The sequence below is a fragment of the Schistocerca serialis genome, chromosome 5, assembly GCF_023864345.2.
Source record: "Schistocerca serialis cubense isolate TAMUIC-IGC-003099 chromosome 5, iqSchSeri2.2, whole genome shotgun sequence".
NCBI classification, from domain to species: Eukaryota; Metazoa; Arthropoda; class Insecta; order Orthoptera; family Acrididae; genus Schistocerca; species Schistocerca serialis.
Genome location: NC_064642.1, coordinates 794,224,640 through 794,296,728, shown reverse-complemented (window position 1 = coordinate 794,296,728; position 72,089 = coordinate 794,224,640). Strand labels below are relative to the sequence as shown.

The 72,089-nt window shown below is 44.1% G+C and overlaps 1 protein-coding gene across 1 annotated transcript; it reads left to right on the top strand.

The window, feature by feature from the left end:
• The first annotated feature begins 26,746 nt into the window (after positions 1-26,746).
• On the top strand, positions 26,747-70,658 carry LOC126481461 (proteasome subunit beta type-1). Its single transcript, XM_050105237.1, has 4 exons — positions 26,747-26,922; positions 27,135-27,324; positions 55,304-55,540; positions 70,373-70,658. Exons 1-4 carry the CDS (start codon positions 26,846-26,848, stop codon positions 70,556-70,558), a joined length of 690 nt encoding a protein of 229 aa, XP_049961194.1. The 5' UTR covers positions 26,747-26,845; the 3' UTR covers positions 70,559-70,658.
• The last annotated feature ends 1,431 nt before the right edge of the window (positions 70,659-72,089 follow it).

Below are 72,089 nucleotides of genomic sequence, written 5' to 3'. Positions count from 1 at the left end.
AACTCTTAGAAGATTCACTCTTCTAGTACTTAAATCGGCATTGTGCCTTTTCTATTCTATCCCGATGCAATTTCTGTGTTTCATGATCAATGTGAAGGTCGAAGACATACAGTAAACCTGCACTGCTGCATCGGAATCTAAGACTGGTCTCCGAGGAGCCGCTCAATGCACAAAATCTTAGAAGATTCAATCTCCTTGTACTTAAGTCGGCGTTGTCCCTTTTGTATTCAATCCCGATGCAATTTCTGTGTTTCATGGTCAATGTGATGCTCGAAGGTATACAGTAAACCTGCACTGTTGCATCGGAATTTAATACTTGTCTCCCAGGATCCGCTCAAAACACAAAATCTTAGAGGATTCAATCTTCTTGTACTTAAGTCGGAATTGCCCCTTTTGTAATCAATCCCGATGTAATTTCTGTGTTACATGGTCAATGTGAATTTCGAAGGGATACAGTCAACCTGCACTGGTGCATCGGAATCTAATTCTGGACTCCCAGGAGCCGCTCAAAGCACAAACACTTAGAAGATTCACTCTTATTGTACTTAAGTAGGCATTGTGCTTTTGTAATCAATCCTGACGCAATTTCTGTGTTTCATGGTCAATGGGAAGGTCCAAGAGATACAGTAAACCTGGACTGGTGCATCGGAATCTGATACCGGCCTCGCAGCAGCCGCCCGAAGCACAAACTTTTAGAAGAATCACTTTTCTTGTACTTAAGTCGGCATTGTGCCTTTTGTATTCAATCGCGGTGCAGTTTCTGTGCTTGATGGTCAATGTGAAGGTGCAAGGGATACAGTAAACCTGCACTGGTGCATCAGAATCTAATACTGGTCTCCCAGGAGCCGCTCAAAGCAGAAAATCTTAGAAAATTCACGCTTCTTGTACTTAAGTCGGCATTCTCCTTTCTGTATTAAAACCCGATGCAATTTCTGTGTTTCATGGTCAATGTGAAGGTCGAAGGGATACAGTAAAACTGCACTGGTGCATCGGAATGTAGTACTGGTCTACCAGCATCCGCCCAGAGCACAAACTGTTAGAAGATTCAATCTTCTTGTACTTAAGTCGGCATTGTCCCTTTTGTATTCAATCCCCATGCAATTTCTGTGTTTCATGGTCAATGTGAAGGTCGAAGGGATACAGTAAAACTGCACTGGTCCGTCAGAATCTAGTACTGGTCTCCTAGGAGCCGCTCAAAGCACAATCTCTTAGAAGATTCATTTTCCTTGTACTTAAGTCGGCATTGTACCTTTTGTATTCAATCCCGATGCAATTTCTGTGTTTCATGGTCAATGTGAAGGTCCAAGGGATACAGTAAACCTGCAATGGTGCATCGGAATTTAATTCTGGTCTCCCAGGAGCAGCTCAAAGCACAAACTCTTAGAAGATTCAATCTTTCTGTACTTAAGTCGGCAATGTCTTTATTGTATTGAATCCCGATGCGATTTATGTGTTTCATGGTCAATGTGAAGGTCCATGGGATACAGTGAACCTGCACTGGTGCATCGGAATCTAATACTGGTCTCCCAGGAGCCGCTCAAAGCACAAACTCTTAGAAGTGCACCTCTTCTTCTACTTAAGTCGGCATTGTGCCTTTTGTATTCAATCCCGATGCAATTTCTGTGTTTCATGGTCGATGTGAAGGTCCAAGGGATTCAGTAAACCTGCACTGGCGCATCGGAATCTAATACAGGTCTCCCAGGAGCCGCTCAAAGCATAATCTCTGAGAAGATTCACTCTTCTTGTACTTAAGTCGTCATTGTGTCTTTTGTATTCAATCCCGATGCAATTTCTGTGTTTCATGGTCAATATGAAGGTCCAAGGGATACAGTAAACCTGCACTGCTGCAACGGAATCTAAACTGGCCTCCCAGGAGCCGCTCAAAGCACAATTTCTTTGAAGACTCAATCTTCTAGTACTTAAGTCGGCATTGTGCATTTTGTATTATATCCTGATGATATTTCTGTGTTTCATGGTCAATGTGAATGTCCAAGGGATACAGTAAACCTGCACTGGTGCAACGGAAACTTATACTGGTCTCCAAGGAGCCGCTGAAAGGACAAACTTTTAACAGATTCAATCTTCTTGTACTTATGTCGGCATTGTGCCTTTTGTATTCAATTCCGATGCAATTTCTGTGTTTCATGGTCAATGTGAAGGACCAAGGGATACAGTAAACCTGCGCTGCCGCAACAGAATCTAATACTGGTCTCCCAGGAGGCGCTCAAAGCACAAACTCTTAGAAGATTCACTCTTCTAGTACTTAAATCGGCATTGAGACTTTTGTATTCAATCCAGATGCGATTTCTGTGTTTCATGGGCAATGTGAAGGTCCAAGCGATACCGTGAACCAGTACTGGTGCATCGGAATCTAATACCGGTCTCCCAGGAGCCGGTCAAAGCACAAACCCTTTAAAGATTCAATCTTCTTGTACTTAAGTCGGCATTGTCCTTTTGTATTCGATTCCGATTCGAATTCTGTGTTTCATGGTCAATGTGAAGGTCCAAGTAATACAGTAAACCTACACTGGTTTATCGGAATCTAATACAGGTCTCCCAGGAGCCGCTCAAAGCACAAACCCATAGAAGATTCATTCTTCCAGTTCTTAAGTTGGCATTGTCCCTTTTGTATTCAATCCCGATGCGATTTCTGTGTTTCATGGTCAATGTGAAGGTCCAAGGGATACAGTAAAGCTGCACTGGTGCATCGGAATCTAATACTGGTCTCCCAGGAGCCGCTCAAGACTCAAACTCTTAGAATTTTAACTCTTCTTGTACTTAAGTCGGCATAATGCAATTTTTAATCAATCCCGACGCAATTTCTGTATTTCATGGTCAATGTGAAGGTCCAAGCGATACAGTAAACCTGTACTGGTGCATCGGAATCTAATACCAGTCTCCCAGGAGCCGGTCAAAGCACAAACTCATAGAAGATTCACTTTTCTTGTACTGAGGTCGGCATTGTGCCTTTTGTTTTCAATCCCGAAGGAATTTCTGTGTTTCATGGTCAATGTGAAACCCCTCGGGATACAGTTAACATGCACTGGTGTACCAGAATCAAATTCTGGCCTCCCAGGAGCCGCACAAAGCTCTAACTCTTAGAAGATTCACTCTTCTAGTCCTTAAGTCGGCATTGTGCCTTTTGTATTCTATCCCGATGCAATTTCTGTGTTTCATGGTCAATGTGAAGGTCGAAGAGATACAGTAAACCTGCACTGGTGCGTCGGAATCTATAACTGGTCTCCGAGGAGCAGCTCAAAGCACAAAATCTTAGAAGATTCACTCTTATTGTACTTAAGTAGGCATTGTGCTTTTGTAATCAATCCCTATGCGATTTCTGTGTTTCATGGTCGATGTGAAGGTCCAAGGGATACAGTAAACCTGCACTGGTGCATCAGAATCCAATACTGGTCTCCCAGGAGACGCTCAAAGCACAAACTCTTAGAAGATTCCATCTTCTTGTATTTAAGTCGGCATTGTCCCTTTTGCATTCAATCCCTATGCGATTTCTGTGTTTCATGGTCGATGTGAAGGTCCAAGGGATACAGTAAACCTGCACAGGTGCTTGGACACGTAATACTGGTCTCCCAGGATCCGCTCAAACCACAAACTCTTAGGAGATACACTCCTCTTGTACTTAAGATGGCATTATGCCTTTGCTTTTCAATCCCGATGCAATTTCTGTGTTTCATGGTCAATGTGAAGATCCAAGGGATACAGTAAACCTGCACCGGCGCATTGGAATCATATACTGGCCTCCCAGGAGCCTCTCATCGCACAAACTCTTCGAAGATTCACTCTTCATTTACTTAAGTCGCCATTGTGCTTTTTGTATTCAATCCCGATGCGATTTCTGTGTTTGATGGTCAATGTGCAGGTCCAAGGGATGCAGTAAACCTGCACTGGTGCATCGGAATCTAATACTGGTCTCCCAGGAACCGCTCTAAGCTAACTCTTAGAAGATTTACTCTTCTTGTACTTAAGTCGGCATTGTGCCTTTTGTATTGAATCCCGATGTTATTTCTGTGTTTCATGGTCAATGTGAAGGTCCTGGGGTTACTGTAAACCTGCACTGGTGCATCTGAATCTAATACTGGTCTCCCAGGAGGCGCTCAAAGCGCAAACTCTTAGAAGATTCACTCTTCTTGTACTTAAGTCGGCATTGTGCCCTATGTATTCAATCCCGATGCAATTTCTGTGTTTCATGGTCAATGAGAAAGTCCAAGTAATACAGTAAACCTACACTGGTTAATCGGAATCTAATACAGGTCTCCCAGGAGCCGCTCAAAGCACAAACCCTTAAAAGATTCAATCTTTTTGTCCTTGAATTGGCATTGTCCCTTTTGTATCCAATCCCGATTCGATTTCTGTGTTTCATGGTCAATGTAAAGGTCCAAGGGTTACAGTAAACCTGGACTGGTGCATCAGAATCTAATACTGGTTTCCCAGGAGCCGCTGAGAGCACAAACTCTTATAAGATTCAATCTTCTTGTACTTAAGACGGCATTGTCTCTTTTCTATTCAATCCCGATGCGATTTCTGTGTTTCATGGTCAATATGAACGTACAAGGAATACAGTAAATCTGCACTGGGGCATCGGACCTAATACTGAACTCCCAGGAGCCGCTCAAAGCACAAAGTCTTAGAAGATTCACTCTTCTTGTACTTAAAACGGCATTGTGCCTTATGTATTCAATCCCGAAGGAATTTCTGTGTTTCATGGTCAATGTGAAACTCCAAGGGATACAGTTAACATGCACTGGTGCACCAGAATCAACTTCTGGCCTCCCAGGAGCCGCTCAAAGCACAAACTCTTAGAAGATTCACTCTTCTAGTACTTAAGTCGGCATTGTGCCTTTTGTATTCTATCCCGATGCAATATCTGTGTTTCATGGTCAATGTGAAGGTCGAAGAGATACAGTAAACCTGCACTGGTGCATCGGAAACTAAAACTGGTCTGCGAGGAGCCGCTCAAAGCACAAAATCTTAGAAGATTCACTCTTATTCTACTTAAGTAGGCATTGTGCTTTTGTAATCAATCCCGATGCAATATCTGTGTTTCATGGTCAATGTGAATTTCGAAGGGATACAGTCAACCTGCACTGGTTCATCGGTATCTAATTCTGGACTCCCAGGAGCCGCTCAAAGCACAAACTCTTAGAAGATTCACCCTTGTTGTACTTAAGTAGGCATTGTGCGTTTGTAATCAATCCCGATGCAATTTCTGTGTTTCATGGTCAATGGGAAGGTCCAAGGGATACAGTAAACCTGGACTGGTGCATCGGAATCTAATATCGGCCTCGCAGGAGCCGCTCGAAGCACATACTTTTAGAAGATTCACTTTTCTTGTACTTAAGTCGGCATTGTGCCTTTTGTATTCAATCGCGGTGCAGTTTCTGTGTTTGATGGTCAATGGGAAGGTGGAAGGGATACAGTAAACCTGCACTGGTGCATCAGAAGCTAATACTGGTCTCCCAGGAGCCGCTCAAACAGAAACTCTTAGAAAATTCACTCTTCTTGTACTTAAGTAGGCATTGTCCCTTTTTTATTCAAACCCGATGCAATTTCTGTGTTTCATGGTCAATGTGAAGGTCCAAGGGATACAGTAAACCTGCAATGGTGCATCCGAATGTAGTACTGGTCTCCCAGCATCCGCCCAAATCACAAACTCTTAGAAGATTCAATCTTCTTGAACTTAAATCGGTATTGTCCCTTCTGTATTCAATCCCGATGGAATTTCTGTGTTTCATGGTCAATGTGAAGGTCGAAGGGATACAGTAAAACGGCACTGCTGGATCGGAATCTAATGCTGGTCTCCCAGGAGCCGCTCAAAGCACAAACTGTTAGAAGATTCATTTTCCTTGTACTTAAGTCGGCATTGTACCTTTTGTATTCAATCCCGATGCAATTTCTGTGTTTCATGGTCAATGTGAAGGTCCAAGGGATACAGTAAACCTGCAAAGGTGCATCGGAATCTAATACTGGTCTCCCAGGAGCCGCTCAAAGCACAAACTCTTAGAAGATTCAATCTTCTTGTACTTAAGTCGGCATTGTACCTTTTGTATTGAATCCTTATGCGATTTCTGTGTTTCATGGTCAATGTGAAGATCCATGGGATACAGTAATCCTGCACTGGTGCATCGTAATCTAATACTGGTCTCCCAGGAGCCGCTCAAAGCAGAAACTCTTAGAAGAGTACCTCTTCTTCTACTTAAGTCGGTATTGTGCCTTTTGTATTCAATCCCGTTGCAATTTCTGTGTTTCATGGTCAATGGGAGGGTCCAAGGGATTCAGTAAACCTGCACTGGTGCATCGGAATCTAATACTGGTCTCCCAGGGCCTGCTCAAAGCGCAAACTCTTAGAAGATTCACTCTTCTTGTACTTAAGTCGTCATTGTGCCTTTTGTATTCAATCCCGATGCAATTTCTGTGTTTCATGGTCAATGTGAAGGTCCAAGGGATACAGTAAACCTTCACTGCTGCAAGGGAATCTAAACTGGCCTCCCAGGAGCCGCTCAAAACACAATTTCTAAGAAGACTCAATCTTCTAGTACTTAAGTCGGCATTGTGCCTTTTGTATTAAATCCCGATGATATATCTGTGTTTCATGGTCAATGTGAAGGTCCTGGGGTTACAGGTAACCTGCACTGGTGCATCTGAATCTAATACTGGTCTCCCAGGAGGCGCTCAAAGTGCAAACTCTTAGAAGATTCACTCTTCTTGTACTTAAGTCGGCATTGAGACTTTTGTATTCAATCCAAATGCAATTTCTGTGTTTCTTGGGCAATTTGAGTGTCCAGGGGATACGGTAAACCTGCACTGCCGCAACAGAATCTAATACTGGTCTCACAGGAGCCGCTCAAAGCACAAACTCTTAGAAGATTCAGTCTTCTTGTAGTTAAGTCGGCAATGTGCTTCGTGAATTCAATCCCGATGTACTTTCTGTGTTTCATGGTCAATGAGAAGGTCCATGCGATATAGTAAACCTGTACTGGTGCATCGGAATCTAATACTGGTCTCCCAGGAGCCCGTCAAAGCGCAACCCTTAAAAGATTCAATCTTCTTGTACTTATGTCGGCATTGTCCCTTTTGTATTCGAACCCGATTCGATTTCTGTGTTTCATGGTCAATTTGTAGGTCCAATTGATACAGTAAACCAGGACTGGTGGATCGGAATCTAATACCTGTCTCCCAGGAGCAGCTCAAAGCACAAACTCTTAGAAGATTCACTTTTCTTGTACTTAAGATGGCATTGTGCCTTTTCTTTTCAAGGCCGATGCAATTTCTGTGTTTCATGGTCAATGTGAAGGTCCAAAGGATACAGTGAATCTGCACTGGTGCACCGGAATCTAATACTGGTTTCCCAGGAGCCGCTCAAAACACAAACTCTTAGAAGATTCATTCTTTTTGTACTTAAGTCGGCATTGTGCTTTTTGTATTCAATCGCGATACAATTTCTGTATTTCATGGTCAATGCGAAGGTCCAAGGGATACAGTAAACCTGATCTGGTGCATTGGAATCAAATACTGGTCTCCCAGGAGCCTCTCATAACACAAACTCTTCAAAGATTCACTCTTCATGTACTTAAGTCGCCATTGTGCTTTTTGTATTCAATCCCGATGCGATTTCTGTGTTTGATGGTCAATGTGAAGGTCCAAGAGATACAGTAAACCTGCACTGGTGTATCTGAATCTAATACTGGTCTCCCAGGAACCGCTCTAAGCTAACTCTTAGAAGATTCACTCTTCTTTGATTTAAGTCGGCATTTTGCCTTTTGTATTCAATCCCGAAGTTATTTCTGTGTTTCATGGTCAATGTGAAGGTCCAAGGGATACAGTAATCCTGCAGTGGTTCATCGGATCCTGATAATGGTCTCCCAGGAGCCGCTCAAAGCACAAACTCTTACAAGATTCACTCTTCTTGTACATAAGTCAGCGTTGTGCCTTTTGTATTCAATCCCGATGCAATTTCTGTGTTTCATGGTCAATGTGAAGGTCCACGAGATACAGTAAATCTGTCCTGGTGCATCGGAATCTAATACTGGTCTCCCAGAAGCCGCGCAAAGCACAAACTCTTAGAAGATTCACTTTTCTTGTACATAAGTCGGCATTGTAAGTTTTATATTCAGTCCTGATGCCATACCTGTGTTTCATGGTCAATGTGAACGTCGAAGGGATACAGTAAACCTGCACTGGTGCACGGAGTCTAATACTGGTCTCCCACGAGCCGGTCAAAGCACAACCTCTTAGAAGATTCACACTCCTTGTACTTAAGTCGGCATTGTGCCTTTTGTATTCAATCCCGATGCGATTTCTGTGATTCATGGTCAATGTCAAGGGTACAGGATACAGTAAACCTGCACTGGTGCATCGGAATCTAATACTGGTCTCCCAGGGCCTGCTCAAAGCGCAAACTCTTAGAAGATTCACTCTTCTTGTACCTAAGTCAGCATTGTGCATTTTGTATTCAAGCCCGATGCAATTTCTAAGTTTCATGGTCAATGTGAAGGTCCAAGGGATACAGTAAACTTGCACTGATGCATCGGAATCTAATACTGGTCTCCCCGGAGCCGCTCAAAACACAAACTCTTAGAAAATTCACTATTCTTGTTTTTAAGTCGGCATTGTGCCTTTTGTATTCAATCCCGATGCGATATCTGTGTTTCATGGTCAATGTGAAGGTCCAAGGGATATACTTAATCTACACTGGTTAATCGGAACCTAATACTGGTCACCCAGGAGCCTCTCAAAGCACAAAGTCTTAGATGATTCACTCTTCTTGTACTTAAGTCGGCATTGTCTTTTTGCATTCAATCCCGATGCGATTTCTGTGTTTCATGGTCAATGTGAAGGTCCAATGGATAGAGTAAACCTGCACTGGTGCATCGGAATGTAATACTGGTCTCCCAGGGCCTGCTCAAAGCGCAAACTCTTAGAAGATTCACTCTTCTTGTACTTAAGTCAGCATTGTGCATTTTGTATTCAATCCCGATGCAATTTCTAAGTTTCATGGTCAATGTGAAGGTCCAAGAGATACAACAAACCTGCGCTGGTGCATCGGAATCTAATACTGGTCTCCCAGGAGCCTCTCAAAGCACAAACTCTCGGAAGATTCACTCTTCTTTTACTTAAGTGGCCATTGTGCCTTTTGTATTCAATCCCAATGCAATTTCTGTGTTTCATGGTCAATGTGAAGGTCCAAGAGATACACTAAACCTGCACTGGTGCATCGGAATCTGATACTGGTCTCAAAGGAGCCGCTCAAATAACAAACTCTTAGAAGATTCACTCTTCTTGTACTTAAGTGGCCATTGTCCCTTTTGTATTCAATCCCAATGCAATTTCTGTGTTTCATGGTCAACGTGAAGGTCCAAGAGATACAGTAAACCTGCACTGGTGCATCGAAATTTAATACTGGTCTCCCAGGAGCCGCTTAAACCACAAACCCTTAGAAGATTCACTCATCTTGTACATAAGTCAGCATAGTGCTTTTGTGTTCAATCCAGATGCGATTTCTGTGTTTCATGGTCAATGGGAAGGTCCACGGGTTACAGTAAACCTGCACTGGTGCAATGGAATCTAATTCTGGTCTCCCTGGAGCCGCTCATAGCACAAACTCTTAGAACATTCAATTTCTTGTATTGAAGTCGCCATTGTGCCTTTTGTATTCAAACCCGATGCAACTTCTGTGTTTCATGGTCAATGTGAAGGTCCACAGGATACAGTAAATCTGCACTGGTACATCGGGATCTAATACTCGTCTCCCAGGAACCGCTCAAAGCACAAACTCTTAGAAGATTCACTCTTCTTGTACTTAAGTCGGCATTGCGCCTTTTGTATTCAATCCCGATGCGATTTCTGTGTTTCATGCTCAATGTGAGGGTCCAAGGTGTACAGTAAACCTGCACTGTTGCATCGGAATCTAATACTGGTCTCCCAGGAGCCGCTCAAAACACAAACTCTTAGAAAATTCACTCTTTTTGTTCTTAAGTCGGCATTGTGCCCTTTGTATTCAATCCCGATGCAATTTCTGTGTCATGGTCAATGTGAGGGTCCAACGGATACAGTAAACCTGCACTGGTGCATCGGATTCTAATACTGGTCTCCCAGGAGCTGCTCAGAGCACAAAGTCTAAGAAGATTCACTCTTCTTGTACTTAAGTCGGCATTGTGCCTTTTGTATTCAATCCCGATGCGATTTCTGTGTCTCATGGACAATGTGGTGGTCCAAGGTATACAGTAAACCTACACTGGTGCATCGGAATCCAATACTGGTCTCTCAGGAGCCGCTCAAAGCACAAACTCTTAGAAGAATTACTCTTCTTGTACTTAAGTCGGCATTGTGCCTTTTGTATTCAATCCCGATGCAATTTCTGTGTTTCATGGTCAATGAGAAGGGCCAAGGGATACAGTAAACCTGCACTGGTGCATCGGAATGTAATACTGGCCTCCCTGGAGCCGCTCGAAACACAAACTCTTAGAAGATTCGCTCTTCTTGTGCTTAAGTCGTCACTGTGCATTTTGTATTCTCTCCCGCTGCGATTTCGATGTTTCATGGTCAATGTGAAGGTCCAAGGGATACAGTAAACCTGCACTGGTGCATGATGATCTATTATTGGTCTCCCAGGAGCCGCTCAAAGCACAAACTCTTAGAAGATTCACTCTTCTTGTTCTTAAGTCGTCATTGTACCTTTTGTATTCAATCCCGATGCAATTTCTGTGTTTCACGGTCAATGCGAAGGTCCAAGAGATACAGTAAACCTGCACTTGTGCATCGGAATCTAATACTGGTCTCCCAGGAGCCGCTCAAAGCACAAACTCCTGGAAGATTCACTCTTCTTTGTTCAATATATATATATATATATATATATATATATATATATATATATATATATATATATATATATATGTGTGTGTGTGTGTGTGTGTGTGTGTGTGTGTGTGTGTGTGTGTGTGTGTGTGTGTGTGTGTTTAATTAATAGACACATAGTTGCAAGAAATTTGTTAAGAATCAGAAAAAACATTCCACAGGCTATAATTCACCATGGATACCAGGTTTCGTTCAGGACAGAACTTGGTACACAAGAAACTACATAGCAATGTTGTCCAAAACCTACGACGTCCTGATCATGCTTGGGGGAGAGGGGGGGTTGTAACAGAAAAAATCTCTATATTAGACACAAAGGATGATCCATAAAAATGATACCAAACTCCACACAAAATTCTCCACATTATAAACGAATTGCTAAGCAAACAAAATGTTGTGAAGACGAGCTCACAGTGCTTAAGGCACCCCACTCTGCGCACGTGGGATGACAGCCCACTTTCGAATGAAGTAGTAAACATTCAGTTAGCCTCACGCACAAAATGTAGTGAAGCATTTGAAATAAGAGATCCCGAAACACATCCCAAACGTAAGTGACGCTGAAATAAAATAGATTACACCCTTTAGCAAGCTAAACTACTTCACTCCAAGAAAAAAAAAAGAAAACGTCGCACCACGAAGGAAATTTCCGAATAGGACGGAAGTCGGTAGAGTTGACATACTTGTAGAGACAAAGAAATTACTATAATTTCAGAAAAACAGGATTATTTATTGAAGAGAAAGAGCGTCACAAACTGAGCAAATCATTAACGCTTGGTCCACCACTGGGCCGTATGAGTGCAGTTATTCGGAGCACCACGGGGAAATTTCCGAATGTTACGGAAGTCGGTAGAGTTGACGTACTTGTAGAGACACACGAATTATTATAATTTCAGATAAACTGAATTATTTATTGAAGAGAAAGAGCGTCACAAATTGAGCAAATCGTTAACGCTTGGCCACCAATGGGTCGTATGAGAACAGTTATTTGGCTTGACATTGAATAACAGAGTTGCTGAATGCCCTCCTGAGGGTTTTCGTGCCAAATTTTGTCGAATTGGTGCGTTATATCGTCAAAATTCAGATATGGTTGTAGAGCCCTGCCAATAACAAACCAATATTTCTCAGTTAGGGAGAAATCCAGCGACCTTGCTGGCAAATGTAAGGTTTGGTAACCTAAAAGGGCAAGCAGTAGAAACACTGGACGTAAGTGGGCGGGTGTTCTCTTGCTGGAATGTAAGCCCAGGATGGCTTGCCGTGAAGGACAATGAAACGGGGTGTAGAGTACAGTTGATGAACTGCTGTGCTGTAAGGGTGCCGTGGATGATAACAAATTGGGTCCTGTTATAGAAAGAAATGTTAACTCAGACCATCACTCCTGGCTGTCGGGCCATACGGAGGATGACAAACAGGTTGGTGTACTTCTGCTGTCCATAGCATCTCCAGAGACGTCGTCGCTGGCCATCGGGGCTCAGCTCGAAGAAGGACTCATCAGTGACGATAATTTTACTCCAGTCAGTGAGATTATATCCTGGTGATATTCTGCACCCCGTTTTGTTGCACTTCATGGCAACATATCCTGGCTTACATGACAGCAAGATAATACCTGCTTGCACATGGCGACCGTTTCTACTGCATGTGTTCATACTTGCCAAATCCTACCTTCACCAGCAAGTTTGCTGGGTCTCTCCTCAACTGTTAAGTTTATAGCATTATGTTCAGGGCGCTTCAACCACCTCTGTATTTTGACGATCTAACGCACCAGTTGGACAGAATTTTGCAAGATGTCCATCAGGAAGACATACAACAACTGTGTCAATAAAAAAATAAAAGGCAAGGCGAATAACTGTTTGCATAAGTACCAGGAGAGGACCATTGCGTTATTGATTTGGTCAGTGAAGCTCTTCTCTTGAATATATCATAATGTCAAACTATGCGCTATGCAAGCTTCTACTGTCACACGCCACTGTTGTTAACATGTTGCATTTTGCACATCCCACACATCATCTTTGCTCTGTTACATCCTTGGTCAATAGGAAACGAATGATAGCTTTTTATCTTTGTTTAATGATAATCTTTCCATTGTAAATAAAAACATCAAGTATATAGCACATGTGTGATGCTCAACATTAACATTATTAATATTATGAAGTGTGCTACAGTACTTTGCTTACAGGATGTGTGCTATTCAATAACATATACATAGACTTGTAAAACCACACAGACCACAACAAAACAAATTGCCATCTAACAGAACTTATGTAAGTGAACGAAGCTATTCCGCAATATACCTAAATAGATGCAGGTGCTTTAGCGTTTTTTATTAATTAAACGACTTAAAAGTTGCACTCAATACTCAAATACTCTTGTGCAGTGTTAGACAGAACGACATGCTGTTGATCAAAACATCTACTTAACTGAAAATGTTAGCCATCTGAAGATGGACATGGTGGCCCAAAACTCGTTTTGGCACTAAAATAAAACATTTAAAAAGTATCTGTGATTGCTTGCGTCATTCACCAACTTATGTAAATTTTATTTTGCAGCTACTTCACTTCATTTAATTTGTCGAAGGTGTAATTTTAAAGATTTTACTTCATTTTTGGTGACATTACACTTCATTGATTTACCATTGGCAAGATCGAACAATACACATGCCTCCAGGAGAAAGCAAGAATGTACTATTAGCACAGGTCGTAAATAAACTGATGGTTCATCTGCTTACTTTTGTTGTCACGTCACTTGATGTTGTTAACTTATACCCAGTATGGGTACTGAAATGAACATATATACTGGTGTCCAAAATTAAAGCAACAAACGAAAATTTTTCAGGGTTGTCTTTATTTTGCCACAAAACAGTATAAACAGGCGATAGTAAAGTAGAAATAATATAAAGAATATATAACGTAAACAGCTGCAACATGCATAATGGTTGACAAAAATGTTCTTCGTTTTCTCCAACTTAACGGATTTGTACACACATTCTGACAACTAAATTGATGTGCTCAGTACATGATGTGACCACTTATGGCAGCAATACAGGTCTGACAACGATGGGGCATGCTGAATGATATAATCAATCTCAGGTTGAGGCAGTAACGTCCATTTCAAGGAGTTCCTTGTGAGGTGGGAGAGTGGCTATGTATGTACAAAACAGTATTAAATTTGAGTCCATAGACGTATCACAACACTGAACTGAACAGATACTTGAATGTTGTGCAGGGGAAGCTGAATTTAGTGAAATTAAACTTCTTCTTGTTGTTGTTTATAGGTCCCCTACTCGGACCTGAGAGCATTTCTGCTCAAGCTAGAGAGGGTTCTTGATTCACTTTATAGGAAGTACCAGAAATCATTTATATGTGGTGACTTCAATACAATTTTTGTATATGGTGGTGCAAGAAAAAGGATGTTGGTAGATCTCCTAACTTCATGTGATCTGATGCAGACTGTGTTTTTTCTAACTAGGGTGTAGGGTAGCGGTAGCACAGCCATAGACATATTTTTATTCATTCTCCATTACTGGATGGGCATTCTGTTAGCAAAAGTGTGAATGGACTTTCAGACAATGATGCACAAATTTTAACACTGAAAGGCTTCTGTACTCATACAAATGTCATATTTAATTACAAACAACTTGGGAAAGTTAACCCAACAGCAAGGAACAAGAGTGGCAGGATGTTTATAGTGCCAATAACACTGATGATAAATACAATACTTTCCTTAACACATTTCTCATGCTCTTTGAGAGTTGCATTCCATTAGAATGTTTTAAGCAGGGTTCTAGCAGTAATAGGCACCCTGGATGGCTGACTAGTGGATAAGGATATCTTGTAGAACAAAGCGGGAATTGTATCAAAATGTTAGTAGTCACAATCAAGCTACAGTAGCCCATTACAAACAGTATTGTAAGGTGCTTAAAATGTTATTAGGAAGGCAAAGAGTATATAGTATGCAAATAGAATAGTTAATTCACAGGATAAAATTAAAGCCATATTTTCAGTTGTGAAGGAAGTGTCTAGTCAGCAGCATAAGGTCAATGATATAATGTCAGTTTAGAGTATAAATATTTCTGTTACTGATAAATGAGACTTATGAACAGTATTTAACAATCATTTTCTGAGCATTGTTGGTGAATTAAGTAAAAATTTAGTTTCTACAGGGAATCATATAACTTTCTTTGAAAATACCTTTCTGAGATTGATATCTGAAATACTCCCCTGTGACACAGGCAAGAGGGAGATTGAGTCAGTAATTAAATCACTGAAGACTAAGGACTCTCATGGTTATGTCTAGCAGAATATTAAAGTAATGTACTGCACATGTAGCCCTGTATGTAGCCATATTTGTAATTTTTCCTTTAGGGATGTTCAGTTTCCTGGGCAATTAAAGTACTCCTTAGTAAAGCCACTTTATAAAAATGGAGAACGAGATAATGTAGATAATTTTAGAGCTATTTCTATGCCATCAGTGTTTGCAAAAGTTATTGAAAAGGCTGTGTATGTAGGGATAATTGATCATTTTATATCACACGATTTGCTATCAAATGCTTTAGAAGTCGTTTAACAACTGAAAATGCAATATTCTCTTTTCTCTGAGAGGTACTGGATGGGTTAAACAAAAGGTTTTGAATGCTTGGCATATTTTTTGATTTAACTAAAGCATTTGATTGTGTTGATCACAAAATATTGCTCCAGAAGTTGGACCATTACAGAATACGGGGAGTAGCTCACAATTGGTTCACCTCTTACTTTAGCAACAGGTAGCAAAAGGTCATTATTCACAATGTTAATAATGGCTGTGATGTGGGGTCTGAGTAGGGTACTGTGAAGTGGGGCCTCCCCCAAGGATCATTGTTGGGGCCACTCCTGTTCCTTATTTATATAAATGATATGCCATCTAGTATTACAGATAACTCTAAAATAATTCTGTTTGCTGATGACACTAGCTTGGTAGTAAAGGATGTTGTGTGCAACACTGGCTCTGGTTCAAATAGTGCAGTATATGACCAAATTTCATGGCTTGTAGAAAAGAAACTAACGCTAAATCCCATTAAGGCCTAATTTTTTACAGTTTCTAACACACAATTCAATGAAACCTGATGTTTTAATTTCACAGAACAGGCATATGATTAGTGAAACTGAACACTTCAAATTTCTAGGTGTTCAGATGGATAGTAAGCTGTCACGGAAAGCCCATCTTCAGGAACTTGTTCAAAGACTTAATACTGCCATTTTTACTATTCGAGCGGTATCTGAAGTGAGTGATCGTTTGACACAAAAATTAGTCTACTTTGCTTATTTTCATTCACTTATGTCATATGGTATTATATTTTGGGTAACTCTTTCCATTCTAAAAGAATATTTTTGGCTCTGAAACGGGCGGTTCGTGCAGTAAGTGGTGTAAGTTCACGAACCTCTTGTCGACCCCTGTTCCCGTGTCTGGGTATAATGACATTGGCCTCTCAATATATATATTCCTGTTTCCCGTTAACAATATTAGCTTATTCCCAAGAATAAGCAGCTTTCACTCGGTTAATACTCGACAGAAATCAAACCTGCATTTGGATCGGACTTCCTTAACTCTTGTGCAGAAAGGTGTGCAATATACTGCTGGATCCATTTTCAATTAGCTACCACTCGAATTCAAAAATCTTAGCTGTAACCAACCCGCTTTCAAATCGAAACTGAAGACTTTCCTCATGGGTCACTTCTTCTATTCTGTCGAGGAGTTCCTTGAACAATTCAGCTGATTCTTGTTGTATTGTTGATTGCGTTTGCTTAAATTTATGGACTGACTTTTTTCGGTTTCATCATCATTTATTTTTATCTGTTATCACTTTTATGTTGTAATTTCATGTACTGACACGTTCCATGACCTTGAAGATTTGTTCCTCAATTTCGTCCTACGGAACTTGGCGTGTAAATAAATAAATAAATAAGTTCCTCCTCCAGCACTGCTTGCAAGTCTTGGAGAGTGGTTGGTGGATGCTGACGTTTTGCCAGCCTTCACCCTAATTCATCCTAAAATCCTCGATGAGATTCAAGTCTAAAGAGCGAGCAGGGCACGCCTTCCATGCAATATCTTCCATCTATAAGAAAACATGAGCTCTATGATGTCGAGCATTATCGTCCATCAGTATGAAGTCTGGGCCGACAGCACCTCGCAATAACCGGACATGAGGTCCCAAGATCTCGTCGAGATATCAGCAGTTAAACTTGTCAATCCATCCATACAATTTCAAGAAGATATCTTCGAGTGGCCAACATAATCCCTGCCCACCCCATTAGGGATCCTCCTCGATGTTGGTTTCTTTTTGTAGTATCATTGCCACAGATACTACTACAACGCCGAGCCAACACAAGGGTGGCAGTCCGTCGTCTGCCGAGCACAGCGAACTCTAGCAGGCTGTGCAGCTCGATGGAACTGGAGAGTGCCTCGTTCACTCCTTAGCTAGATTTCAACCTAGGCAGACGCACTTTATAATCGGCCCTCAGCCAGTTCTGTAATGTTTGCATTGATTCTCTGAGGAGGACCCATCAGGCTTAGTCCCTGAGAATATGTTGTATTAGTTCATGATATTCCATGTTACGAGATTGTCAGTTCATAGCCGCAGCTGCAGTCCTACAAACTACTGAAGATAAGTAATTTCATTGTACTATGTGTTTCTTGAATAATAATCCTTCTCTCTAACAGTGTGCCGTACCGCATATTATTGCAAGGTGGACTCCTTCAGCTCCTATCAACTCGGCCTTCTACTTATTTGCATTTAGTAACGAACTGAAATGACGCACGCGTTTTGTGCCTCTAAACAGTGAGACACAATACTTTCCATAATATCTGGATCCCGAAATCGTGTTCACGTTCCTTCCAGATTCTAATCCGCCGAGAATCGCTCTCCGCACGAAACCGGAACTTGTTTGCGAAAAGAACATTGGCCCATTGTTTGACCGTCCAAATGGTTCAAGTGGCTCTGAGCACTGTGGGACTTAACATCTCAGTGCATCAGTCCCCTGGAACTTAGAACTGCTTAAACCTAACTAACCTAAGAACATCACACACATCCATGCCCGAGGCAGGATTCGAACCTGCAACCGTAGAGGTCGCGCGGTTCCAGACTGAAGCGCCTAGAACCGCTCGGCCACCAGCTGCCTCGACCGTCCAGGTGAGATGTTGACGACACCACTCTAGACGTTTCCTTCTGTGAAGACGCGTCAGATGTACACATAAAGCCACTCTGCTGAAGCCTTCTGTACACCGATGCCTCGATACAACACGTCCAGTGGGTGCTGCGAGGTCAGATGCCAGTTGCCGTGCAGTACTAAGGGGTACCGTCCTGCCTTTACAGCCAAATAATGACCCTCCCCTTCTGATGCCACACGTGGTCAAAACTGCCCCCGTTTTCCGGGCACAGTCTCGTCTCTATAAACTGTCGCCACACCTGAGAAACAACCGAATGATTCACATTAAACCAGCGGGCCACATCAGTTTGTAACTGTCCTTTTTCGATTCTTCCCAGGTCCTCCACCACAGAGAGTCTGGTAGGCATCTTCTCTGTGACACGCTGCACAGTCTGTGACGGTGTGCACAGCGGTCGTGGATATGGGACTAACCGGCAAGCACTACCACGTTTGATAGTTGCCCTGACGTCATCGTTGGCGAGGTTGTCCGTTGCCTGGAATGCAATCTTCCGAGCAGGACATGATCGTACGGACGTCTGTTGACATTCTGTATGATTATATCGTGAATGAGACACAGGGTGGGGAAATAACAGGTTGTTGCTTTAATTTTGGACACCAGTGTAGATATTTTGTGTCGATATTCTACCAAATGTACTGTAGCTACGTTTCTGAAATACTGTGTGACAATTTTTTCATTCGTTTTTGAAACTAAAGGAAAATATCAAAGTGCATGCTCCACTTAGTCCAACAAATTTTAAAAGACTTTCTAACAAGAAGCACTTATACGACAGTACACATTTCATCTCCTGTACCTATTGTCTTACATAGGGTTAGCAGACATCCGCTTTTACCTGAACGTCTCCTGATTTTTGGACCCTAAAAATGGTCCAGGTGGATTTTTCGGAAAATCGGGGAAATTTTTTGTTTTTTTTTTGTTTTACAACTGCTTCATCTTGAAAGTGCGGACCTTCTACTATGTGAACTCTCACAGTCACAAACTCTAAGGAATTCAGTCTTTCTTCCACGAATGTGGTGTTCTTTCTGGGCTTCTCACTTCCCTATGTCGCCCTCCCGCCGACGTCAGGCTTCAATTTTAGAGAAAATGAAATAACTGGAATGGCGACTATCGTAAAACACGAGCTGCCAAGCGGCCAGTTAAAAGAATTACGTATGCAACAGTGCAAGGTACCTTGGCTTCCAATAATTTCAAATTAGGATCATTATTTTCAGCTGCTGTACCTTTAGCTGTTTATCGGTTGTTGCGAAGTGAAGCAGTGTTAATGTTTAATTGAAATCATACCAAACCGCAAAAGTGTCTTTAGTGACGAATTACACAGACTATTTCGTGACTTCAGGCCGGGACACATATCTTATGTGTTCAACTTGTACATTCGTTTCAGTTGCTAGTAAAGATAAAATGTATTGAAACGTCCTGGCAGATTAAAACTGTGTGCCGGACCGAGATTCGAACTCGGGACCTTTGCGTTTCGCGGGCAAGTGCTCTACCAACTGAGCTACCTGAGCACGACTCACGCCCTATCCTCACAGCTTTAATTCCGCCAGTACCTCGTCTCCTACCTTCCAAACTTCACAGAAGCTCTCCTGCGAACCTTGCAGAACTAGCACTCCTGGAAGAAAGGATATTGCGGAGACATGGCTTAGCCACAGCCTAGGGGATGTTTCTAGAATGAAATTTTCACTCTACAGCGCAGTGTGCGCTGATATGTTGTACATAAACACTGTATTACGCCTGGGAATTCGTGTATAATAATTCAGCTTTTGTTATACAGTACAGTATACAATTATTGTTTTGCATGGGGGTTGTAATTATAAGCTCACCAAAACACTGATAAACACGAAACGATTTGTAAGGCTGCATCTTTGTCAAAAGCTGATGACTGTTTTTGCAAAAAAAATTCCAACCTTGGTAATCTGATTTCTTGCAGCTCAAGGCGTTGTATCTCTTCACACAGTAAAACATCATCAAAGTTTTAATCAACGGACTGTACAGCATCAGTGTAGAAAGATTTATTTAAAGACTCAAACATAGCTAAACAAATTTCATGTGCTCAACACTAAAACAAATTACGTATTGTCATCTCACTCTGTTAATGTGTCTATTTTTGGTTTTAAAGGTGTTTCATGTCCTGATGTTGCAGCAGGTGGCAGAAACAATGGTTGTGTGAAACTATATCCAATTCTAATTCAATACTATGACGTTGAACCAATAAAAATTTTGATTGAATTAGTAGAATTGGTAAGAGGTCAGGAAATAACGTTTTAACTCACCTGAAAAGCAATTTAAACGATAGATTAGTACAAGCAGGCTGCTCTGCTTACATTTTACAGAACTGTACTCACTATGGTAATGAAGCAGTGACTCATATTACATGTTGGTTTCACAGTATTAAAAATATTTAATTATTTTTCTCATTATACAGTATGCATTGAGAGTCTTGAGGACTTAACGGCTTAAGGACTTTTGTGAATTTGTAGATGTATGACACAGACAACTACTGAGATATTCTAGGACAGGATGACTGTCCCTTTTCCCTCGTGTTACAAGACTAATATTTGATTTCTCAGGATGAAGTTTCAATTTTGATTGAAATTGATTTTCACTAGTAAACCATCAGTGGACCAAAAATAGAAACAAACACAGTGTTTCTGTTTAGCGAATTATAATTTTGCAATTTAATTATAGGGATTGTGATTACTTGTTGCAGAACAGGAAATTACTTTCAGAAATTGGGTCAGTAAGTGAATATCTGAGTACCTCAGAGGAAATTGTGTAGATGAAGACAATTAGTTTATTAATGATAATTTTTTAAAGCCCATTTTATGTTCTGCCACATACTATTGTAACGTTGTATGGTTAAATAAAGTTATGTAAAGTTTACCAATTATATACATTTCAGTTGCAAATCATACAGTGCAGTGTATGTAGTATAAATATTTTCATGATAAATGGGTGTAGTCATAAAAATTATAATTTATCTTACTACCACTTAGGTAAAGGTCGTGTAACCTACAACATTTTTGCATATTTTTTAATGGATCTAGAAGTGTCCTCTTTTTTGTAGACTGTCATGTGGTAACCCTTATGATAAACTGTAATAGCGCTAAGATGGATTTTCTTAAAGAAAAACATAGTGATTTTCAATTACCCTTTTTGTAATTTCATTTCCAACCTTCAATGAAGTTTCTGATTTCTCCAGTTCGTTTTATAATTCATCTTTCATATGTTTCTTATCGTTTTTACGTGATGTTATGGATATTTTCAGGTGATTTTAGTGGTATTTTAGGGCACAAAAATCGGAGCCTTTTTGTTACAGGTCCCTTCTTATGTTAATAAACTAAATGAATTCTCACTAAGGACGACTACCCACACTAACAGCCCCCTCTCACTCCCCTTCCCTGCAGGCACCCCTGTGTAGATCGCTCAAACAAAACGCTGCGCCCAGTAGACTGAAGAAAGCACAAGGCATACCCACCTACAAGAAAAATAAATGAAGCGATCTACGAAAGTACCATCCAATATCCCTTTTCTATGTGACGTACTGAAAGCCATGGATACAGTCAGACAGGTGGATACCGAATTTCTCGATTTCCGAAAGTCATCTGACTCCCTCCACGCTGCCCTCCAATACTATATGATGCCTAGAACATGTGCTACAATCTGATCCCTTCTTCTAGTCAAGTTGTGCCACAAATTCCTCTTCTCTCCAATTCTGTTCAATACCTCCTCATTACTTACGTGATCTACCAATCTAATCTTTAGAATTCCTCTGTAGCACCACATTTCGGAAGCTTCTATTCTCTTCTTGTCTTAACTGGTTATCATCCATGTTTCACTTCCATACATGGCTACACACCATACAAATACTTTCAGAAAAGACTTCCTGACACTTAAATCTATACTCAATGTTAACAAATTTCTCTTCTTCAGCAATGCTTTCCTTGACATTGCCAGTCTACATTTTATATCCTCTCTACTTCGACAATAATAAGTTATTTTGCTTCCCAAATAGCAAAACTCATTTACTGCTCTAAGTGTCTCATTTCCTAATCTAATTCCGTCAGCATCACTTGTTTTAATTTGACTACATTCCATTATCCTCGTTTTGCTTTTGTAGATGTTCATCTTATATCCTCCTTTGAAGACACAGTCCATTCTGTTCAACTGCTCTTCCAGGTCGCTTTGTGTCTCTGACAGAATTACAACATTATCAGCAAATCTCAGAGTTATTATTTCTTCTCCATGGACTTTAATTCCTACAAAAATATTTTCTTTTGTGTTCTTAACTGCTTGCTCAATATACAGGTTGAATAACATCAGGGATTGGCTACCACCCTGCCTCACTTCCTTCCCAACCACTGCTTCCCTTTCATGCCTCTCGACTCTTATAACTGCCATCTGGTTTCTGTACAAATTGTAAATAGCCTTTCGCTCCCTATATTTTACCCCTGCCACCTTCAGAATTTGAAAGAGAGTATTCCAGTTAACATTGTCAAAAGCTTTCTCTAAGTCTTCAAATGCTAGAAACATAGGTTCGCCTTTCCTTCTAAGATAATTCGTAGGGTCAGTATGGCCTCATGTGTTCCAACATTTCTACTAAATCCAAACTGATCTTCCAAGGTCGGCGTTTACCAGTTTTTCTACGTGAGTGTAAGGAATTCGTTTACGTATTTTGCAGCCGTGACTTATTAAACTGATAGTTCGGTAATTTTCACACCTGTCAACACCTGCTTTTATGGGAGTGGAATTATTATATTCTTCTTTAAGTCTGAAGGTATTTCACCTGTCTCATACATGTTGCTCACCAGATGGTAGAGTTTTGTCAGGGCTGGCTCTCCTGAAGCTATCAGTAGTTCTAATGGAATGTTGTCTACTCCCAGGGCCTTGTGTCGATTTAGGTCTTTCAGAGCTCTATCAAATTCTTCACGCAGTATCATAGCTCCCATTTCATCTTCATCTTTGTCCACTTCTACTTCCATAATATTGCCCTCAAGTATTTCGCCCTTGTATAGACCCTCTATATACTCCTTCCACCTTTCTGCTTTTCCTTCTTTCCTTAGAACTGGTTTTCCATCTGAGCTCTTTTTCCTGTAGGCAGTATTTATCTTACCCCTAGTGCTATATGCCTCTAAATCCTTACATTTGTCCTCTAGCCATCCCTGTTTAACTATTTTGCACTTCCTGTCGATTTCATTTTGAGGCGTTTGTATTCCTTTTTGACTGCTTCATTTACAGCATTTTACTGCATTTTACTGGAGATAGGTAGGGTCGTCTCTCAGTTGCTGAAGAGCAAACCCATAAAGTTTTGTACCTTGTTTGTAATCATGGTCGTCAAGTCCTGATGTAGTGATAGATAATAGGGATGGAAATTATGTCGATAGAGGGTGCTAATGACATGCATCTGGCTGATTCCACATTCCTTGGCAATATATCTCATACAACTGTGTGGATTCGTTAGCGTTGTAGTCAGAACAGTTTCTTAGTGTTCTCTGTCAGTTGGAATCCTCTTTCTCGTCCTCTTTTTGATGTTCAAGTAGCCTGTCCACAGTAGCCTCTTAATAATTAGTACAATTGCCTGGCGTGTTGGACACTGGCTGTAATGTTCTTATGGAATTTCACCACATAAAAGTGGTATATCCAACTTCTTCTCATTGATGAACACCGAGCGGGGTGGCACAGTGGTTAGACACTGGACTCGCATTCGGGAGGACGACGGTTCAATCCCGCGTCCGGCCATCCTGATTTAGGTTTTCCGTGATTTCCCTAAATCACTCCAGGCAAATGCCGGGATGGTTTCTCTGAAAGGGCACGGCCGACTTCCTTCCCAATCCTTCCCTAATCCGATGAGACCGATGACCATGCTGTCTGGTCTCCTTCCCCAAACCAACCAACCAACCATTGGTGAACATGTCTGCAAGCAACGATTGTTGAAGCAGAAACGAGCGCCCTGCAGTGAAAATATGTAGGCAGGCAAATATATTGCCATTCTCACACAGAGTAGCACGAGAGCTCTGCTGTGTGATGCACCGCTAATGTAGATTCTGCCTCTCAAATTCTAAGACATTTCTGGAATTTTTTTACTGCAGGCTTCAACATCAACATTAACAAATGCTCTATCGCTGTAATTGTCTTCTCAAGAGCTATCGAATGAAGTTACAAAAAGTATACTGTTCAATTTACAAAAACTTACTTGCTTCAATATCTCCATTGACACCAGCGCTAAAAACAGTAACCAAACAGAAAAAAAGTGCCCCTCGACATCCTAATATTTCCCGAAAACCGCGTTTCGATATGTGTAACCATTAACGAAATAAAAGGGGTGTTCAGTGACTCACCCTGTATATATATATAGGGGGTTCATTTTAACTGAAGACATTGAAATATGTGGAAAACCACACATCAGATCAAAAAGTGATAATTCCATTTTTTTTGTCTCAAAGGGGGGCCACCCCACCTCGTGCATGGGACACGGTAGACAACTTTGAACTCTTCAGTGGGAACCCCACTTTTTATTGCGGATTACGATTCTACAGCAAAATCTACATACATTTTGTCTAAAGCATTTTCTTTGTTTTGCCACAGATGGCCCTGTAATCGGACGAAAAGAAATAAGTACACAATCGTAATTTACGATGTGCTACTCAATGGACCTTGAATATCCAATGGCATGTGGGACCTTCTGAAGGTAGGAAGGCCAGTATTTCATCACTTCTAATTGGAAACCCATTGGCAACGTTGCATTTCTCCAACATATCGAAAAGTGGGCTACTGAACGCACCACTGTGGCTGTGGCTCGAGGCCAACGCTACTCTACTTTTCCATTTAGAGCAAGTGTCCAAACACAGTACCGCCAACTTCAATACAACTAGTGTATGTCAGTTCACAGAACGGAAGGATATCTGCAGGAATGTCAGCACAGGCGTTTCTGCTGTTGTCGATCATGTCTTCATGGCTTGTTTGTCTTGCTGGTACCCCTTGTCTTTTAAATATCCACACAATAGAAATCCGGCGACGTCAAATCCGGCGACCTAGCAGGCCAATTAATGGGGGCTACCTCTGCCGATCCACCGACCACTGTAAACACGGGCTAATAGGTCCCGTGCTTCAGTTGTGTAACACCCTAAGCAACAGTCATGCTCATGCCACATGCGCTATCGATCGTCCAGGGAAAAATCCTGCAGTACTACCGGTAGTTCCTCTCCCAATAACGTTCGATATTTGCGTCCGTTCAACATGCTAAGGATAACATACAGGCCAATGCGTTTCTTTCCCATGATGGCACACCATATGTTAACCAACCAAGGCTGACGTAACCAGTGGGGATTGTCTACACTCCAATAATACACGTTATGCTGGTTAACGCTACCATTGTTTGTGAATGTGGACTCATCGGAAAAGAGTGCATTGGTAAAGAACGTGGGAGTCGTTTGTGTTTGTTGACATGGCCACTCACAAAACGCTACCCGGCTATGGAAATCAGCGCCGTAAAATACTTGATGCAATGACATGTCAACAAGCTTTCACGTCTCATCATATCGCTATCATGTCAGGATACATTCACAATGGTCGTCACGTCACTTCATTAAGCCAACCAAAGAACGGTGAAAGTTAGATTATGAAATATCATTCGTGGTACAAAAGTCAGGATATAGTGTCAGAATCGAGGAATCAACAACAATAAATTTCATCAATAGTCAAAGAAAACTTCACAACCTATCTTCTTATCAGTTTTGTGTAATGAATTGATGAGAAGTGAAAGAATATTTCAATACAACGACATTTATTTGCTAGAGAAAGTATATACACTCCAGCACATCAAACAATATTTGTAAGGAAATAAATATAGCCTGTTTCCGTACCCATTACGGTTTTTTCTTTCATAATTAATAACGTCATAAACAACTACATTTTCCTCCTTCATTGGAGCTGAATTTTTCACTTAAATATTATGTTTAATGAAAAATTACTTCATGAATTAATGTTCTTATTTATATACAGAGTAAGAATCGTCTCTGTTCTGGTAAAGCGAAACCTAAATAAGTTTTCTCCTTCAGATAAGTGACCTCGTGTAGGGAAAACACTAAGTGGAAAATATATCGAAGCCGTCATGGAGCATCTGCAGTTTGCCACGAAAATAAAGCAAAATAATAAAATAAAAATTAAGAAAACAATAAAGAACGAAATCCATACTATAACACTAGTGAGCGTGGCGAAAACTGGTTAATTTCAGATGGTAGCAGACGACGATACCGTATAAACTTCCTTCTCGAGAAACCTTGACGGTGACGTGAGATGGGAATCCGTTGACAGTCTGTAAATGTCGCCATTTGAAATGCATTGTGGTATGTTTTGACATGATGGCAAGTGTAAATCGGCTTTAACGTACAACATAATTAAAATGGGTGAAATTATCCATAATTACAGATTCAAACCACAAAATTTGTGTTTTGTAGTTCAAGAATTCTTTTGCTGCGTAAAAGCACTGTTCCGTCATAAATGACTATAGTAATATCGTAGATTGTCTATTCACATTTTGTGAGTTTATCCTGCGATGGGCCTTTACGGGCCACCGAAGGCAACGGTGGGCAATTCATGTGCAAGTTTTCGTTTCCTTGATATCGCCATCCGTTTTATCGCATTCAACGTGTTAATTCTATTCAAGTGTAGTATCTTTCAGTGCTTCACTTATGTTGTTGCTAACATCTCTGCTGTGATTACACGAAAAGTTGAAGTCACTGTGTGTATGTCTGAAAATACAGTGCTAATTTGGCACAAGTAAAACACTATGGCTGTTGTTGAGGGATATTATTCACAATCTGTTCCGAAGACAGTGAATTTCAATCCATATTCGGATAATGGCGGGTAAGGTGAAGCGGAAGAAAAGCTATCTAGTTGTTTAAGTCCTAAGGATGTCAAGTTGTAAGTTGAGTACGCATTCGCGTAGAGTGAAATATTCTCTTCGTTTAGTTTTTAAAATACTTATTTTTTTATCAGCAAAGAGAAAATATTGTTTTGAGTTCTGTGACAATATATAGAATTGTAAGTGTGGAGAAGTTAATTATCGTTTATTTTAGGAGCGTGGTTGCAGTTGCTGGCGAAGATTATGCCATTATTGCTGCTGACACGAGACTCAGTGCTGGATTCTCGATTTATACTCGGGAGCAATCTAAGCTCTTCCGCCTGTCAAACACTACAGTGCTCGGTTGTACAGGTTGTTGGTGCGATACATTGACCCTCACGAGAATCCTGGAAGCTAGGATGCAGGTAATATATGTATTCCTTTGTACAAGGATAAAACAAAGTCTTGTAGCGATACGAAGTAGTTGTAGTGATACGAAGTAGTATTAGTACACGCAAGAACGGTTTGTAATGGAAAAAGGATCACGTAATGCATTTTGATTCTGCATATGTTTTCTTGCTTATCAGGATCTGTAGAGTATGTAGCTATACACTACTGGGATTTATGCTACCATATTGTACAGTATTACCCAGTCACTTATAGAATCCAGTCTTGGCGTAGATGAAGGAAGGAGTCGTATCTATACATATGTAAAGTCGGTGTAACTTTATTTACATTCATATTAAAAATATAAATACAGTGAATAAGAAGTGATTTTCATGACATCTGTATTAAATTTGTATCAAGTTTTATAAATTTAATTTCCATGTTACTGCAAGGACAAACCTTTGTGTGACCACACTATCCTGCAAGTTACGTGAAGTTGTAGCTATGTAAAAGAAACATGATGATATAAAGCTTTGGCTTTGTAGTCTGACATTTATCCACTAAGCCACCAAGCCAAGCTGTTTTGTATAATGTTAAAATTTATTTATCCCTAGATAACATTTACAGTGAAGCAGGACCTACCAGTTTAATATTAAAGGTCCTTCATGCACACCAATTTATCGCCACTGATGGACTCACCAATTTCGTGGCAGCCTACACACATCCCGACAGACTGCAAGCAGTGACTAGAACACCATCCTGTTGTTTTCTTTATCTGAATTTTGCATTGTGTTTATGTTCTAGAAGATCCTGTTTGGTTTTAAACAGAAACAAGAATGGTGGTTTGCTTTGACTGTTTCATAGGTAACAGGGCCAAAAATAGTGGAGAGAAAGGTGTAGGCAAAGAAGTGCCAAATGCAAGGAAAGAAATTCACCCAAGTTCTCTAATTTAAGCAGTAGGAAGCCAATGAATTTCACGGTTATATAAAAATGGATGAATCCTGCCTTTCTGGGCTGCAGATCATAAAACCATTCTTAATGAAAAATAGTACATTCACAAGAGAGGTTGTTTGCTACAGTATGATTTATAGCTACTGGTAGAGGTTAAGAGGACCTCAGATTTAGTGCTATCATATCCCCACAGTTACTAGTTAAAATGATTCCTGAATGTGCATCATGATTTCTAGTTGACTGAGGAAGCACATCAGGGTAAAGCAAATTAAATAAAACAAATATATTTATGTAAATTGTAGTGTATTTATGTATGTAGCCTAAAAGATGACGTGTAAGTTTAAGAAACTTGTTTCAAATTCAAGGAAGAAAGGCTACAAATGGCAGTGGCACCCTGTAGCTAATAAGTAAAACATATACATAGGAAATGAGTCTTTTAGCAACAGTTATAACTGTAAAAATTGCCTTACAATTGCTCTTCGTAGCAGAGCAATTTGATATAGGCTGGAATTTTTACACATTTAACAATGAAGCAAATGTGTTATATGAATTAATGTCCATTGTTAATATTTTGATTCTTAGATTTTACTTCTGATAAGTATCAGAAATAAAGCTCAAAAACAGAAATACAGAAGAATAACACTTTTATTCACGCTATGCCACACAACATCATTATGGATTCATGAGAAAGAGAGTGAGTGAGTGCTTCATTTCATGCATATATATTGCTATACTCCTTGCAAGATGTGTCCCACAAACATAACTCCATCTTGGGCTCAAAAGCATGGGACAGTGGCAGGTCGATGAACTGTAATAGTACTCTACCAAAAGCCTTTATTTTGATATTGCTTTAATAGGCAATCAGTTTCGATGTTACAAACATGTTATCTTCAGGTCGGTCACATGAATTACACAAAGTACCATTCGTGCATATATGACAGGCCTGAAGTTAATTGGAATGTCAGAACTGGTTGCCCAATAAAACAATATCAAACTAATGGCTGTTAATGCATTTTGTCCCACATACATCTACAGGCTTTAAATCTTCCCAGAGACAGTGCTACACACAGCACAGTTTGGGTGGAGTGGTGGGGAGTTGATTGTCGGATGGTCCTACCCGCCCGACATACCAACAACGAAAGTTTGATGGTCAAAACACCTACGCACATCCATTTGGTTGTTAGGAAAAGACATGTCATCTATGAAGAGAAATATATAAGGACGCGTTTAATAAGAATAGAATGGGTGGACAGCTGTGACTTTGTTGATGAACCATCCTAGCATTTCTTTGAAATTATTTATTCAGACTACAGATACCAAAATTGGGATGACCAGAGAGTGAACCTCAATCATCCCAGTTCTGTCAGAAATGCAGTATTTATATCACTGCAAGTTACCCCTTTCTGTGCAATGGTAAAGTTGTCATAATTTGTGTTCATAATCTTCAGTTTCTGATTGCAACGGTTGTAAAGGCATAGTCCATATCAATTCAGGCAGGCTAGGAAAAAACCTTACCTTCATAGTCTCAGATGTGATTGAATTTAGCATATGTTAAAATGAAGGACTCAGTAAGGACCACACATTTTTTTTATTTTATTTTTATTTTTTTATTTTATTTTTATTTTTTTCCTCCAAAAAAAATTCTGCTCCATGATACAGCCCTCCAAAGATGATTCTGCGCATACCATTTTGAAGATGCGAATTTTGGAAAAAAAATTAAAATGCTGTATATCTGGAACAGTTGTAGATATTTTGTTGGGGTTTTTTTATTTGAAAGATAATTGTCTTATGATTGCAAAGAAATCCTCCATCTTGACTTACGTCAAAGTTCTTTTACTACAGTGTTCTGAACCTTTTTATTATTTATGGATTTTTTTTTTTCAAAAATGCCAATACATAAAATTTTGATTTTTTTTTTTTTTTTTTTTTTTTTTTTTTTTTTTTTTTTTTTTTTTTTCTGTTCATTGGTACCCTATAGTTCTACATTCCCTGAAAAGCAGAGCTTCCACTTTTAGATTGAACAGGTTTTATAAACAACTGAAACTTTTGACATACATATTGTTTTATTATCACATAACACGTTTTATTATCACATAACACACTCATAAAAATCAAAACCTAGCCTTATTTAACATAATTTAAATTTTGAAAGATGAGTAAGAGACTCATTTTTCAAGCATTTTAAATGGTTCCAGAATGTATGTGAAAGGTCCAAAGACATAAAGGTTTCAATTTATACAACTTCTGTGCACTCTGTTTTGTACTGAAATTAGCCAGTCGATGAACTAAAAATGTGTTCCACTGCTTAAGTATCTTCCTGTTGAACCAGTAGGAACTGGAGCGCTTACAATCTTCAAAACATTGTGAACAGGAAGTGAGCACTGATGACATTGTTGCTGTCCTTAAGCCGGAAACCTATATCCAGCAGCTGGTCCATGTGGTAGCATAAAGGTTACTACAATTTCATTTAACTCGTAACTGGTGTGTATAATCTCGGCAACACACACACACACGCACACACGCAAAACCTTAAACATCCCCCTTCTCAGGTTGTGAATCTGAATATTACCCTGCTGTTTCCAAGGTGTTGACTGAACAAAATTTCTTCTTTCTTGCTCTTTAAATTGCGTGCAATAAGTTCGTCCATCACTTTGAGTCGAAAAATGTTTTCTGAATTCCTTTCACAGGAATAGTTTATTTGGACCATTCTTCTTTTTTCTGCTCACACAATTCTTCAATTTCCTCTTTGGACAGAAGAATGAGGGCTGTGGATGTGTAAAATTTCATGGCTCTCATAAAATCCTCAGTATTCTGAATCACAGCTGCATTTGACCAGGAAAGATATGTTTTGTAGCATGGTGCTTCAGCAGGCCTCCTACAGCATCACAAGGCCCCTTCCCGTGACCAGTAGTGCTGTAGACCTAGTCAGTTGGCACAAGTGACATACTCAATTCAAACAGCTGTTAATGATTTTTAAAATGACTGTGAGCACCATTAGAAATAATGATGATCTTCTCTGCCCCTGTTCGCAGTTGAAGAATTTTGTGCATTGCTTGTGCTGAGTCATGTCCTGTGTCATCACATGACTCAGGACTGACAGTTATTTGTGCACTGTTATACAGTTATTTAGTAGACAGAGAATTTCGAGACCGCTATTGTTGGTTCTATAAATAGTTCTACTGGTGTAACTGAACTTCGGTAATGTAGACGTATAGGTTGTTGTTGTTGTTGTTGTTGTTGTTGTTTTTTTTTTTTTTTTTCCTCTCTCTCCAGTAACTGTAAAATTTTACCATGAGTGAGAAGTGTTGGCTCTGTCGTAGGTTTGTGAGTAGTGGGTTACGGTGTGGGATTTGTTCAAAGTATTTTTCGTTGGGGGAATGCAGTGAGGAAGCCAATGCGCATCCTAGTGAGATCCTCTCCTCGGAATGCAGGATCTATAGTAGAAATAAGTTGATGGAGGAGCAGCAGCATAAGCTCTGTGCCCTTCAGGTGCAGTTACAATGTGCAAACGAGGAAGTAGATAGGTTGAGGTGGGTGAAGGGTGGTGGGGAATGGGAACTGGCAGTTGGCAAGAAGGCAGCAAGGAGGAGGAGGAGTTGTAGTTTACGTATACAGGGTGTTACAAAAAGGTACGGCCAAACTTTCAGGAAACATTCCTCACACACAAAGAAAGAAAATATGTTATGTGGACATGTGTCTGGAAATGCTTACTTTCCATGTTAGAGCTCATTTTATTACTTCTCTTCAAATCACATTAATCATGGAATGGAAACACACAGCAACAGAACGTACCAGCGTGACTTCAAACACTTTGTTACAGGAAATGTTCAAAATGTCCTCCGTTAGCGAGGATACATGCATCCACCCTCCGTCGCATGGAATCCCTGATGCGCTAATGCAGCCCTGGAGAATGGCGTATTGTATCACAGCCATCCATAATACGAGCACGAAGAGTCTCTACATTTGGTACCGGGGTTGTGTAGACAAGAGCTTTCAACTGCCCCCATAAATGAAAGTCAAGAGGGTTGAGGTCAGGAGAGCGTGGAGGCCATGGAATTGGTCCGCCTTTACCAATCCATCAGTCACCGAATCTGTTGTTGAGAAGCGTACGAACACTTCATCTGAAATGTGCAGGAGCTCCATCGTGCATGAACCACATGTTGTGTCGCACTTGTAAAGGCACATGTTATAGCAGCACAGGTAGTGTGTCCCGTGTGAAATCATGATAACGTGCTCCATTGAGCGTAGGTGGAAGAACATGGGGCCCAATCAAGACATCACCAACATTGCCTGCCCAAACATTCACAGAAAATCTGTGTTGATGACGCGATTGCACAATTGGTGCGGATTCTCGTCAGCCCACACATGTTGATTGTGAAAATTCACAATTTGATCACGTTGGAATGAAGCCTCATTCGTAAATAGAACATTTGCACCGAAATGAGGATTGACACATTGTTGGATGAACCATTCACAGAAGTGTACCCGTGGCGGCCAATCAGCTGTTGATAGGGCCTGCACACGCTGTACATGGTACGGAAACACTGGTTCTCTCATAGCACTCTCCATACAGTGATGTGTTCAACGTTACCTTGTACAGCAGCAACTTCTCTCACGCTGACATTAGGGTTATCGTCAACTGCACGAAGAATTGCCTCGTCCATTGCAGGTGTCCTCGTCATTCTAGGTCTTCCCCAGTCGCGAGTCATAGGCTGGAATGTTCCGTGCTCCCTAAGATGCCGACCAATTGCTTCAAACGTCTTCCTGTCGGGACACCTTCGTTATGGAAATCTGTCTCGATACAAACGGCTATTGCCCCGTGCTAATCCATACGTCAAATGGGCATCTGCCAACTCCGCATTTGTAAACATTGCACTGACTGCAAAACCACGTTCGTGATGGACACTAACCTGTTGATGCTAAGTACTGATGTGCTTGATGCTAGTACTGTAGAGCAAAGAGTCGCATGTCAACACAAGCACCGAAGTCAACATTACCTCCCTTCAATTGGGCCAACTGGCGGTGAATCGAGGAAGTACAGTACATACTGACGAAGCTAAAATGAGCTCTAACATGGAAATTAAGCATTTCCGGACACATGTCCACATAACATCTTTTCTTTATTTGTGTGTGAGGAATGTTTCCTGAAAGTTTGGCCAACTGTCAAGAGTTGGGTGGAGAGGAGCCTCTTGTAGATGTAGGGAACATGCAGCAGTCCTCAGCAGTTAGGAGGCCTAGGTCAGTTGCAAAGTCTAACACAAAGGGGGAGGTTCTGCTGCTAGGTAGTTCGCATGGTACTGGTGTCGGCCAGCAGTTGCAGGAAGTGTTGGGGAGTGAGTACAAGGTCACCAGCATTGTCAGGTGCTGACAGCATAAGGGAGTTATGTAGGAATTTTACGGGGGAGGATCAGGTAGTGGTAGTGGGTGGAGCAGGGAACAGTCTTTGTAGGGACAGGGAATGTGATGTGGTGGTGACCTGGTAAAGATAGCTACCCAAACTGGTGGCACTCAAGTGCATTTCGTGTAACTGTTTCAGCACCATGATCGGCCTCATCTTAGCGGCTGTTAGGTGCGTTAACATCGGGCTGGGGAGGGCGCTGATGGCAGAGGACATTTCAGTGGTGCCAGTTGGGTCTGTCAGTAGCCCAGGTTTCACTAGACTTGGCCTGTATCTCAATAGGTGTGGGAGGGGGAGGTTATCAAAGCTTACAGGTGACAGTGTAGTGGGTGGTGGTGGGATCACTCCTGGAAAAATTCCTGCAGTAATTGGTGTTAGAGCTGCACCTTTTTTAGACTTAAGTTGGCTGATAGGTATACCTGCTTAAAGGAAGTCCTAAGAAATCACCTTCATAGGATGTCATGTTTCCAAGTAGGGAAGGAATTAGCATATTTCATCAAAATAAAAGAGGTATTAGAGATAAAGTTACTGAACTTCTTATAGGTCGGAGCACCACTTACCAGGATACAGATTAGCTGGCTGTTTTTCAAGGAGTTCCTTGCGGGATGGGGGAGTGGCTATGTATGTATTAAAAAAAAAACGGTATTCCATTTGAGTTCAGACATATCACGGCACTGCACCGAACAGATATTTGAATGTTGTGCAGGGCCAGTTGAATTTAGTGAAACTAAACTTCTATTTGTTGTTTATAGGTCCCCTAACTCTGAGTTCAGAGCATTTTTGCTCAGGTTAGTGAGGGTTCTTGATTCACTTTTTAGGTAATACCAGCAATTAGTTATATGTGGTGACTTCAGTATAAATTTTGTATGTGATGGTGCAAGAAAAAGGATGTTGGTAGATCTCCTAAATTCATATGATCTGATGCAGACTGTTTTTTCCAACTAGGGTGCAGGGGAACAGTAGCACAGCCATAGATAATATTATTATTCATTACTGGATGGGCATTCTGTTATAAAAGGGTGAATGGCCTTTCAGGTCATGATGCACAATTTTTAACACTAAAAGGCTTTTGTACTAAAACAAATGTCACATATAACTACAAGCCATGTAGGAAAGATAATTCAACAGCAACAGAGGGGTTTTTAACAAGAGTGGTAGGATCTTTATAGTACCGATAACATAGATGATAAACATGATGCTTTCCTTAACACATTTCTCATGCTTTTGGAGAGTTGCTTCCCATTAGAATGTTCTAAGCAGGGTACTAGCATTAATAGGGACTGTGGGTGGCTGACTAGTGGGATAAGGATATCACATAGAACAAAGCGACAATTATATCAAAAATTACAAGAAGTGACAACCAAGCTACAGTAACCCATTACAAGCAGTTCTGTAAGGTGCTTAAAATGTTATTAGGAAGGCAAAGAGTATGTGGTATGCATATAGAATAGCTAATTCACAGGATAAAATTAAAACAATATGGTCAGTTGCGAAGGAAGTGTCTGGTCAGCAGCTGAAGTTTGACGATGTAAAGTCAGTTCCTAGCAAAAATATTTCTGTTACTGACAAATCCGATATATGTACAATATTAAAAAATAATTTTTTTATCATTGCTGCTGAATTAAATAAAAATTTAGTTTCTGCCGGGAATCATCTCTCTCTTAGAAAATGCCTTTCCGAGACTGAAGTCTGAAATACTCCTCTGTGATACAGACAAGGGGGATTGAGTCAATAATTATCACTGAAGGCTAAGGATTCTCATGGTTATGATTGAGTGCCTAGCAGAATATTAAAGTATTGTTGATTGTGTGCTGCACACTTTAGCCTGAATTTAGCCATATTTGTAAATTTTGCTTTAGAAATGGTCAGTGTCCTGGAGAAAGGGATAATGTGCATGATTTTAGACCTGTTTCTATGCCATCACTGTTTGCAAAAGTTATTGAAAAGGCTGTGTATGTAAGGATAATTGATCATTTATATCACATGATTTGCTATAAAATGCTTTAGAAGTCGTTTAACAACTGAAAATGCTATAGTCTCTTTTCTCTGTGAGGTACTGGATGGGTTAAACAAAAGGTTTCGAACACTTGGCATATTTTTTTATTTAACTAAAGCATTTGATTCTGTTGATCACAAAATATTGCTCCAGAAGTTGGACCATTACGGAATACGTGGAGTAGCTTGCAATTGGTTCACCTCTTACTTTAGCAACAGGCAGCAAAAGGTCATTATTCACAATGTTGATAACAGCTGTGATGTTGGGTCTGAGAGGGGTACTGTGAAGTGGGTGGTCCCCCAAGGATCATTGTTGGGGCCACTCCTGCTCCTTATTTATATAAATGATATGCCATCTAGTATTACAGATAACTCTAAAATATTTGTATGCTGATGACACTAGCTTGGTAGTAAAGCATGTTTTGTGCAACATTGGCTCGGTTTCAAATATTTCAGTTCATGACCTAAGTTCATGGCTTGTAGAAAACAAACTAACGCTAAATCACAGTAAGACTCAGTTTTTACAGTTTCTGACATACAATTCAACAAAACCTGATGTTTTAATTTCACACAACAGGCATATGATTAGTGAAACGGAACAGTTAAAGTTCTTAGCTCTTCAGATAGATAGTAAGCAAGCTGTCATGGATAGCTCATGTTCAGGAACTTGTTCAAAGGCTTAATGCTGCGAACAGTATCTGAAGTGTGTGTTCATTCGACATGAAAAAGTGTACTTTGCTTATTTTCATTCACTTACATCATATGGTATTATATTTTGGGGTTAACTCTTCCCATTCTAAAAGGATATTTGTAGCTCAGAAACGGGCGCTTTGGGAAATAAGTGGTGTAAGTTCACGAACCTCTTGTCGACCCCTGTTCAAGAGTCTGGGTATTTTGACGTCAGCACTGTAAATTCTTGTTAACAGTATTAGCTTATTCCCGAGAATAAGCAGCTTTCTCTCAGTTAATACTCGGCAGAAATCAAACCTGCATTTGGATCGGTCTTCCTTAACTCTTGTGCAGAGAAGTGTGCAGGATACTGCTGCATCCATTTTCAATAAGCTACCACTCGAATTCTAAAATCTTAGCAGTAATTCACATGCTTTCAAACTGAAACTGAAGAGTTTCCTCATGGTCAATCCTTCTGGTCTATCGAGGAGTTCCTTGAAAAATTAAGCTGATTCTTGTTGTATTGTTGATTGTGTTTACTTAAGCATATAGATTGACTTTTTCCCGGTTCATAAACATTTTATTTTTATCAGTTATTACTTTTATGTTGTAATTTCATTTACTGACATGCTCCATGACCTTGGAGATTTGCTACTCAATTTGGTCCTACGAAACTTGAAGTGTAATTAACATAAATAAAAAATCAGTTAACTGCAACACTTGTGGTCTGGCCTTGAAAATATGTCACTTCAGTAAAAATTGAGACCTGGTCATAACACCAATGATACCTTTGTACTTGTGGGAGAAATACAGACCAGTTCTCAGAAAAATCACAGTGAGGTACTAAACATAGTTCTTCATCCTGTACACAGTGTTACACTTCTGCAATGTTTTGTTATTGCAATAAGGAGGAGGCTGGGGTGTGGAGGGGGAGGGATAGTATAGTGGGAGTGGCGGACAGTCAAGTGTTGCAGCTTAGTCGGAGGGCAGGAGAGAAGGTGCGGAGGGGGGGAGGGGGGTGTAAGTAGCGGAAAGGAGAGAAAATAAAAGACTGGGTGTGGCGGTGAAATGATGGCTGTGTAGTGCTGGAATGAGAACAGGGTGGGGGATGGATGGGTGAGGACAGTGACTAACGAAGGTTGAGGCCAGGAGGGTTACGGTAACGTAGGATGTATTGCAGGGAAAGTTCCCACTTGCGTAATTCAGAAAAGCTGGTGTTGGTGGGAAGGATCTATATAGCACAGGCTGTGAAGCAGTCATTGAGATGAAGGGTATCATGTTTGGCAGCATGTTCAGCAACGGGGTGGTCCACTTGTTTCTTGGCCACAGTTTGTCGGTGGCCATTCGTGCAGACAGACAGCTTGTTGGTTGTCATGCCTACATAGGATGCAGCACAGATGTTGCAGTTTGGCTTGTAAATCTCATGACTGGTTTCACAGGTAGCCCTGCCTTTGATGGGATAGGTGATGTTAGTGACCTGACTGGAATAGGTGGTGGTAGAAGGATGTATGGGACAGGTCTTGCATCTAGGTCTATTACAGGGGTACGAGCCATGAGGTAAGGGATTGGTAGCAGGGGTTGTGTAAGGATGGAAGAGTATATTGTGTAGGTTCGGTGGATGGTGGAATACCACGGTAGGAGTGGGCAGGACATTTCTCATTTCAGGGCATGACGAGAGGTAATCGAAACCCTGGCGAAGAATGTAATTCAGTTGCTCTAATCCCGGATGGTACTAAGTTACGAGGGGAATGCTCCTCTGTGGGCGGACTGTGGGACTTTGGGAGGTGGTGGGAGACTGGAAAGATAAGGCACGGGAGATTTCTGTACAAGGATGGGAGGATAATTACAGTCAGTGAAGGCTTCAGTGAGAACCTTGGTATATTTTGAGAGGGACTGCTCGTCACTGCAGATGCGACGACCATGGGTGGCTAGGCTGTACGGAAGGGACTTCTTGATATGGAATCGGTGGCAGCTGTCGAAGTGGAGGTATTGCTGGTGGTTAGCAGGTTTGATATGGATGGAGGTATTGATGTAGCCATCTCTGAACTGTAGGTCAACATCTAGGAAGGTGGCTTGTTGGGTTGAGTAGGACCAGGTGAAGCAAATGGGGGAGAAGTTGAGGTTCTGGAGGAATGTGAATAAGGTGCCCTCACCTTCAATCCAGATAGCAAAGATGTCATCAATGAATCTGAACCAGGTGAGGGGTATAGGATTCTGGGTGTTTAGGAAGGATTCCTCTAGATGGCGCATGAATAGGTTAGCATAGGATGGTGCCATGCGGGTGCCCATAGCTGTACCACGGATTTGTTTGTGGGTAATGCCTTCAAAGGACAAGTAATGGTGGGTGAGGATATAGTTGGTCATGGAGACTAGGAAGGAGGTTGTTGGTTTGGAATCCATAGGGCGTCTGGAAAAGTAGTGTTCGACAGCAGTAAGGCCATGGGCATTAGGAATGTTTGCGTACAGGAAGGTGGGATCAATAGTGACGAGCAGGGCATCGTGTGGTAAAGGGACAGGAACTGTGGAGTGTCGGTTGAGGAAATGGTTGGTATCTTTTATATAGGAGAATAGGTTCCGGGTAATAGGTTGAAGGTACTGGTCTGCGAGAGCAGAGATTCTCTCAGTGGGGGCACAGTAACCAGCCACAACGGGGTGTCCTGGATGGTTGGATTTATGCATTTTGGGAAGCATGTAGAAGGTGGGAGTGCGGGAGTGGTAGGGGTAAGTAGAGAGGGACTCTGGGGAGAGGTTCTGGGATGAGCCTAAGGATTTGAGTAGTGACTCGAGATCCTGCTGGATTACTGGAATGGGATCATTGTGGCATGGTTTGTAGGTGGAAGTATCTGCCACATAATCCTTGCGGTTCATAACAATGATGGAGCCTTTGTCAGCAGGTAGGATCAGTTTTTAGCTGGTGGACTGCGGTTCTTTCTGTGGATGTAAGGTTAGTTTGCATGTTGAGGGATTTGGGGAATGATGTTGAGGCAAGGTTCGAGGTTAAGAAATTCTGGAAAGTTAACAGGGGATGGTTTGGAGGCAGTGGGGGTGGATCACGGTTGGATGGAGGAGTGAACTGAGTTAGGCAAGGTCTTTGGTTGAGTCTGACTGGTCAGGTTGGTAGTGGATAAAGTGTTTCCACTGTAGGGACCGGGAGAAGACTAGAAGGTCTTTAACTAGTCCAGCATGGTTGAATTTGGGAGTGGGGCAAAAGGACTGATATTTTTGTGGGACTATGGCTTCTGGAGGAAAGGTTCATAATTGTGTTGTGGGTCTGTTTAGGTTCTGGGTTCTGTGTGGTGGTGGGAGTGAGTTTTGGAGCGTGGGGTAAATGTAGGTCTGCGAGACAGAGTTTGTCAGGGGACGTGGGGGAGGTTTGGAGGTGGTTGTAGAAGTGCTGAACAGCGGTACTCCAAGCTCAAAGATGAGAGTAGGAAGTGAGTAGGATGGAGAGCTTTTTGAGGTGGCATTGTGCATGTTGCTCAAGTTCCTGCAGGACAAGGGTTTCAATGTGTGTTCTGGGTTCCAGGAATTTGGGATTGCCTAGCAGGAGCATAGCTGTCCGCCACTCCCACAATACTATCCCTCCCCACCCAAGCCTCCTCCTTAACCCCCCCCCCCCCTCCCCGTTGCCACTCTCATCATGCACTGGTGCTGCTGTTCGCAGTTCTCTGGGAATGCAGATGTGTTTGCCATATAAATCCTTCCCACCAACACCACCTTTTTCTGAATTGTGTAGGTGGGAACTTTCCGTGCAATACATCCTACGTTCCCGTAACCCTCCTGGCCTCAACCTCAGTCACTGTCCTCACCCATCCATCCTCTTCCCTGTTCAAATTCCAGTACTACACAGCCCTCAGTTCACCGCCACACCCAGTCTTTTATTTTCTCTCCTTTCCACTACTTACCCCCTCCCCCTTCCGCACCTTCTCTCCTGCCTTCTCTGCATCTCCGCTTATTTGCTCAGGAAGGTGGCTACAGAAGAAATTTCTGATTCCAATGTTGTGGATTTTGTGTAATGTTCAGTTTATGGATTTTCAAAATTTTTCTGTTTGGTTATGTTATTGTATTGGGAATGTCATTTATTTTGTTTGTCCCCACCATAATCCACCAATTTCCATGGTTGTACCATTAGTTTCATGTTATTATTTTGGTTATATTTTGTATAGTGGTATTGTTTTCATCTGTTTGCATCTTGAATGTGTGATATCATGGTACATATTCCATAAGGCTGAAATAGTGGTGCCTTCCATCTTGATGGTGTCAGACTTGTGGCCAGTTTCAGATGATTCGGCTATTTCCTGTATAGCTCAGACGAAGTCCACAAAACCAGCAATGAAGTTACAAATTATTGCATGGTAGTGAAGACAATTTCTTATGAAAGATCAACGCAACATTACAACAAAACAAATGTAAAGTATATTAGAATGACAAAAACATGATACAACATAATTAAAAGAAACTTTTTAGTGTCTGATATGATAGTTTGTTAAATCTCCACAGAGACAGCTTAGAATAGAAGTGGAACCCTTATATTCCCTCCTGACTTTGATATCGTAATATTTGGTGGTTGTTCCTCTGGGAAATGTTATGGTCAAATGTCCTTGGGAGATCCTTTTCTGAATCACTTTTTTCGTGCAAGAGGTAGGCTGGTTTAAGCCTGTTCACTGAGACATTTGTGTGTTTGCATTTCCTCTCAGTGGTGAAATAATTGTCATGCCTTGCTATGACAGGGAAAGGACCATTTTACGTAGGTTCTAATGGTTTTCTAAAACAGTCATGTCTCAAGAAGACATGGGAACATGTCTACATGTCCCTTGAGACAAATATTGATCTTGATGAGCTGTATGTAGGTCTACTAGGTTTCAGAGGTAACAATTGCTTTTGCAAATAAGATGTAAATGGATCAGGGTCAATGTAGCTGGCTTTTCAAAAAATTTACCAGGAATTTTTAATTTTTCCATATACCATCTGTGCAGTAGAGTTGTTTTGATGTTTTGTTGAATTTTCATTCTACATATTATGCTCAAATTATTTAAAAGAAAAAACTGCAATCTTAACTGTGTTCCTGAGTTGGTGATTGCACATATGGAACGATGAGTGCTGCAATTTTGTGTGGTGAGTTATCATGGTTTTCTGGCACCTAACATCCATTTTGCAGGTCACTTTCTATTTTTGATCAAATAACTTTTCCAGTTATCAGTTTCATTGTAGTCCTTATGCCAGGATGTGCTTAACCACGAAAATGGAGAAACATTTATAGCGGAAAGCTTGTGGAATATAAGGTCTGATATTAGCAGCTAATGTGTGACACTACAGAGTTTTTCCTGATGGAAGTTCGTAAGACTTGAAGTTTAAGGAAGCCTCTCTCCCCCCCGCCGCCTCTCTCCCCCCCGCCGCCTCTCTCCCCCCCGCCGCCTCTCTCCCCCCCGCCGCCTCTCTCCCCCCCGCCGCCACTCTCCCCCCCGCCGCCACTCTCCCCCCCGCCGCCACTCTCCCCCCCGCCGCCTCTCTCCCCCCCGCCGCCTCTCTCCCCCCCGCCGCCTCTCTCCCCCCCGCCGCCTCTCTCCCCCCCGCCGCCTCTCTCCCCCCCGCCGCCTCTCTCCCCCCGCCGCCTCTCTCCCCCCCGCCGCCTCTCTCCCCCCCCGCCGCCTCTCTCCCCCCCCGCCGCCTCTCTCCCCCCCCGCCGCCTCTCTCCCCCCCCGCCGCCTCTCTCCCCCCCCGCCGCCTCTCTCCCCCCCCGCCGCCTCTCTCCCCCCCGCCGCCTCTCTCCCCCCCGCCGCCTCTCTCCCCCCCGCCGCCTCTCTCCCCCCCGCCGCCTCTCTCCCCCCCGCCGCCTCTCTCCCCCCCGCCGCCTCTCTCCCCCCCGCCGCCTCTCTCCCCCCCGCCGCCTCTCTCCCCCCCGCCGCCTCTCTCCCCCCCGCCGCCTCTCTCCCCCCCGCCGCCTCTCTCCCCCCCGCCGCCTCTCTCCCCCCCGCCGCCTCTCTCCCCCCCGCCGCCTCTCTCCCCCCCGCCGCCTCTCTCCCCCCCGCCGCCTCTCTCCCCCCCGCCGCCTCTCTCCCCCCCGCCGCCTCTCTCCCCCCCGCCGCCTCTCTCCCCCCCGCCGCCTCTCTCCCCCCCGCCGCCTCTCTCCCCCCCGCCGCCTCTCTCCCCCCCGCCGCCTCTCTCCCCCCCGCCGCCTCTCTCCCCCCCGCCGCCTCTCTCCCCCCCCCGCCGCCTCTCTCCCCCCCCGCCGCCTCTCTCCCCCCCCCCGCCGCCTCTCTCCCCCCCCCCGCCGCCTCTCTCCCCCCCCCGCCGCCTCTCTCCCCCCCCGCCGCCTCTCTCCCCCCCCGCCGCCTCTCTCCCCCCCCGCCGCCTCTCTCCCCCCCCGCCGCCTCTCTCCCCCCCCGCCGCCTCTCTCCCCCCCCGCCGCCTCTCTCCCCCCCCGCCGCCTCTCTCCCCCCCCGCCGCCTCTCTCCCCCCCCGCCGCCTCTCTCCCCCCCGCCGCCTCTCTCCCCCCCCCGCCGCCTCTCTCCCCCCCCCGCCGCCTCTCTCCCCCCCCGCCGCCTCTCTCCCCCCCCGCCGCCTCTCTCCCCCCCCGCCGCCTCTCTCCCCCCCCGCCGCCTCTCTCCCCCCCCGCCGCCTCTCCCCCCCCCCGCCGCCTCTCCCCCCCCCCGCCGCCTCTCCCCCCCCCCCGCCGCCTCTCCCCCCCCCCGCCGCCTCTCCCCCCCCCCCGCCGCCTCTCCCCCCGCCCCGCCGCCTCTCCCCCCCCCCCGCCGCCTCTCCCCCCCCCCGCCGCCTCTCCCCCCCCCCCGCCGCCTCTCCCCCCCCCCGCCGCCTCTCCCCCCCCCCGCCGCCTCTCCCCCCCCGCCGCCTCTCCCCCCCCCGCCGCCTCTCTCCCCCCCGCCGCCTCTCTCCCCCCCGCCGCCTCTCTCCCCCCCGCCGCCTCTCTCCCCCCCGCCGCCTCTCTCCCCCCCGCCGCCTCTCTCCCCCCCGCCGCCTCTCTCCCCCCCGCCGCCTCTCTCCCCCCCGCCGCCTCTCTCCCCCCCGCCGCCTCTCTCCCCCCCGCCGCCTCTCTCCCCCCCGCCGCCTCTCTCCCCCCCGCCGCCTCTCTCCCCCCCGCCGCCTCTCTCCCCCCCGCCGCCTCTCTCCCCCCCGCCGCCTCTCTCCCCCCCGCCGCCTCTCTCCCCCCCGCCGCCTCTCTCCCCCCCGCCGCCTCTCTCCCCCCCGCCGCCTCTCTCCCCCCCGCCGCCTCTCTCCCCCCCGCCGCCTCTCTCCCCCCCGCCGCCTCTCTCCCCCCCGCCGCCTCTCTCCCCCCCGCCGCCTCTCTCCCCCCCGCCGCCTCTCTCCCCCCCGCCGCCTCTCTCCCCCCCGCCGCCTCTCTCCCCCCCGCCGCCTCTCTCCCCCCCGCCGCCTCTCTCCCCCCCGCCGCCTCTCTCCCCCCCGCCGCCTCTCTCCCCCCCGCCGCCTCTCTCCCCCCCGCCGCCTCTCTCCCCCCCGCCGCCTCTCTCCCCCCCGCCGCCTCTCTCCCCCCCGCCGCCTCTCTCCCCCCCGCCGCCTCTCTCCCCCCCGCCGCCTCTCTCCCCCCCGCCGCCTCTCTCCCCCCCGCCGCCTCTCTCCCCCCCGCCGCCTCTCTCCCCCCCGCCGCCTCTCTCCCCCCCGCCGCCTCTCTCCCCCCCGCCGCCTCTCTCCCCCCCGCCGCCTCTCTCCCCCCCGCCGCCTCTCTCCCCCCCGCCGCCTCTCTCCCCCCCGCCGCCTCTCTCCCCCCCGCCGCCTCTCTCCCCCCCGCCGCCTCTCTCCCCCCCGCCGCCTCTCTCCCCCCCGCCGCCTCTCTCCCCCCCGCCGCCTCTCTCCCCCCCGCCGCCTCTCTCCCCCCCGCCGCCTCTCTCCCCCCCGCCGCCTCTCTCCCCCCCGCCGCCTCTCTCCCCCCCGCCGCCTCTCTCCCCCCCGCCGCCTCTCTCCCCCCCGCCGCCTCTCTCCCCCCCGCCGCCTCTCTCCCCCCCGCCGCCTCTCTCCCCCCCGCCGCCTCTCTCCCCCCCGCCGCCTCTCTCCCCCCCCGCCGCCTCTCTCCCCCCCGCCGCCTCTCTCCCCCCCGCCGCCTCTCTCCCCCCCGCCGCCTCTCTCCCCCCCGCCGCCTCTCTCCCCCCCGCCGCCTCTCTCCCCCCCGCCGCCTCTCTCCCCCCCCCCGCCGCCTCTCTCTCCCCCCCCCCCCGCCGCCACTCTCTCCCCCCCCCCCCGCCGCCACTCTCTCCCCCCCCCCGCCGCCACTCTCTCCCCCCCCCCGCCGCCACTCTCTCCCCCCCCCCGCCGCCACTCTCTCCCCCCCCCCGCCGCCACTCTCTCCCCCCCCCCCGCCGCCACTCTCTCCCCCCCCCCCCGCCGCCACTCTCTCCCCCCCCCCCGCCGCCTCTCTCTCCCCCCCCCCGCCGCCTCTCTCTCCCCCCCCCCGCCGCCTCTCTCTCCCCCCCCCCCGCCGCCTCTCTCTCCCCCCCCCCGCCGCCTCTCTCCCCCCCCCCCCCCGCCGCCTCTCTCTCCCCCCCCCGCCTCTCTCCCCCCCCCCGCCTCTCTCTCCCCCCCCCCGCCGCCTCTCTCTCCCCCCCCCCGCCGCCTCTCTCTCCCCCCCCGCCGCCTCTCTCTCCCCCCCCCCCGCCGCCTCTCTCTCCCCCCCCGCCGCCTCTCTCTCCCCCCCCCCCGCCGCCTCTCTCTCCCCCCCCCCGCCGCCTCTCTCTCCCCCCCCCCCCCGCCGCCTCTCTCTCCCCCCCCCCGCCGCCTCTCTCTCCCCCCCCCCCCGCCGCCTCTCTCTCCCCCCCCCCCCGCCGCCTCTCTCCCCCCCCCCTCCCCCCCCGCCGCCTCTCTCTCTCCCCCCACCACCACCACCTCTCTCTCCCCCCCACCACCACCACCACCACCTCTCCCCTCACTCTGCATAAACATGTACTTGAGATGGACAGCTTGTCTAAAGGTGGTTTTACCAAGGCCATTATACTGCTGGTAATTTCGTCTGCCTGGAACCTGCTATCTGGTCAGGTTTTGCCCAGCATCAACACCTTATCACTTTCTTCTTTGACATGCAAAAGGCTCAGAACACCACATGCATCATCAAATCTTTGTTTCCGTAGATGAGTGGGATCTCCAGTGCCTACTTCCAAGTTTTGCCTGGAACTTCTTGTCGTACCATACAGTCCAGGTTCAAGTTGGTGCTTCCCACAGTGCTTCCCATATACAAGAGAATGGGGTCCTGCAGGGCTCTGTATTGCTTGTGCCCCTTTTTGTAGTAGTTATCAATGGTTTAGCTGCAGTTGTGGGTTCTACATTGTCACCCTGAATGCTGATGGTTTTTGTATTTACTATTGCTCCTCAACTGTGGGCGTTGCTGAATGCCAACTGTCGGGAGCAATACATAAGACGCAATCCTGGCTCTTGCCCGTGGCTTCTGGTTTTCAGCCATCAACATGTGACATTTGTCATATTGTCCATGCACACTCAGAACTCTACCACGTTGGTTTACAGTGCCCAGTTGACATGGCGAGTATGGGGAAGCCAAGTGAAAGTGCTGGTCGCACCTTAACACTCTTCACAAACTATTTTGTATTCTGGGCAATCACAGAGGTTGAAAGCCATGATGTTAGGAAGAACTCCGTTTACAGCTGGTAAAATTGATTGTTAAAACACTACCAGCTTCGTAGCTTAAAGGCGCATCGTCAGGTGCAACCATGTTAAAAGATTACAGGCATACCAATCGCCCTTAGTCAAAATTTACTATTCAGAGAATATCGTCAATACTATGTTGAGCAAAAGGTAAAGGCAAGCCCCATCCGTTAAAATTTTTCTGCATCATTGTGAACAACAGGGCAAGAGAGAGACAAAGAGAGACTAATACTCTTCACTGCCTCAGTAACACTGGCTGGGGCACACTGATCTACATTCTTGCAGCCTGACAAAAGTTCTGATTGTGTCTGGTCTTGATTATGGGAATTTGGAAATGGCTCAGCCTCACCTACAGCATTGCGGATGCTGGCCCTTGTGGAGTCTGACTTGCGAAATGTGCCTTTCACACCAGCCCTGTGTATAGCCTTCTCGCAGGAACTGTTACTCCCTCCCCCCTCCCCCTCTACAGATCAGACACTAAAAACTGCACTACCTTGAGCATCCAAACCACAGCGTCTTTTCTTGGTAGGCAGATCTACCTCCCACAACAGAGGCCCAGGGCTCGAGTCACAATAGCAGTTCATGTACAGTCTCTCTTCTCTGAACTACGGCACACACACATACAGCCCCCCCCCCCCGCCCCCCCTCCCTGTCACCTCTTTTTGGGGAACCGTCATGTACGCCCCATGGTGTGTACTCCATCTCAGATCTGTCTTGAACTATCCTTTGGACCAAAGGCTATGTTGATCCCACAGTGCTTCTTAGTGTGTTCCTAGCTGTCTTTGATGCATTTCCGTGTTTGGAAGTGGTCTACACTCATGACTCTATGGTTGATGGGTGAACCAGTTTTGCCTGCACACATGCAGGTTGCAGTGAACTGCAGTCCCTTCCTGACGTATGCAGTGTACTCACTGCAGAATTGGTGCCCATCACTCGAGCCCACAGCCACATTCGTTCCTGCGCCACGAGATGTTCTTAATTGGCTGCGACTCCCTGAGTAGTCTTTGGGCTGTCAGTGCTATCCACGACACCCATTGGTTTTGACTATCCTCACTCTCCTTTGTGACCTTCACCAAGCTGGACAGTCGGTTTTTTTGTATGGACCCCAGATCACTTTGGGATCCCAGGGAACAAAACACGCTAATCGGTTGGCCAACTTGTCTACCAGAATGCTGACTTTGGAGATGGAAATATTGTACCCGGATCTTCAGTTTACTGTAGGTTTTAACACAGATTGATGTGCCTTGCCCCCTCCCCTCCCTTCCTCGAATAAACTGTGTGCTTCTCACATGGAATCCATTGTCCATTGTTCACTGTCAGCTTCACTTTGTCATCACTTAGCTGACCCATGGCCACATCCTTGGACAAGAGGATCTGCTCCACAGTCAGCATGGTACCCATCTGATGATAGCCCACAACCTACTTGACTGTGCTAATTGGGCCACCTTACAGCGGGCAGTACCTCTAGTGGTAGCAAACAACACCAAAGCGGCTGACTAGCTATGTTTTACTCATGAAGGTGGTTTCTATTCCTCTCTGTGAAGTAGGGCACATTGGCCTTTTCAGCCACCTCTCACCTATTTAATTCTTCTTATTGTTTTGCACCTGTTGTTGATTTACTGTCTCATTGTCATTGTCATCTTTCCTGGGATTTTATCAGTTTTCCCATGTTATTAGCTTTTCTGTGGTAATGCAATGTGTGGAAACACTGGTCAGATGAAGACAGTGCATCTCTCATCATATGGCACGTGTGGGGGCCCTTCGGCTACTTTCTGGGCAGGGCAGTTCTCCTACCGTCACACTTTTAGCCCCCTTTAATAACAATGTAATGTTATTGAAAAAATATTACTTAAATGGCCTATATTGGCGAAAAGTATTGCATCCAGCAATTTAAATGTATTTGTGTAGTAAATAAATTTACAAACTGTGTAAATCTGAAAAAAAAAGTAAAACAAAATCTACACGTTATTGTTTATGGTCACTTTTATACGTGGATTTTATTGTGATGTATAATAAAGAAAATTTTGACACTCAAATCATCATTGGTAATCAATAAATTATTAATTGCAAATAAAGGGAGCTATAATTAAGAGACAAGAAAAATACCTCTTTCAACAATTGTTGCCTCTGTAGCTCAGAAGTCAGCATGGCTAAAAGTTGTGTGAGGGCCCTGGCTCCATAGAAGTTCTTCACTGGGGAACTGGGTGGTGGTCTCATCATTATTTCATCACCATCGACACACAAGTCGCGGAAGTGACATCAAACAAAAAGACTTGCAACAGGCAGCCAAACTCCCCACTCCTGGCCAAAATACACCATATGCACATTTCATTTGCTGTGAGCTAAGCAAGCTCATTTTTTATGTTATTGTAGTAAAGTTTAGCAATTCTGTCTTATTTTAATGACAACGTAGCTGAATTTGACAATCTGCTTTCATCCATAACTACCCTTAAGATACTTTCTTTTATCATATTTAACTTGCAGAAAATGCATTGACAAAATGTTGTCAGTCATTTTCATAAATATCTTGAAGGCTATTTGGCTGTTTGGATAAGCATCTCTTCACCCACACTTTGAGAAAACCTTCAAAATGTTGAAATAGGAGGCTGTGTCAGTGCCCTTAATCAGCTCTTTTGCCTGCAACTTGAGAGCAGATACTTACACTGGCTCCACTGGTACCAGTATCCTTGTAATAGGTGACTTTTTTTCAAAATGAGATACAGAACTTTGATTTAAGGTGTTCCCTGGCAGGAAATTAGTCAGATAAAATATTTTGATGTATGAGAGGTCTGTCTCCTATTGCATGTAGTCTTGAAGCACTCTACTTCAGCTTCTCAGAACATATTGTGTGTCTCACATTCAACCACATCTCCAGCTATTCTCTTACCAACAAAACTGCTTTGGATGGATATAGTTACAAACATCTTTGGCTTTGTATTTATGCATACCTGCTTTGCATAGATATTTAATAAAAACCAAACAGCTAAGTCGGTGGTGTATCAAGGGTAGCACTCTAACATTGCAGTGATTTGTTCGTGCAGTACACTCCAGTTTTATTACCATATCAGACTACACTTCTATAAGACATAAAAATTTGTAATTAATTTCTCTAAGAATAATAGCAGCTGTTGTTGTTGGTCCATTTATCATTGTTGGTTCATTTATCATTGTTGGTTGTACCACATAACTCCTTGTGTATGGGTGCTAAGTTGTTCTTCTGAAGAACAGCCATCCACTGCTTGGTTTCTGCAATATTTCTTCAAATAATCCTCTTCTTGTTTTTTCTGATAACTTTTTATGAAATCATCAAAATTTTCTTCTTCTAAACATTTCCCATCCTTAATGTAGACATACCTAATGATTTGTCTCATCTGTTCTGGATGTGCTGTGTTTGTAGTTTAACAAAACATGATAGAGAAGTATTTAGCACTTTTTACCTTGCTCATTATTTCAGAAAAAACCTCATTTCTCAAAATGTCTATTACCTCCTTTTAAATTTTGAGAGAAAACTAGCTTGGAACATACTTTCCTCTTCCTATATCTTCCACTTCTTCAAACAGTTGAAGATTATAGTGACTAATAGGCTCCAAAGTACTCAAAAACACACCACATCTGTTGTCTCCAATGGATTCTGAACTTCCCCTGATAGGTAAGTTGTTCCTGTTGCAGTGGAAGATTACATTCACAGCATCTGCAGAATGGCTAGTTTTGCAAAATTATTTGGCTCTGAATCATTTCCTTCTTCAGACTTGATCACCATCTGTTGGAGCAACCTGACTGTGGCTGCGTCCTTCTGATGCAGTCTTGCTATTTTGTTCTTGTAAAATATTACTATCATGTCGATCTACTTCTAACAGATTTATTTCTTTTTGGTCTTCATTCAGCAGACGGTTTCGAAGTGCAGATAATAGTTTCTTTCTATCTTCATTTTTTGTTTATTTGCTTTTTCTATATTGACTACCAAAAGGTTTTTTGGGCCCATTTGTGGAGAGAAAAAAATTGGTAATATGAATGACAAAATAAATGTCTGTATATTCAATGCTGACTATATAAATTTGTGAAATTTTGTTTAGTTTTTTGTTTGCAACTTCCTGAACTTAAAACCACTGCTCAACAACTTGATTTGTGTTAGATTGAGGGGGGGGGGGGGGGGTTGAACAGATAAGAGCTTAACATGTTTTTCTGCTGTTTGAAATACAGTTGACTTCTTTATTGTAAATGCAAATTGGAATTTTTTACATCATTAACATATTTTTGCTTGAATGTAAGATTAGTTTGCAAAGGACTTGGATTATCTGCCACCAAAAAATAAATGCCCAGTTGAAATGAGGACATTGAATTGTGTACCTGGGTGGATGCACATAGTCTGACAAGGAGTCGGGCAGGCCAGGATTGAAATATGATGCCAGCACAGGGACCAATTATGTCAGAGAGAGAGAGAGAGAGAGAGAGAGAGAGAGAGAGAGAGAGAGAGAGAGAGAGTTACAGCACAAGTCACAGAATACACTCTGACTCCAGTATTCATACAACAGGGTGCAGGTGCTGTTGCAATGGCTGCGGAGTTGGGGGACTTTGCCTTTGTGTTCGTCACCTTGAGAATGAGCGCTCTGTGGTCAAACGGGATGTGCAGGCAGTTAGTTGTATGCAATGTAGGTGTTGCATGAGCTGTGCGTCATCTATCAAGGACTGTCCATCTGTTAAATTCATTGTAGCATTAACTATAAGTGATGCCATTCACCACTCTGCAATGACGGTAAAGATTTTCTTTCTTTATGTCAGTAACAATTCTGTAACAAAATGTGGGTGTTAGAATTCTGCAAGAAATTTCCTCACCCTAAATTGATACCTTTACATTCTTGCGATCACGATTAATGCTTATGTTCCAAATCGTACACACCTGTGTGTGATACTTCTCCGCAATGGAGGGAAGTAAATAGACTTACTTGGATACAGACTTTTGCTTCCACTTCTCATAGTCTTGCCTGTCAGCACTTGAGCTCTCATCTCCTTATCATCTGTAAATTTAACATTAATAGCATGTTGTTGTGCCTGTCCGCAAGGAGATCCTTGTTAGCACAGCAAGGTAACAATTCACATGGCTTTCAACGGGAAAGTGGCTGTGCCCCACAGATTGCTTTGTCGAGAAATACTAAAATTAATAAAATCTTCATGGATTTCTCGCCGCATAAGGTTGCAGTGAGAGAGAGATGTTATGGAAAGGCTATCCTCTGTTTCTGTCTCCTGGTGAAGAAACAACCATGTCACAGGTGATGTTAATCGGGTAACTTATGTTAGTGCAAATAGGATTACAGCTTGACCAAGTGAAGTTTGTACCTGGAGGCTGTACTGTGTCATGTTGTGCTGCTGTGTGAGGGAGAAAGAGCTAGTTGAGAACTTGGTGCAAAGGGGAAAATAGCTAGGACAGGCAGTAAGTATTCTTCTCCTTTGCAGAGAAAGAATACAGATGTGTTAAAAAAGGGCATCTAAGTAATATAGAAAATGATTTATTGTTGAGGAAGAGTCGGCATATATATAGTAAGACTAAAGTTAAATCTTTCAATTATTGTTGTTTCACATTCAAGTAATTCAAAGCACTCAAACTTGATGCTCAAAATGGCTTCTGCAAAGGCAGTGTGTGCACAGGCTGTTTATTCAGTATTGGCAAAGTTAATAGAAAAACAGAGAATACCATTTACCAAATACATAGGTTTTATTGATTATATTTAAAAAAAAGAAAACAGTCAAGAGAGTAAACAGTAAGCTTACTTAAAGTCTTACTGATGAAGAGCCTGCCACATCTAATAAGAGTAATAGAAAGGTTCTGACAATACCACCACTAGCAAAGTAGGTTAGAAATCAGATTAATAATGTTGCTCATGCAGCATATGGTCGCTTTATTGGGCAACAACAAAGTTATTGAATGTGGATGGTATCGTCAGAATGGAAATAATGAAGTCACTGTAAAAAAAGTCATTAATTTAGGCACTTATCTTGAATGGATTCCCACATAGATTTTGTCAAAGTTGTTACAGCTCATCTTGTTGATTCTAGGGTGATTCCACTTTGACTGCTAGAAGTTCCAGATCTGTATTTTAGGAATATTTGAAGACCTAACAAATGTGTTTTTCACGAAATTCTTAATGATCAAACAGTCCTAGATCAGAACAATGGTGTGGTAGAAATAATTTTTGACTTGGTGTTCACGATCCACATTTTTATTAAACTTCTTGTAAATTCACATATACTTCTTCTTAATTGTCACATCATCAAGAAAACAGTTTTGTATCAATCTTCATATATTTAATTTCCACTTTAACCAAACACAAGACTTGACCGTTTTTACAAAGCGAAACAACAACTTAACTTCTGCAAAGTGAAACAAAGACTGCTCTATGCGCATTCGCACCACAACGGTTACAAGTAAGTCAAATATTATGACAGTCTCACAGAAATGAATACACACAAGAACCATATCACTGTAATATATCGATACATGGGAGTACCTATCCTCTGCTCGGCCATCTATTCTTCGGCGTCTCGACTCTATCCACCACCGTGGATTACGTTTAGTGTCTGGAGCTTTTTACACCAGCCCTGTGGAAAGCCTTTATGCTGAGACTGCTGAACCTCCGCTGTCCAATCGGCGGGCAGTCCTTCTGAGTCGTTATGCTAGCCATCTGTCTTCCATGCCTGCTAATCCAGCCCATGACCTTTTTTTCGACGCCTCCTTGGATGTAGGGTATGCAGGCCGCTCCTCCTCCCTACTACCCCCGGGAGTCCGCTTCCGTCAACTGCTCCATTCTCTTTCCTTCCGCTTTCCTAAAACCTTCTTGACAACTTGGGGTACAGCACCGCCTTGGCTCCGTCCCCCGATCTGCTTGCTCCGTGACCTATGTCAATTTCCCAAGGATGGTACCCCTACACTTGTTTACCGTCGGGCATTTGCTGCTCTATGTGCACAAATGACTGACGCCACATTTATTTACACCGACGGCTCGAAAACATCGTTAGGTGTAGGGAGTGCCTATATTGTTGGCGACACCCCAAATCACTTTCGGCTTCCCGACCAGTGTTCGGTTTATACTGCGGAGCTTTACGCTGTTCTCCAGGCTGTCCAATACGTCTGCCGCCATCAGCGGATACAGTACGTAATCTGCTCAGATTCTCTCAGCTCTCTCCTCAGTCTCCAAGCTCTTTACCCTGTGCACCCTCTGGTCCACCGGATTCAGGACTGTCTGCGCTTGCTCCACCTGGGGGGCGTCTCGGTGGCGTTCCTCTGGCTCCCGGGCCACGCTGGTATCTGTGGGAATGAGGCGGCCGATATAGCGGCCAAGGCTGCAGTCTCTCTTCTTCGGCCAGCTATTCAGTCGCTTCCCTTCACCGATCTACGGAGCGGTTTATGTCGCCAAGTTGCTCATTTATGGCATGCGCATTGGTCAACACTTCCCCATAATAAATTGCGGGAAGTGAAAGCCCTTCCTTGCACTTGGACCTCTTCCTCCCGAACGCGTCGTCGGGAGGAGGTAATTTTAGCTAGACTCCGGATAGGACACTGTCTTTTTAGCCATCGACATCTTTTAAGCGGCGATCCTCCCCCACTCTGTCCCCACTGCTCTCAGCTGTGGACGGTCAGACACCTTTTAATTGAATGCCCCTATTTTAATCAGTTACGCTCCCGTCTACAGCTATCGCCTGATCTATCGTCGATTTTAGCAGATGACACGCGCTCAGCCGACCGCGTTCTCCAGTTTCTTAGTGACAGTGAAATGACTTCAGTTATTTGAAGCTTTTTTTGGGGACAACCAACCCCTTTCTGTAGTGGATTTTTAAGCATTCCTTCTGCTTTTAGTTTCTCCAATTTTATGACTTTTTCCCATTGCTGCTGGTTTTAAATTTCGGTTTTTTCCTGTTTCCTAAGTCACGGGCTGGGCGCTAATGACCATAGAAGTTTTGCGCCCTAAAACCACAAAAAAAAAAAAAAAAAAAAAAAAAGGGAGTACCTATACATTAATAAAACCAAATGTGAATATTATCACAAAATGTGTCTGTTACTTCGCAGAAAAGTAGTACGATATTACTGGTATCGAGAACTGGGGTTGGAGTGCCGTAATGGTCACGTATATAAAGAACCATTACAAGGTGTAGAGAAAACAAATACATAACAGAATTCTAGATGAGGTAACCCACAGCTTTAGACAAGGAGGTCCACTTGTCATTTGCGCTGTTTCGTTTCTACTCTGATGTCATTAATGAATGACAGAAGAAAATACCTACATATTTTCAAATTAACATCATTCTAAACACAAGGATCTTCCCAGTTGATAGCAATTTTAGCAGACTCAGATGATGATCTCCGTAAAAGTTGCACATACTAATGAAAATAGCACAGGAATATCATTTGAACATCTCTACAACAAAGACAAAAGTGATGGCATTCAGAGGAAGTTAGCCACTTCGGGCCAGTATATTTCTCAATGATAAAACAGAGTAGGTCAAAAAGTTCTTACACCTGAGCAGCGACATTACTTGTGCATCACGTCAAAAAAGTTTCAGGTTTTGTGTGGAATAATCAAGTGAAATTTTTGGAATAGCAGGTGGGAGACACTTCCAAAGTCAAAAAAAGTAATGGCAGTGGCAAAATTATCCTGTGGAAATGAATACTGGACACCAGTGCAACAAGATGTCAGACGAATAAAAAGTGCAGAAAAGATATACCTTAGAAATGTGATGGGCTGTAGCTTACTGTACAAGAGCGAAAAAGTAGATGAAAACTGAAGACATTTAACATCAGTAAACAAATAATAAAATGCAGAAAGAAAGAGAAATCAGTCTCAATAGGGAACAGTGTTTTGTTGTCAAATTTCAAGGTTGTTTCTCCTTCCCTCACAAGGCACAACACAATCTTACCACAGACTACCGCTGTGCAAATGCAGTTTCTGAATGATAAACTTGCTGCATAATCTTTTTGTGTGTATGTTATGTAGTGGGAATTAATCTTACCTGCTTTCCTGAAATTCTAATCATTTTAATATATACACATGAAGTACAGCATACTGCCTTCATGCTGTTGCAGTTTTAATGGTCAGTAGTGTAGATATTCTGTGGCATACTGAAGTGGGTCATGTAAATTTAATCCTCTGTCGCCATCTTCAGTAGTGTCAGTGATTTGCTTCTAATAAGTAAAGTGACACAGTAATCTCCAACTATAATTCCTTCTACAATTTATTACCTTGTTGCCTTTCATAATGAAAAACATTGATGCTGCACTCTTCTGTACTATTGCTGACCTTGTTATTAAATATAACGTTTGACTACTGTGTATTGAATTTAGCTTAAAAATGGAGGAGACTGTCATACAATTTCTTCTTTTCTTCTTTCAGATGTACCTGCACGAACACCAAAAACCAATGGTAACACCAGCAGTGGCACAGATGCTATCCACTATGCTGTACTATAAAAGGTTCTTCCCATATTATGTCTCCAACATCTTAGCGGGACTGGATGCAGATGGACGTGGTTGTGTGTTCAGTTACGACCCTATTGGTCATTGTGAAAGATCTAATTATCGTGCTGGTGGATCGGCTGGTGCTCTTCTGCAACCTCTGTTGGACAACCAGGTCTGTTAACCTTTTCCCAAATTTGTATATGCAACTAGCAAACTGCCCTAACTTTGTATGGGTAGCACTAAGTTTCTATGACTGGGCAACTTGTCTGGCATAGTAGTAATTTTGTTTGAACCAATGCATAGAGTTATGATTTAAATTCGGAGAACAGCTCTTTCATAAGTTTGTGCGTGGTGCTCACAGGATCCCGAGCTATTGTGACCCTTCCTTTCCATTCCCTTCCCTTCCCTGTCCCTGCCTCTGTCCCCTCCTTCCCCTCTCTATGCCCTTGCTTAGTTGCCCGAGCTATCCTCAGAGTTTCTGGTATTAGTTCTAGTTTCCCCCCCCCAAAAGCATTATTGGTCCCTTAGTGGGGTTTGATTTCGGGGCGAACAACGTACTCAGGATCTTCAACATGTGGCCTTACGATCTCTTCCATCTATTCCTTGACACCATTGTCCTTTAACATTAGACAGCCAGCACAGTATCCAGTCCATGTGGTGCTGTTGTTACGTACCCTTTCAGCCGAGCCCCCTGACAACACAGAAATTACACTTCTGGTACCTGAGCTGATACCTCCCCATATATGCTTAGGAGTGGGTGCTTGTCATTCTGGAGCATCGGAACTCCCAAAAATGGCCATTAAAAGTGCCAGACGAGCCTTGCTATGGCTGGGTGGTACCCACGGGGAGCACCCCTGATCTGAGTGGTGATATCAGAATGGGTGCCTTTGTGAATGAAGTGCATTAGGCTCAGTCTGACCATTCTTCTGTGGCTGTCTCTTCAGTTGGCAATCAATCTTTAATGCTGTTTCTTATAACCCTGCGGCCCTCCTCTGGCTGCACACTGGGAGGAGGGCCAGGCGACGGCTCAAAGTGAAACCCATTCCATGCTACCTGGTCTGCACGTGGACTAACAGGGACACTTTCACAGCCACCAACCGATTATTTTTTGTAGAAACCATGGGAGACCAGTTTGGCGAAGTGGACTCGCAGCGTAAGATGTGGTCAGGTTTGCTGTTGATCAGAACCTCTTCTGCTGCCCAATCTGCGGCCCTTCGTGCCTTTGACCATCTTGGCCACATCCCTGTGTCCATTACTCCTGACCAGTCTTCAGATATGGCTCAGGGAGTCAGTCTGGAATAGTGAGGTGTTCATTTTGTTCAGCATGTTCAGAAAGGCCTTAAGGATAATCTAATTGATACTAACACCTTTATTCTGCCATTTGACTAGGATAGGGATACTTTCTCAGAGAAGGTCAGTGTGATGTGAAGCCATACTTTCCACCATCGATGAGGTGTTTTCACATTTTGGGTGCATGTCTTATCACTGTACAGAGGACTCTCTATGCGGTGAATGTGGATACCCACTCCATGGCCATCACTCGCCACACGTGCTGGATTATCATAAAACCCCAAACCCTTGGTCTGGTTTATTTTTGAAATCTTTATAATCTGGACTCAAGGTCAGAACACCTTATCCTCATTCCTCCACAATCTCAGCACCTTCTTTCCCACCCCCTTCATCTTGTCCTCCTCTACCTTGTCGTGCCACCTTCCTAGATGTCGATCTCCTCCTCTCAGATGGCTCCACCCACACCTTGGTCCACATCGGATACAGTAATCACCAACAGTACCTGCACTTTCACACCCACCATCCCTTCCACACCAAAAAATCCCCCCCCCCCCCTCCCTCCTACATGCAGCCTTGCCACCAGTGGTAGGCAAATCTGCAGTGATGAGAACTCCCTCGCCCAGTATGCTGAAGGCTTCACAAAGCCCTTCACAGACAGGCAATACCTTTAATAGCTAATACAGAAACAGGTCTCTCGTGCCAAAGACCCACACACACCTGATCCTCACATCCATCGCAAGAACCAGCAACAAAGAAGTGCTCACATGTCACCCAATACCACCCAGAACTGAAACAAAGAACCACGTCCTTTGTCAGGGCCTTGATTATCTATCATCATGCCCTGAAATGAGGGACATCCTACCCAAGGTACTTTCATCCCATCCCAAAGTGGCATTCTACTGCCCACCCAACCTCCAAAACATAAAAGTCCATCCGTATGCCACACCTGCCCCCAATCCCCTGCCACAGGGATAATACCCTTATGGACGGGCCAGATGCAAGACCTGTCCAATCCACTCACCCAGCCCCACCTACTTCAGTCCCGTCACAGACTTATCCTATCCCATCAGAGGCTGGCGCCCACCAGCTGTCAACTAGAATGAATGGTCAACACCAAACTGTTGTCAAAAACAAGGCAGACCATCCAGTGGCACAATATGCAGCAGAGTACAACATGTGAGATTTTAGTGGCTGCTTCACAACCTGGATTTCCTTGCTTGCATGATAGTTACACAGCTCAGCTGGCTGATTCGTCTCTATCTACATAGGCATGATGCAAACCACTGTGAAGTGCAAGGCAGAACGTACACCTCATTGCCCCAATTAAAGGGTTTCTTCCTGTTCCATTTGCATATGAAGTGAAGTGTGGGAGAATGATTCTTTAGTTAATCTAATCTTGATCCCTAATTGAGCAATGACTAGGGGGTTGTAGCATATTTCAGAAGTCACCATTTGAAACTAGTTCTTGATACTTCGGAAGTAGGCTTTCTCGGAATAATTTGTCTGTCTTCAAAAGTCCACCAGTTCAGTTTCTTCAGCATCTCTCTCGCTCCCATGTGCCAAACAAACCTGTGACCATTTGTGCTGCCCTTCTCTGTATAGTCAGTGTCCCCTGTTAGTGCTATTTGGTATGGGTTCCACACACTTAATCAGTATTCCAGAATGGGTTGCACAAGTGGTTGCTTACAAATATCATTTGTAGACTGCATTTTCACAGTATTCTACTAATAAACAGAGGTCTACTAGCTGCTTTACCCACAACAGCCTATGTGATCATTCCATTTAATGTCCCTAAAAAGTGTTACACACAGTTATTTGTTGGAATTAGCTGATTCCAGCTGTGAGTCACTGATACTATAGTAATAGGATGCTACTTTTTTTGTGAAGTGCACAGTTTTACATTTCTAAACGTTTAAAGCAAATTACCAATCTTTACACCACTTTTAAATCATACCAAGATCCGATATTATGCAGTTTCTTCCAGGCAGTACTTCACTATAGAGAACTGTGTCGCCTGCAAAATGTTTGACGTTACTGTCAATATTGTATGCAAGATCATTAATGTTCGACATGAACAGCAGTGGTACCAAAACACTTCCCTGGGGCACACACAAAGTTACTTTTGCGTCTGACTGTGGCTCTCCATCCAAGATAAAATGCTGCATCCTCCCTACCAAAAAATCCTCATTCCAGTCACAAATTTTGCTCAATACCCCATACGGTTGTACTTTTGACAATAGGTGTAGATGTACTGAGTCAAATGCTTGTTGGAAATTGAGAAATACTACATCTACGTGACTGCCTTTATCCAGAGCTTTTGTTATATCATATGAGAAAAGTGTGAGATGGATATCGCATGATTGATGCAGGACTCATGATGATGCAGGTCATTTTGTTAGACACACCTCATTATGTTTGAGCTCAGAATATGTTCTAAGATTCTACAACACATCGATGTCACGAATATTGGACTTTGCTGCGGCTGGGTGGCGCCCGTGGGGAGGGCCCCTAGTCGGAGTGGGTGACATCAGGGTGGATGACACACGATGAAGCATAGTCCATCATCTCTTGCTGGTGGTGATACACCAGCAGTCTCTAAGCGATCATGAGCTCAATTCATCGTACAGACATACAACCCCAATTCGTTCCCCTCCCTGGCCACACCATGGAAAGAACGTCAGACAGGATGGCAGCGGATCTTGTTTGCCCCGGTACCTTGTATGTTCGAGAGCTGATTGGGAATCTTCCATGATGAAGCCTCAAGTTTTTTGTTGATTATTTAGAGGACAAGTTCAGGGAGGTGGAGGGCTTGTCCAAAATGAGATCTGGGTCAGTCTTGATCAAAACTGCATCCTCTGCCCAGTCACGGGAGTTAATCGCTTGTGACAAGCTGGGAGACATTTCTGTAACCATCATGCCCCATAAGAGTGTAAATATGGTTCAGGGTATCATATTTCACAGAGACCACCTTTTGCAGTCCGATGATGAGCTCTGCGCCAATTTAGAGCGGGAGATGTACATTTCGTCCGGCATGTCGACCGGGGTCCGAAGGATAATCAGGTTGCCACCGGTGCCTTCATGTTAGCCTTTGAGGGTGATACATTTCCCGAGAAGGTCAAGATGATGGTCTACCTCTGTGATGTAAAGCCCTATATCCCTCCCCCGATGCGGTGCTTCAAGTGCTGGAAGTTCGGCCATATGTCTTCCTGCTATACTTCTAGCATCACATGCCAAGATTGTGGACGCCCATCACATCCCAATACTCAACGTGCCCCACCTCCCATCTGTGTCAACTGCAGAGAGCACCATTCACCTTTCTCGCCTGACTGCAGGATTCTCCAGAAAGAAAGGAAAATCATGGAGTAAAAGACCCTGGACAGACTGACTTACACTGAGGCTAGGAGAAAATTTGAACCCCTGCATCCTGTGCATACGACATCGTCTTACGCAGACACTACAACAGTTCTGGCACCAGCAGCTCCGCCAACCCAGATCACCTCTCAGAGCCAGAAGACCACGCCTGCCCCCTTGATGATGGGGGGGCATTTCCCTCCCTGTTGCTCCTGCACCAACTACTTCTGGAGCAACACCACGCCCCCGCCCCCCCCCCCCCCCCCCACCCACCCACCCACCCACCCCAAACCATCCGGGACACCCGTCCCCACTTTTAAGCCAGAGAAGCATAAGTTGTCTTCGGCTTCTCTTGCTAGGAACGGGTCCCTTGGGTCACTCCCTTCTCAGGTTTCTTCTAGTGGGAAAGACGACACCTGCCAGTGGCTGAAGAGCCCAAAAGCAGCTGGTCATAGGGCTTTGCACTCATCCTCAGTCCCGGAGACTGAGCTAGTGAAGTTCTCTCAGCCAGGGAAGGCCAAGGAGCAGCGAGATAAGTTCAAAAAGAAAACCCCTAAGACCAAGGAAATTGCAGTGGCACCCACACCACTGCTACCTACAAGCTCTGCGGCTGAGGATGGGGTGGAGATTTTGGTGTCCACTCAGGACCTAGATCTCGCCAGACCCTTGGACACAATGGATATAGACTGCTCAGGCAATAAATCGGTGGCAGCAGGTGTTGGAGGCATAAACTGCCTCATTGAATGTTCCATGCCTGTGCTGTCTCACAGTGTCATCCTCCAGCGGAATTGTGGCGGTTTTTTCCACCACCCGGCTGAGCTACAGCAATTGTTAAGCTTTACACGTGCTATTTGCATTGCCCTCCGGGAAACCTGGTTCGCAGCAATGCGCACCCCTGCCCTCTGCGGCTATAAAGGATTTTACAGGAACTGCAGCGACTATAATTGAGTGTCAGGTGGAGTTTGCATTTATGTCCTAAACTCGGTCTGTAGTGAACATGTGCCCCTTCAAACCCCCTCTCGAAGCTGTGGCTGTCAGAATGATGACAATGCAGGAAATAACTGTCTGCAATGTACATCTTCCTCCAGATGGTGCAGTACCCCTGAATGTATTAGCTGCACTGATTGATCAACTCCCTAAAGCGTTACTACTTTTGGGAGAATTTAACGCCCATAACACCTTGTGGGGTGGCACTGTGCTTACTGGCCAAGGCAGAGATGTCGAAACTTTACTGTCTCAGTTCGACCTCTGCCTCTTAAATACTGGGGCCACCACCCATTTCAGTATGGCTCATGGTAGTTACTCGGCCATTGATTTATCAATTTGCAGCCCAGGACTTCTCCCATTTATGCACTGGAAAGCACACGACACCCTGTGTGGTAGTGACCACTTCCCTGTCTTCCTGTCCCTGCCCCAGCATCAGGCCCTCGGATGCCTACCCAGATGGGCTTTAAACAAAGCGGACTGGGAAACTTTCACCACTGCTGTCGCCATTGAATCTCCCCCACATGGTAACATCAATGTGATGGTTGAGCAAGTGACAACAACAATTGTTTCTGCACAGAAAACGGGATCCCTCGCTCTTTAGGGTGCCTGAAGCATAAGGTAGTTCCTTGGTGGTCGCTGGAAGTCGCTGAAGCAATTAAGGGACGTTGGCGACCACTACAGCGGCATAAGCGGCACCCTTCCGTGGAACACTTCATAGCCTGCATTCACCCGCTTATCAGACAATGGAAGCAGGATTGTTGGGAGAGATAAGTCTCAGCCTTTGGGTGCCGTACATCACCTTCCCAAGTCTGGGCAAAGATCAGATGTCTTTTTGGGTACTAGACCCCAAGAGGTGTTGCTGGTGTTACCATAAATGGCGTGTTATCTATCGATGCAAACGCGATTGCCAAGCACTTCCCTTGAGCCTCTGCATCGGAGAATTACACCCCCCCTCCCCCAGCTTTTCGCACTCTCAAACGGCTTCTGGAAGGGAAAGTCCTCTCATTCACTAGACGCCACAGTGAATACTGTAATGCCCCATTTACAGAGTAGGAGTTCCTCAGTGCCCTTGCACATTGCCCCAACACAGCTCCTGGGCCTGATTGGATCCACAGCCAGATGATTAAACATCTCTTATCTGACTACAAGCGACGTCTCCTTGTTGTCTTCAACCGGATCTGGTGCGATGGCATCTTTCCATCGCAGTCGCGGGAAAGCACCATCATTTTGGTGCTCAAACCTAGTAAAAACCTGATTGATGTGGATAGCTATGGGCCTCACCAATGCTCTTTGTAAGCAGCTGGAATGCGTGGTATGTCAGCGGTTGGGTTAGTCACGTGGCCTACTGGCTCCACGTCAGCGCGGCTTCCGCCAGGGGCACTCTACCACTGATAGATAATCTTGTGTCCCTCGAGTCTGCACCCCAAACAGCCTTTTCCAGATGGCAACACCTGGTTGCCATCTTTTTTGACGTAGGTAAAGCGTACAACACAACCTGGTGACATCATATCCTTGCCACATTGTATGAGTGGGGTCTCCAGGGCCCACTCCCAATTTTTATCCAAAACTTCCTGTCGCTCCATACTTTCCATGTCCAAGTTGGTGCCTCCCAAGGTTCCGTCCATATCCAGGAGAATGGAGTCCCGTAGGGCTTTGTATTGAGTGTGTCTCTATTTTTAGTGGCCATTAATGGTCTAGCAGCAGCTGTCGGGCCCTCAGTCTCATCTTCTCTGTATGCGGATGACTTCTGCATTTCGTACTGCTGCTCCAGTACTGGTGTTGCTGAGAGTCGCCTACAGGGAGCCATCAAGTGGGTTGTCACCCACAGCTTCCAGTTTTCAGCCGCAAAGTCGTGTCTCTTGCACTTCTGCCAGCGTCGCACTGTTCATCCGGATCTAGAACTTTACCTTCATGATGATCCACTCACTGTAGTAGAGACATATTAATTCCCAGGATTGGTTTTCGATGCTCAATTGACTTGGCTTCCTCATCTTCATCAGCTTAAGCAAAAGTGCTGGCAGCACCTCAATACCCTCTGTTGCCTGAGCAACACCAGTTGGGGTGCAGATCGCTCTATGCTGCTGCGGCTCTACAGAGCCCTTGTCCAATCCCAAATCGACTATGGGAGTGTGGTTTATGGTTCGGCAGTTTACTCGACCCTGTGCACCACTGCGGGTTTCGACTGGTGACAGGAGCTTTTGGGAAGAGTCCGGTGACCAGTGTATTGGTGGAGGGTGGAGTCCCTCCATTGCAGATCAGACGTGCACAACTGCTTGCCAGTTATGTTGCACACATTAGTAGCTCTCCTGAACACCCTAATTGCCATCATCTTTTCCCAACCATGGCGATTCACCTCCAACATAGGCAGCCCAGGCCAGGGCTAACAATTGCGGTTCGCGTGCGATCACTTCTGTCTGAACTGGAGTCCTTGCCTGTAGCACCTCTCCTCGAGGTCCATTCACGTACACCTCCGTGGTGTAGCTGTAGGCTGAAGCTTCACCTGGACCTTCCACATGGCCATAAAAACTCCGTTAACTCTTCGGCTTTCTGCTCTCACTTCCTCTCAATTCTTGAAGCGTCCTGGGGCTGTGAAGTGGTTTACACAGACAGCTCGATGGCTGACGGTAATGTTGGCTTCGCCTTTGTCCACAGAGGCCATATTGAACAGCATTCCTTGCCCAATGACTGCAGTGTACTCATTGCAGAGCTGGTAGCCATATCTCGTGCACTTCAGTATATCCATTCATGTCCCGAGGAATTGTTTCTTCTGTTTACTAACTCTTTGCGCAGACTGCAAGCTATCAACCAGTGCTACCCTCACCATCCTCTGGTAGTGTCCATCCAGGAGTCCATCTATGCCCTGGAACGGTCCCGTCATTCAGTGGTATTTGTGTGGACCACAGGACACGTCAGCACCCCTGGTAACGTACTTGCCGGCAGGCTGCACAGAAACTGCTTTTGGAGATGGGCATATCTGAACCTGACCTGTGTTCTGACTTACACCGCAGGGTTTTTAGGCTTTGGGAGACAGAATGGCATAACAGTATGCACAACAAACTGTGTGTCACTAAGGAGACTACGAATGTGTGGAAGTCTTCCATGCGGGTCTCTCGCAGGGAATCAGTTGTCGTCTGCTGGCTCCGCATTGGCCATGCTAGGGGGACCCACGGTTACCTCTTGCACCGTGAAGACCCGCCTCAGTGTTGGTGCGGTGCCCTGTTGATAGTGGCCCATATTCTGGTCCACTGTCCCACTTTGACTGTCTAGCGATGAAATCTTGGTTTACTGGACTCGTTGCCACTCATTTTATCTGACAACACCTCATTGGCTGATTTAGTTTTATGCTTTATTCATGAGGGTGAATCTGCTTGCTTGTTTTACTCTCTTCTGTTTCTTGTCTCTCTCTGTTGTTTTCTTGTCCTCTTTGGTTCCTTTTACTGTTCGTTGCCTTTACTTCGTTCTTATGGTTTTTCCTTTCTTTCCGTTTTGTGTTACGTCTCGTCTGTCTTATTCTCACTCTTGTGGCATTGTTTTATTAGGAATAAGGGACCGATGACCTTGTAGTTTGGTCCCTTCCCTTCCTTTCAAACCTACCTACCTACCTCTGCCCCAGGACCAGACAAAGTTCACATTCAGATGTTGCAGCACCTTTCTCTTGCGGGCAAGCACTTCCTGCTTCATACGTATTATCGCATCTTAGCAGAGGGCACGTGTCCCAGATGCTGGCATGAAGCCACTGTCGTGCCCATACTTAAGGCCAGTAAGGACAAACACCTTACTTCTAGCAACCGCACGATTTCTCTCACCCGCTGTGTTCGCAATGTGATGGAACGTCTGATTCATGCTGGGCTGGTATGGTGTCTCGTGTCTCGCAGTTTACTAACTGATACAGAGTGGATTTCAAGTGCACCATTCTGCAGTTGACCATCTTGTCACTTTATCTATCCATGTCATGAATGGTTTTGTGCGGAAATCCCAGACTATGGCAGTGTTTTTCGATTTGGAGAAATCCTATGATAGCTGCTGGGGGTCTGATATCTGTCGTACTCTCTACATGTGTGGCTTCCATGGCCGCCTGCCCCGTTTCCTTCAGGAATTTTTAAAAGATTGAGTTTGCAAGGTTTGTATGGATTCTGCCTTGTCAGAAGCTTTATTCAGGAAAACAGTGTGCCACAGGATTCTGTCCTGAGTGTTGTCCTCTTTGCTATCGCCATTAACCCTATATGCTCTGTCTCCCACCGGGCATCTCCTGCTCCTTTTTTGTTGACAATTTTGCCATCTATTGTAGTTCTTCATGCACCTGTCTCACTGAGTGGCGTCTTCAGTGTTGTCTCGATTGTCTTTACTCATGGAGCATCGACAATGGCTTTTGTTTTTCCACTGACAAAAGTGTGTGTATGAATTTCTGACAATGCAATGGTTTCTTGCATCTTCTTTACATCCTGGGCATGTTGCTCTTCCATTTGCTGAAACTACCCAATTTCTGGGTCTCATGCTTGATAGGAAACTTTCTTGGTCCTCGCACGTGTCTGGCAGCCTTGTATGCGGTCCCTCAATGTCCTACGTGTCTTCAGTGGTATTTCCTGGGAGCAGATCTCATAACCATCCTCCGTTTGTACTAGTCCCTTGTCCTTTCGAAACTAGACTATTGGTGTTTTGTTCGCATCTGCACGTCCGTCCCTCTTACGCCTTCTTAATACTATCCACCATTGTGCCATCTGTTTGGCCACTTGTGCTATTTAACTAGCAAGGTTTAAAGTCTGTATGCAGAAGCTGCCAAACTACCGCTTTCCTACTCTTTCTGCTCAGCAGATATGCATGCCATTTGTCTGCTATGCGTGGCTACCCATCCTATGCCTCCTTTTACGATGAATCCTTTGATCGCTGGTATGGGGCTCGTCCCTCTTCTGTTACCTGCTGAAGCTCGCTTTCGGCTCTTGCTCCAACAGCTGAATTTTACACTACCTGCCACTTTCTCGATAGGTGTGAACCCTTCACCACCTTGGCTTCGAGTGGCGGCCTGTGTTGACCTTGGCCTTCATTTGCTTCCTAAGGACACTACTCCAGCCTCGCTCTATCACGTTCAGTTTAATGACCTTCACACTCATATTCGCTATAGTACTTTCGTGTAAACTGATGGATGGCTCTTGCATTGACCATGGTGTCAGGTGTGCCTTCATCATTGGCACCAACATTTTCCGGTATCAGCTTCTGGAACACTGCTCAGTATTTAGAGCAGAGTCTTTGCCCGTATCATGCCACGCAGTACATCTGGCGACACAGGCTTTTCTATTGCATCATCTTCTCTGCCTCTCTGTGCCTTTCAAAGCCTGTGTGTGCTGTACACCATTCATCCGTTAGTGCAAAAGGTCCAGAAACACTGTCACTTGCTCACTCTTGATGGAACCACTGTGATGTTTATGTGGGCTCCTGGTCACGTCGATCTGACAGGAAATGAGGCAGCTGATGCTGCTGCCAAGGCTGCAGCCCTCATACATCTGCCTGCTAAGTCTTACATTCCATCTGATGATCTCTGTGTTGCCATCTGTCAGCAGATGGTGTCTCTTTGGCATCAGCACTGGTCCTTCATTCACAGGAACAAGCTCCGGGTTATTAAACCTCTCCCAGCAGCTTGGATGACCTCTCTGTCCACTTGCCATGAGATCTTTTTGGCTAGGTTGCACATCAGTAACCGTCTTTTTAGCCATCACCATTTGTTAAGTGGTGCTGCCCCACCACTTTGTACTCACTGCACTCAACCTTTGACAGTCCACCATTTCCTCACGAAATGTCCTTTTGTTAATCCCCAAGATTCTCGTTTGTGTTTGCCATCTGACTTATCAGCCGTTTTAGCAAACAACGTGTGGGCTGTCAACCGCATTTTACTTTTTATCTGTCGTAGCAACATGGTGAGGACCAAGATAATGCTTGTCAACTTACAGCTAGTTCCTCAAGACTTCCTATGTCATGTTCTGATGCTTCCATGGCAGACATGCTCCCCGACTGTCTAGAGCATTTGTGGGACAAGCTGAAACGCCAGCTCCCACGATGTTACACTCCGTGATCTGGAGGTGGCTGTTAAAGATTTATGGGCTAATCTGCTCAGATCACCTTCAAGCGTCTAATCAACTCGATGCTGGACTGTGTTGCAGTGTGTATTGCAACAGAATCTAGTCCAACACATTATTGATGTTGCACTGTGTTTGTTTACTTCTATTCATCGTATTTGTTTATTGGTCTTGACCTCTTGGTGTGCCCTCCTCCACCGTGAATGTGATGTTATGCGCGTGCGCGCAAAATAATTTTTATCAGTTAGACGACTACTGTAAATATGTACAGCATTATTTGTAATGGCAGTTTGAAAGCTTATATCCTTACTGGCTGGTCATGTAACTATTTTTTGCGTTTTATCATGTTCATGGATATATAAGTTCTTATTTATGTATACTATAGACACAGAAACATTGTTAGTAAATGAGCAAGGGACAAAAGTGCTTTTTAACAGAACTAGCTCAGCAATTTGGCTCACAGATCATACAGCTCATTTACAAAAATCGGTGTGAGTAATATATAGTCGACAGCTGTTGGTGAAGAGTGGTGCAGTAACAAAGGCATTATGAGGTGAATGTTCCGTGTCATATACCGGCTTGTTTCTAAGTGTAGACTAACCACGATGGGAATCTCATCCATTGTGCTTCACATTGCGAAACATGTCCACTATGAGGATGGCTTTAGTGTGACACAAAAGGGTGTGAGCTCTTTGTTAATGATGTGAAGAATCTAATAGATATTGAAATTAACTTCAAACACAAACTGAAATCATATCTGCTTGACAGTTTTCTGTATTCCATTGAAGAATCTCTGACTGTGTAATAAATATTTGTGTGTGTGTGTGTGTGTGTGTGTGTGTGTGTGTGTGTGTGTCACATAAAGTGTATATCATCGTATACAATGCAGTATAAAATGGAGCTAAGAGGCAAATTGCAAAATGCACGAGGCTCAATATGTTTCTATAGTTTGGGATCATGAACGATGGCGGTTGTGTTTAGGCTTGTTCTGCACACCTGCGTCGCTTATTCTCCAACAGCCAATGAGCACTCTGCTGTGAATGCCGCAGCTAATGTGAGCATTAAACGTGATTGTAGCAAATTGTTTAGTGAATTTTGATTCCATTTGTTGTGAGCTGCCATCACTGATTGTGATAGTGATAAATTCTGCGTAAGCCAGCGAGAGACATAATTTGCGCGCTTTAACTGACTCATTCCACATTATAACAGGAGACTATAGCTAAGATCCATTGGACATGAAAGTAACTGCCAATTAAGAAATTCAGTGTATCATTGGCAAGGTACCTGAAATGCTGTTTAAACTGGATGGTGTTGAACGAATAAGTATTCTTGTTGTTGTTGTTGTTGTTGTTGTTGTTGTTGTTGTGGTCTTCAGTCCTGAGACTGGTTTGATGCAGCTCTCCATGCTACTCTATCCTGTGCAAGGTTCTTCATCTCCCAGTACCCACTGCAACCTACATCCTTCTGAATCTGCTTAGTGTATTGATCTCTTGGTCTCCCTCTACGATTTTTACCCTCCATGCTGCCCTCCAATGCTAAATTTGTGATCCCTTGATGCCTCAGAACATGTCCTACCAACCAATCCCTTCTTCTAGTCAAGTTGTGCCACAAACTTCTCTTCTCCCCAATCCTATTCAATACCTCCTCATTAATTACGTGATCTACCCACCTTATCTTCAACATTCTTCTGTAGCACCACATTTCGAAAGCTTCTATTCTCTTCTTGTCCAAACTGGTTATCGTCCATGTTTCACTTCCATACATGGCTACACTCCATACAAATACTTTCAGAAACGACTTCCTGACACTTAAATCTATACTCGATGTTAACAAATTTCTCTTCTTCAGAAACGATTTCCTTGCCATTGCCAGTCTACATTTTATATCCTCTCTACTTCGACCATCATCAGTTATTTTGCTCCCTAAATAGCAAAACTCCTTTACTACTTTAAGTGTCTCATTTCCTAATCTAATCCCCTCAGCATCACCCGATTTAATTTGACTACATTCCATTATCCTCGTTTTGCTTTTGTTGATGTTCATCTTATATCCTCCTTTCAAGACACTGTCCATTCCGTTAAACTGCTCTTCCAAGTCCTTTGCTGTCTCTGACAGAATTACAATGTCATCGGCGAACCTCAAAGTTTTTACTACTTCTCCATGAATTTTGATACCTACTCCGAATTTTTCTTTTGTTTCCTTTACTGCTTGCTCAATATACAGATTGAATAACATCGGGGAGAGGCTACAACCCTGTCTCACTCCTTTCCCAACCACTGCTTCCCTTTCATGCCACTCGACTCTTATAACTGCCATCTGGTTTCTGTACAAATTGTAAATAGCCTTTTGCTCCCTGTATTTTACCCCTACCACCTTCAGAATTTGAAAGAGAGTATTCCAGTTAACGTTGTCAAAAGCTTTCTCTAAGTCTACAAATGCTAGAAACGTAGTTTTGCCTTTTCTTAATCTTTCTTCTAAGATAAGTCGTAAGGTTAGTATTGCCTCGCGTGTTCCAACATTTCTACGCAATCCAAACTGATCTTCACTGAGGTCCGCTTCTACCAGTTTTTCCATTTGTCTGTAAAGAATTCGCGTTAGTATTTTGCAGCTGTGACTTATTAAACTGATAGTTCGGTAATTTTCACATCTGTCAATACCTGCTTTCTTTGGGATTGGAATTATTATATTCTTCTTGAAGTCTGTGGGTATTTCGCCTGTCTCATACATCTTGCTCACCAGATTGGCGAGTTTTGTCATGACTGGCTCTCCCAAGGCCATCAGTAGTTCTAATGGAATGTTGTCTACTCCCGGGGCCTTGTTTCGACTTAGGTCTTTCAGTGCTCTGTATTCTTATTATATAGTAAAGTCATTGGGTGCTTGAGAGGCTCATAAAGAAGATTAAATTGTTGCTCGTTTTCAGATTTATTTATTTATTTTATTTTTTTTTCCTTCTCTCTGAGATCACTAACAAAACACACAGGCAAATAAATGATTACTTTCTCACTGTGCTGCGGCACTGAGAGATTGTAGTTGGCCAGGATGATGTAGCTGTGCTTGTGTGTGTGGATATAATTAGTTAAGTTTGAGAAAGTACATTGTCAAATGGCTGAGATACGACCTCACACTTGGTTTAGTGCCTGTCAACCACTCAACATCTGAGCTGTAAGGGGAGTGGCTATTTGTACTCCCATTGTTTGTAATCCAGCTGGAACTTTGTAGTCATTATATGAATAGCCCATGTTACTACACTTAATATGAAACAGCGTGATAAAAATGTAGCTTCTAACCCCAAACATTCTTTTTTCCAGATTGGTTACAAAAACATGGAAAATGTACCCAAAGAACCTGTTCCAGCAGAGAAGGCATTGGCAATAATTAAGGATGGGTTTATTTCTGCTGCTGAGAGAGACATATACACAGGAGACAGCATTCTGATTAATGTAATAACTAAAGATGGTGTTAGTGTTGATAAATTTAAATTGCGCCAAGACTGAGCATTGAGTTTTTTTCATGTATATTTTAATGTTTTAATTGTAACAGCGATAAACTTTGTTTTTCAATGTCTGAAAATTAAAAACTTCAGAAATTAATGTACAGCATGTTTTGAGGTATGATTTAAAGAATGAACAACTCATTTTTTAAGAAAAGATGTAGTGAAAGTACTAATGCTAAAGAATGCCTTTGCTATTTTACCCTGTGTTGATTTTCTTCTCACAAAAAGTTTACAGCAGCCAGACAAATGTGCTCCAAGGCACTATTCAGGGATTAATCCAAGGCGTGAAACTGTATTTCGCAGACACATAAATTGCTGAAGTAATTCAGTAATTTACATTGCTTTTCGAATTCTGTATTAAAAATATCTCCTACCTAGCCAAGTTATGGTTCATCAGGTAACACAGTAGAAATGTGTATATGCAACATCTTATTGTAGTCCACATGTGACAATAAGACCGTAGCATTGCCTTGGGGTCATTTTCCATAATTAGTTTGTTTGCCCTCCTGCAGATTTCTCTGTGCTGCTTGTCGTTGTTTACAGTTGTTGGATGTAAGTACTGGCACTTTGTTTACTTCCATTGGGACCAAAGCTGCTATATGCTCTGTGGTGCTGATGTACACTGCTGTTGATGCATTTTTGTTGTAGGTACAAGATTTAGTCGTTCAACAAGGGTCTTCACTGTAATTCAGATGATAATTGGTGAAATTAATTGCTGTATGGCCCCCTACTTCTTGACTTGGCCATTTGTGTGAGCAATTAGTTTTTGCTTTCTGGCAAGAGTGAGTTTTCGGATGCATGGATTCTGCTTGTTACAGTTTTGTATTATCAGCCCATTACCAAGAAACTGCAGTGTGTGTAACCAACATGTAAAGATAAAGATGCTCCTTTGAAGGGCTTTTCAACATTTGTTGGTTGTTGTGAATCGTATCTCGTACAAGTGCCAGGCTTGCTTGCCACATAAGCCTGTTAATTGCTAGTGTGTTATGTGATAGATTTTATAGCGTATTCATCTCAACACCTTTTTAGGAAAGTCAGCATACTGAGAACTAAAAGTTTCATCTGGTGGAGCACATCCAACAAATGTACATTGTAGAGAAAATAGTTACTGAATTAATTCTGTTGGGGATAAAACTTTGCATAAAATAAACTTTGACACTACTTGATAATTCCTATTATTGCTGAGCTCATAAAATGCCATTAGTATGGAAATAGATATTACTCTACTTTTTGGAAAGGAATGAGTGAGGATGGTAGTCTATATTGAGTTCATTTAACTGTTACAGTAAATGCACTTTCACTCATTAAATGGCAAATAACACAAAGTTAAACTCTGTTGTCATATTGTAAATATTGCTGCAAGGTGTGCCACATGTAGTCTGTGGGATAGCTGCTATCATTGCTGGCTGCTAGTTTAAACCCAGCCACCAGCAATTACAAGGTGTGGCTGGAAAGTTAGTCACATTTCATAGTTCCACACATGTGCACTTGTGTGATTCATTATCCTTTCATTGATGCCATCGTAGACGGTG

Excerpts from the sequence above, each read along its gene's own strand:
- LOC126481461 (XM_050105237.1), top strand. The coding sequence starts at position 26,846 with ATGGCTGTTGTTGAGGGATATTATTCACAATCTGTTCCGAAGACAGTG. Across the intron at positions 26,923-27,134 it reads CCATATTCGGATAATGGCGG|GAGCGTGGTTGCAGTTGCTG; the intron begins GTAAGGTGAAGC and ends CGTTTATTTTAG. Across the intron at positions 55,541-70,372 it reads AACCTCTGTTGGACAACCAG|ATTGGTTACAAAAACATGGA; the intron begins GTCTGTTAACCT and ends TCTTTTTTCCAG.